Source organism: Ursus arctos, unplaced genomic scaffold, assembly GCF_023065955.2.
Source record: "Ursus arctos isolate Adak ecotype North America unplaced genomic scaffold, UrsArc2.0 scaffold_22, whole genome shotgun sequence".
NCBI classification, from domain to species: Eukaryota; Metazoa; Chordata; class Mammalia; order Carnivora; family Ursidae; genus Ursus; species Ursus arctos.
The window spans coordinates 57,382,640-57,454,728 of record NW_026622897.1 but is presented as its reverse complement, the minus strand read 5'-3'; the positions used below and the strand labels follow the sequence as shown (position 1 = coordinate 57,454,728).

At 38.0% G+C, this 72,089-nt stretch overlaps 7 protein-coding genes across 7 annotated transcripts; 4 read left to right on the top strand and 3 right to left on the bottom strand.

Moving 5' to 3' along the window:
* Positions 1-2,567: 2,567 nt before the first annotated feature.
* On the bottom strand, positions 2,568-3,509 carry LOC113269435 (olfactory receptor 51V1-like). Its single transcript, XM_026518325.3, has one exon. It carries the CDS (start codon positions 3,507-3,509, stop codon positions 2,568-2,570), a length of 942 nt encoding a protein of 313 aa, XP_026374110.2.
* Positions 3,510-11,904: 8,395 nt separating this feature from the next.
* Positions 11,905-12,849, top strand: LOC113269478 (olfactory receptor 51V1-like). Its single transcript, XM_026518358.1, has one exon. It carries the CDS (start codon positions 11,905-11,907, stop codon positions 12,847-12,849), a length of 945 nt encoding a protein of 314 aa, XP_026374143.1.
* Positions 12,850-18,851: 6,002 nt separating this feature from the next.
* Positions 18,852-19,808, bottom strand: LOC113269480 (olfactory receptor 52Z1P-like). Its single transcript, XM_026518359.1, has one exon. It carries the CDS (start codon positions 19,806-19,808, stop codon positions 18,852-18,854), a length of 957 nt encoding a protein of 318 aa, XP_026374144.1.
* A 16,369-nt stretch (positions 19,809-36,177) lies between these two features.
* LOC113269481 (olfactory receptor 51A4-like) lies at positions 36,178-37,131 on the top strand. Its single transcript, XM_026518360.1, has one exon. The coding sequence runs from the start codon at positions 36,178-36,180 to the stop codon at positions 37,129-37,131; it is 954 nt and encodes a 317-aa protein (XP_026374145.1).
* A 13,344-nt stretch (positions 37,132-50,475) lies between these two features.
* Positions 50,476-51,420, top strand: LOC113269431 (olfactory receptor 51I2-like). Its single transcript, XM_026518320.1, has one exon. The coding sequence runs from the start codon at positions 50,476-50,478 to the stop codon at positions 51,418-51,420; it is 945 nt and encodes a 314-aa protein (XP_026374105.1).
* A 3,496-nt stretch (positions 51,421-54,916) lies between these two features.
* On the bottom strand, positions 54,917-55,873 carry LOC113269432 (olfactory receptor 51G2-like). Its single transcript, XM_026518321.2, has one exon. It carries the CDS (start codon positions 55,871-55,873, stop codon positions 54,917-54,919), a length of 957 nt encoding a protein of 318 aa, XP_026374106.2.
* A 10,161-nt stretch (positions 55,874-66,034) lies between these two features.
* Positions 66,035-69,210, top strand: LOC113269433 (olfactory receptor 51G2-like). The gene is made up of 2 exons (XM_026518322.3): positions 66,035-66,083; positions 68,219-69,210. Exons 1-2 carry the CDS (start codon positions 66,035-66,037, stop codon positions 69,208-69,210), a joined length of 1,041 nt encoding a protein of 346 aa, XP_026374107.3.
* Positions 69,211-72,089: the final 2,879 nt, after the last annotated feature.

The window sequence follows — 72,089 nt, the reverse complement described above, 5'->3', positions numbered from 1 at the left end:
ATACATATGATATTGTACTTTTCAGCATAGAATTGGAACTGTTATGTGTTACAACATGGTTGAACTCCAAGAGCATTATGCTCAGTTAAAGAAGTCAAACAAAAACAAAACACAAAAAAAAACCACGTCTTGTATGGTTCTATTTGTAAGACATATCCAGACTGGAGCATCTATAGAGACAGTAGGTAGATAAGTGGTAGGCAGAGATTAGGGGCGAAAAAAGTGATTCTAAGTAGGTACAAGTTTTCTATTTTGGGTGATTCTTATTCTAAAATTACATTGTGGAGATGGTTGCAAAACTGAAAATAAACTAAAAATGGTGAATTCCATGGTGGTGTTAATTATATTTCATTAAATTAAGGTCATTCTCACATGATTATTGACATACTCATACCTATCTTTAAAACACCTTTCCATTTGGATTCATTGATATAATGCTCCCCTAATATTTTTATCACTTCCTTTTCAGCCTATTTTTGGTGATTCAAATATATCCTATTTTAATGTTCAAGTATTTTAGGATACTCATACTTGATCAAGTCATCCACCCTCCTGATCTCAAATACCATGTTTATAACCATGCCTTATAGATTCATTATCCATCTTTACTCTTCTCATCAGCTACCTGGTACCTATACCAAACCCCTGCTGGACATCTCTTCTTCAATGTACCTTGGGAAGAACAAATAAATTAAAAAGACTGACTCAAAAATAAGTCCCATTCACCCACACCTTGCTTATCTGAGTACATGGCTATAGGATCTCTGTAGTTTCTCATTTCAAAAATCTAAACATGACTGGCACCTCCATTTCCTTATCCCTGACAGTCAATCGATCACCAGACCTTTTGACCCCAACTATTAAATACATGCCCACTTCTTGCAACTCCCTGAGTGAACCCTTGTTCAATTGCTACTGTATCCTTTTATTAAGATACTCCTCTCTTGTCTTCTGCTGTCACCTCTTGTCCTTCTCATCTATTTGGTACAGGACTGATCTTATTAACATACATGATTGATTATTTCACCATTCTGATTGCAATTCATTAGTAGTTGCGTATCGCCCTAAGGATTAAAACTCATCTTTCCTAACATTGCCCCTGTCTACATTTCAACTTTTATGCCTGAATCTCATAGTCACTTATTCACTTGCTTTTCATACAGTCTGATGTAGTCTCAGTATTTTTGTTTCTTCTTCTGATTGCCTGAAAATTCCTTCTTTGTTATATTCCTCTGGTTGCTTTCAAGCCTCGACTACATATTCCTTTCTCAGGGCTGTCACCAATTCCTCTGTACTCTGATTGAAGTCCCCAGTTAGGCTTGTCACCGCTTTCCTGAATTGTCAATATTGATATTTATCAGAATTTTTAATTTGGATGTATGCTTAATAATTTGTGTCTGTATGACCTGTTATACTGAAGGCAAAACACCCTTTTTGCCCTTCAGTGTTTTCCTGTACCTGAGCAGTGCCTAGCACTGTGTCTGAAACACTGGGGGTACTTACTCAATATTTGTAACGGATTTTATTAATGCACCATTGATACTTCAAACTCAATGTGTTCAATGTAGGTTCCATTATCTCCACTTGCATAAATAATACTCTTACTTTGTCACTATTTCATTGAAGGACATGCCATCAATTTGATTTCACAAACCAGAAACATGAGCATCAACTATGAAACTATTCTGTTCAGCAAGACACATGCAGTTATTAAGGCGTGTCCATAGGTCCTAAATATGATTCTATCCCTTACCTGATTTCCCTTTTCACAATCATTGCTCTAAGAGAGGCACCATCAGTTCTCAAATGGGCTTCTGCAGGAGTTTCTAAACTAAAATATTTTCTGTAGACTATGAAGAATTTAAAATACCATGAAGAAATCCCAATGATATTCACTGAAAAAGTGAAGAATGAAAATTTTATGTGGAAAAGGTTATATTTTTATAGCATGGGAAAAAAATAAGAACCAAATCTTTGGGATAGCGGGATTTCATATCTTTTTATTTCAAAATCCCTGTGATAGACATTCATTAGTCACTAGCAGGGAAAAAGTAATAGAGGTGGGGGAAGGCTCAGTATTATAGTTTCAAATGTCCCACACCTCACCTGTGGGAATGAAGAAAGTCCAATTTCACTGTACTATGTATTTAGATATAAGGACCAATTCATGACATAATCTAATCAATAAGCATGTTTCCAAAATTTAGGTGGAAGAGGGTCTACATGGAATGGAAATATTGATGAACTGAAGGTCATAATCTTCGTATAGCAGCCATGCTTCAAGAACATGTCAACAAAATACAGAGACACTTGTTCCCTACATGATGACCATGATTATTCTACAGTAGACATTCAGACATCTTTTCTAGATTGTGTATTGGCAAAAATTAATTCTATTTTGCCTCTTACATTAAAAAACCTCTTAAGGTTTTTTCATACGTAGGTCCTCATTAAACAGTAAAATGTTCTAATAATTATTATTCAGATTGCAAGTTGTTGCACATAGGAGAAGTAGCATTACTGACCTTATTGACCTTAAAATATTGCAACGAGAAAATCCAAGGCCTCTACTTCATTTTCAGGGAAAACCACTTCTTCATCCTGCTTCTGATCTGCTGGGTCTTTACGCTGTAGATGATTGGATTCATCAGGGGTGGGAAGAGAATATAGATATTGCCCATAAGGACATGAACGGAGGGTGAGAGATGCTTCCCAAAGCGGTGCACCATGGTGAGGCCAATGATGGGGATGTAGAAGACCAGGACGGCACAGATGTGGGACACGCAGGTCTGCAAGGACTTGAGCCTCTCCTCCCGGGATGCAATTGCCAGCACTGTATGCAAGATGAAAACATAGGAGATGAGAATGAGCACAGCATCCAACAACAAGGTACAAATGACCAGAGCCAGGGCATAGAAGCTGTTGAAGCGGATGTCAGAGCAGGCCAGTCGCAGTAGGTCCTGGTGCAGGCAGAAGGAGTGGGAGAGGATGTGGGGGCGGCAGTAATGGAAGAACTTCAGGCGAATGATGACGGGGAGAATGGACAACGCACTTCTCATCAAAATGGCCCCCATGACATGACTGACCCTACTGTTGGTCAGGATGGATGTGTAGCGCAGAGGATCACAGATTGCAGTGAAGCGATCAAAGGCCATGGCCAGAAGGACTCCAGACTCTGTGCAGGAAAGTCCGTGGACAAAGTAAGTCTGTGAAATACAGGCATCCAGACCAATCTCCTGGCTGAGCCCCCACAGAACTCCCAGCACTGTGTGCACTGTGGACAGCCCCATGCACAGGTCAGTGAGGGCCAGCATGGCCAGGAAGTAGAACATGGGCTGGTGCAGGCTCGGCTCCGTCCGGATCACATGCAGCACCAGGCAGTTTCCCAGGAAGACCATGGCATAGATGGAGGAGAAGGGAATTGAAAACCAGGGATAGTACTGGTCTAGGCCAGGGAACCCCGTGAGAATGAATATGGAGGAATTGATAATAGAAGAAGCAGCAGACATGATCATGTGAAGGTAAGTTTCCAGAGAAGGTCGATATTTACTGACCAGTTCTGTCCAGCCGTCCACTGTGTGTGAGCGCAGTGGAGAATGCACAGCCCCTCACATTGTAGCACGGGCAAAGCACGTGGTGGAATCCCAGGGCAGCTCCAGTCTGCAGGAGAAGCCACAGCTCAAGACGATTTCCCAGGGAAGCTCCTTGGTAGCAGGTCTCAGTTGTAGAAGCAAATCACTGTCCTGACCATTTGGGGCAGATTAGATCATTAACTTCATTCTCTCAAGTCTTTCTTCAAGGAAGCCCTTGAACGCTGTCTTGTCACCAGGGCTAGTGGCCCAGGGAATCAGAACGCTCAGATTTATGAGGAAGGAATGAAGAGGATTATCTGGTCCAGGAGGACCTGGGCTCCTGGGAGGCCACTATTCCCACGTGGAGGCTGATGCAAGTGAAACGATCCCACCTGGTCACTCAATGCAAACTAGGTGTTCCCTGGGATTGAGAGGAATGGTAAGTGGACACATTTTCTGGAGTCCACAGATCTTTTCAATCCTGGAGGGAGAGAGAATCACTGTGTTGACTGAAAATTTAATACTTACTCAGAACACAAGAAGTAAACACGCAAGGGGAAAAGATAGTATCAGAATTCTGAAGAATTTTTAGTCTCTATTTCAGTCTGAAATCAACTGAAATATTTACATAAGGCTTACATGAGGCTTATTTGTTGTTTTTCCCTGAATTTCACTTTATTGTTCGCTGAATTCCTCAGTAAACATTTCTCTCTTTTCTGAGCCACTGGGAAATGTGTCTCCTTTTTGACAGGCATAATATGAAGAACCATATATAAAACATTCGGAAAAAATGCTGTAAAAATGACATGAAGCATATTGCCATTTACTTGTGTGTCAGTAGTACAACATTAATGATGCACTCATGGGTGAAATAGTTAAAATATTTTCTTCTCTTTATATGTGTATAATAATTCACCTGTGCTGTATATAAAGTTATAGATAATTGGGGCAACTTGGTGGCTCAGTTGGTTAAGCAAATGACTCCTGATTCTGCTCAGGTCATCATCTCAGGATCAAGAGATCAAGCCCTCTGTGGAAGTTCCCTGTTCAGCAGGGAGTCTGCTTGAGATTCTCTCCTTCTCTCAGTGCCCCTCCCCCTACGTGTTCTCTCTCTTACTCTCAAATTAAAAAAAAAAAGAAAAAGAAAGAAAGAAAAAAAGAAAAAGAAATGGAGCACCTGGGTGGTTCAGTTGGTTAAGCATCTGACTCTTGGTTTTGGCTCAGGTCATGATCTCATGGGTCGTGGGATCGAGCCCCATGTCGGGCTCTCCATTTGGCGAGATGTCTGCTTTAAGATTCTCTCCCTCTACCCCTCCCCCCACTCAAGCATGTGCACTTGTTCTCTGTCTCTCTCAAATAAACAAATATACCTTCAAGAAAATAAAATTATAGATAACTCTTTCTTTCACATTTCATTTTTTCCTTTGAGACATTTTCAACAATCTTTTTCTAATGGGAAAGCTTTGAGTATAAAGAACATTTTCATGAACGATTCAATGGTAAGTTTTCTGCCCAATGCCCTATCACTCCAGAGTTCTTTGGTGTGTGTTTTCTACAATCAAGGACATTCTCCAACATAACTATAATATAATCATCATCATGAAATTAACTCTGACATCTTACTATCACCAAATTTTCAGACTCCAGATAAATTTTCTCCAATTGTACCATCAATGTAATTTACAGTAAACAAAAATGCAATTCAGAATCATGTGTGTACTGGTATTCCTATCTTTTTCAATTTCTTCCCTGTGAAATGTCTTCAGATTTCCTTGATTTGTATAACTCCTGAATTGTTACAAATTACAAGTCAACTATTTTATAGAATGTTTCTCATCTGAGTTTGTTTGATTCATCCTCATGGTGAGACTCAGATTGTGTAATGACATTGGGGCTCCATTCTTCTCATGTATAGAGTCAGGCTGCATGTGGTTTGAATTTGTCTGAACTCTCATGACGATCAACGTGATTATTTGCTAAGGTCGGGTGTTCCAGGGATCATTACAGTGAAGTTATATATTTTCCTTTGACTTTAGTAAGTACTTTGTAAGAGAGTATTTGACACTATGGAAATATAGTTATTGTTTTTCTTTTATTCAATAGGTAATTATCAGTCACTATCATATTTTAATGTTCAATTGGTTCCAGATTTAATCAGTAAGAGCCCCATAATTTGGCTTTTGCCTCTTTTTGACATTTGTTTTACCACTTCTTTAGTCTTTGGTATAATGGTACATTCAGTATAATTTTGCCCTATATTCAGTATACTGGCCCTATAAGCATCCACTTTCCCAAAAAACTAGAGGCCCTTTTCATACAGATTGCTATTTAGAAGCTTAAGATGTGGATGCTAGATGGGTCATTTCTATAGGGGAATCACTGTTCTCGGGCTGTCTCAGAACTGAGCTAGGTTATTACATCTGTATGTATTTCTCTACATACGTATATCGAAAATCTTAATGCACATTTACACAGTCAATTCTCTTTATTAATGGTTATAAAGTTGCCATAAACACTGAATCAATAAATACTCAACTATTTCTGCTAAGAAAATAACAGGTAAAGTTTCTTCAAGCCTTAGTCACATTTTTGAGTATAACAGCATTCTACACTTAATAGCATTTAACAGAAACACTATCGTGTTATACATTTGTTTTAGCACTTCTTTAGTCTTTGGTATAATGGTACATTCAGTATACTTTTGCCCTATATTCAATGTCGCTGTGAAACAAGTCAGTCTTACCAGCGTTGAAAACCCGTTCATGCACAAAACCCTTTTCCTATAACATTTAGCAGATATTGAAAGTTTCTGCTACTTCCTGATCTGTTGACTACCCTGCCTGAAGTTTCACATTTTTCATGCCGTATTGCCTTTTGAAACATGCAAACCAGCCAGTGCTAGCTACGTGGGGTTCACATTTTCCTACCTAATGGGTATGGTGACCCTAAAGTTCTAAATCTCACAAGGACGCCCCCTCTGCAGCTTTTGTCAGCTGTCATCTCATGAGTCCCCAAATGTACCTGCTTTTCCATCTTTTCCGTCGCTTCCCTATGCACTACAGACATTGTTTTAGCCCTTTCTGGGGAATCCTCCCCTACCGATTAGAGAATTCTCGTTTCCTTTTTCTGGGACTACCATATCATTGACTTGTTAACATTGAACTCACATAAACTCACTACGCCAGTGTCATAAATCGTGTCTGAAGGAAGCTTATCTCGTGAAAACACACATATTTTCTCTATAAGCACATCAGTAGCCTTCTTGCACTTAGGAATGCTGGGCAAAACTTCAGCACTATGCTTGGAGGCCATTTCAAAGAGTAAAATTACCACCCAAAGCACAAAAATGCTTAAAACATGGCACTAAATACACCAGGAAAAGGGCAATTAATTTTATAGCATAAAAGTGAAACAAGAAGGACGAGTAACACTTTGACCTCAGTCAAGCACATGCCCATCAGAAGAATCATTTTTTCAAAATTATTTTATTTGCATATAATTGACACACATGTTACATTAGTTTCAGGTGTACAACATAGTGATTCAACTTCTCTATACATTATGCTATGCTCACCAGGAGTGTAGTTACCATCCGTCACCATACAGCACTATTGTAGTATCATCGGCTGTATTCCCTATGTCGTGGCTTTTATTCCCATGACATTCATTCCATAATTGGAGGCCCGCATCTCCCACTCCCCTTCACCCAATTTGTACATCCCATACCCTCCTTCCCTCGGCAACCATCAGTTGGTTCTCTGTATTTATAGCTCCGATCCTGCATTTTGTTTGTTTATTCCTTTGTTTTTTAGACTCCACATATAAGTGATATCATATGGTATTTGTCTTTCTCAGTCAGACTTGTTTCATTTCGCAGAACACCCTCTAGGTCCGTCCATATCACAAATGGCAAAAACAATAATAGCAAAATATCTTATCTTTTTTTACAAAGATTTGATGGATTGATTGACTGACTGATTGATTTGAGAGAGAGGGGGAGAGCACACACACATGCACACACATCTTCCTTATCCATTTCTCTATCCCAATCCCCCACCCACCTTCCCTCTGAAGCCCTCAGTTTGTTTCCCAGAGTCCATAGTCTCTCATGGTTCATTCCCCCTTCTGCTTACCCCCCCCCTCATTCTTCCCTTCCTTCTCCTACTGATCTTCCTACTTCTTATGTTCCATAAATGAGTGAAACCATATGATAATTGTCTTTCTCTGCTTGACTTATTTCACTTAGCATAATCTCCTCCAGTCCCGTCCATGTTGCTGCAAATGTTGTGTAATCGTTCTTTCTGGTGGCTGAGTAATATTCCATTGTATATATGGACCACATCTTCTTAATCCAGTCATCTGTTGAAGGGCATCTCAGCTCCTTCCACAATTTAGCTATTGTGAACAATGCTGCTATGAACATTGGGGTGCATATGGCCCTTCTCTTCACTACGTCTGTATCTTGTCTTTCTACTCTATCTTCTCTTTCTTCTTCTCCTGGCATTCCAGTTTCTTTCAAATTTTCCCACAGTTCTTGAATATTCTGTTCTCTCTTAAAGTTGTGTGTCTGTGTTATGCTAAGTGAATAAGTCAGTCAGAGAAAGCCAAATACTGTATGATTTCACTCATACATGGAATGTTAAGAAACAAATGAAAAAAAAAAAAGATCATGGGGGAAAAAATAGAGAGGCAAACAAAGAAATTGACTCTTAACTACAGAGAACAAACTGATGGTTACCAGAGGGGATGTAGGTGAGGGGGTGGGTGAAACAGGTGATGGGGACTAAGGAGTGCACTTGTGACGAGCACGGGGTGATGTATGGAATTGTTGAATCACAGTATTGTACACCTGAAAGTAATGTAACACTGAGCTACCTGAAATTTAAATTAAAACTTAAAAAAATTATTTTTTCTTTTTGTGTTTGATTTTGGAAAGTTCTATTGACATATATGATTCACTGATTCATTACTCAGCATTGGCAGTCTACTGATATGGGTTACTTCTGTCATAGTGTTTTTTATTTCTAGCATTTCATTTTGATTTTTTCATAGAATTTCCATCTCCTTGTTTACATTATCCATCTGTTCTTCTATATTGTATACTTTTTCTATTGGTGTCCTTACCATATTAATCATAGTAATTTTTAAACCTTGTCTATGAATGTGACTCATATCTGAGTCTGGTTCTGATGTTTGCTTTGTCTTTTCAGGTTGTATCTTGGTTTCTTTTTAGCAGGAATTTAGCAATAAACTTTTGTTGAAAGATGGACAAAATACATCAATAATAGGTACTAAGAGCCATAACCATTCAGTGTGTGGTTTTATATTAAATTAGCATTTGCCAGAGTCATATGTGCCGAGTCTTCAATTCCTCTATTTTTTATTTTTGTCTCTGCTGTAGTCTTTAGGTTTCCTAAGAATGCCTTAATTAGAGTCTGCCCCTTGCAGCTTTTCAGCTGTAAACCACTGTTTATATACTAGGCCCTCTTGATACTGTGTAAGCAATGGGAGAGGGAAAACATTCTTTAACCTTATAGTAAATCTGTCTTTTGGTGGGCCTGAGTCTTTAGGCTGAGCCATTCACTGGTGTTAATTTGCCTCTCCCTCCCTTTTGGGTGAGATAGGAAGGCTACAGAGAGCTGGAGCTGGGTAATTCCCCTTTTCCGTCTGCCTGAGATAGGCACTGGCAAAGTCTCTTTCACTGGAGAGCAGGCCTTTCTTGTGGACACCACGCTGGATGTATTTCAGAATGGCTAATTTCTCCTTCCACCTGCTACACACATAAGATGATTTTTTCCCCTGGCTTTTCACTGTAAGAACTTTGTGTGTTTCTTACAGCTAAAGTTCATGAAAATACACCGCCACATTATTAGAGTCCGCAGAACTCCGTCATGCTAACCCATACTGAGCACCTAAAATTTATCAAAAATGCTGATTAAGTATTTTATTTTGCTTTGTTAAGTACTTATAGTTCCCTCAGCCTCTTTTGTCATTCTCTTTATTCACCTTTCTCTTTGCATTTCTGGATCCTGGTTTGCCTTGTAACATCAGTTTTCTGATGGGTTCAAGAGAAGTGTGATTTTCAGTTTGTTTAGTTTATATTGTCGTTGCTGTAAAAATGAGAGTAATAACTTCCAAGGCCTTTACATGTTAGAATGGAAAACAGAAGCCTAACAATTTGATTTTAAAATTAAAAAAATACCATTATAATTACATCCCCCAAATCAAATATTTGGCATTAAATCTAAAAAAAAGTTCAAAATGCTAGAATGAAAACTACGTAATAGTAATGGGAAGAACAAAGAATACACAGATTTAAATGTATTCCATTTTCATGGATTGGAAGACAAGCTAATTTTCCCCAGTTTTATTTTTTGGTTCAACACAATCTCAATGAATATCTCAGCAAGTTTTATGTACATACTTACAAATGCATCCCAATGTTTATATGTATAGACAAAGGAACAATAGTAGCCAGGACAAATTTAGAGGACCTTGCTGGATTTTAAGACTTTTCTTATAATCAAGGTAGGGTAGTGGGATGAAAGAAGAAAGACGTAGATTAATACCAGGATAGAGAGGTCAGATACATCACATAAATGCATTCAACTGATTTTTGGCAAAAGTTCAAAGACAAACCAATTGAGAAAGGGTAGTCTTTTTCAAAATGGAAGTACTGAAAGATGAAAATAAACTCAACATCATTTAAAAAAATTAATTCAAAATGGATTATGGGGGGCGCCTGAGTGGCGCGGTTGTTAAGCGTCTGCCTTCGGCTCAGGGCATGATACTGGAGTTCTGGGATCGAGCCCCACATCAGGCTCCTCTGCTGGGAGCCTGCTTCTTCCTCTCCCACTCCCCCTGCTTGTGTTCCCTCTCTTGCTGGCCGTCTCTCTCTCTGTCAAATAAATAAATAAAATCTTTAAAAAAAATGGATTATGGAACCAAAGATAAAATGTAACACTTCTAGGAGAAAATGTGGGGCAGACTTGTGACCCTGGATTTGACACTGAGTTTGTAGATATAACATAGCATATACTTTCAAAGAAAAAAAATATACAAATGGGAGTCTGTCAACATTAAAAAAAAAAATTGCTTTGCAAAAGTCACTGTTAAGAGAAATAAAGGACAATTTGCAACCCGAAAATAACTATTTGCAAATCAAGTATCTGCTAAGGGTTTTGTAATTTAAATGTGTAAAGAACTCTCCAAACTCAGTAAGAAAAGAACTTCATCACATAAGGGAAAATTATTGGAACAAGCACTTCACCAAGACGTGTGTATAGAACAAAGAAGCATGAAAAGATGCAAAAAAATCATAAGGGAAGTACAAGTTAAAACCACAGTGATATATCACTACATATCTATTAATATAGCAAAACAAAAGAAAACAAAAATCTGATCATACCAAGTATCAGCCTAGATGTGGAAGAACCATAATTCTCATACATTACTGATCCGAAAGCCAGATGGTAACTTGCCTTGGAAGACACGTTGGCAAGTATATTAGAAAGTTAAATAAATACGTACCATATGATTTAGCTATTCTCTTTCTAGCTATTACCTGAGATGAAGTATTTGTTTAGTACTTTGCAGTTTAAAATGTCATTTGTGTTATATAAAAAGATATAAGAGATAAAAACACCTGGAGGGTCAGAAAAAGGAGAAATCTCATACAGAATAACAAGATACATAAAAATAAAGAAAATATAATGAAGTACAACTAAAAAGGGTAAATGATTTAGAGAGGAGCTAAACAATGTGGAATGTGCAAAAAAAAAGTTCTGATTCTTCTTAGGTTGTTAGGATTCTCGTGGCTAAATTGTAATGTTCTGCAAAGTTAGATTACTTTAATCAGTCCATTTCCTCTGGGGTCTTATAGCCCCATGGGAATAGTGAAAAAACAGTTGTGGTACCCAAGAGAAAAATTAGCAATGCATTTCACATTTTACTGAGGATAATGACAGCCTTGGCAACAGTACACACAGATCACATATTATCTTCCTTGAGGAATGAATGGAGACTCCCAGAAGTTCTGCCCTAAATCCAAATCCCATGGACCTATTAACATCATTGTTTCTGCATAAAACTCCCTAGTCTCTTGGCATATCTAGTCACCAGTCCTCAAAAATCTCTGTCTAGACAATGGATTTTTGCCTTAAAGAATACAGAAGTAGGTCTCGGTTTTTCTGAGTTTATGACACTTAAGGAAACTGTATAATACTTTAATTTATTTTCTTCTCAAAAGCAGGCAAACATTATTAGAAATCAGGGGATCATAAACTGATCTAATTTATAACATCTCTCTAGAAATATTTTCAATTATCTACTAATGTCTCCCATCTCTATCTTGAACATCAGTAGTTCCAGATTTATTCTCACTGGTTTTCCTGGCCTTGAAGTTCACTATCTCTGGATCTCCATCCCTTTCTCCTCCATCTATGCCATGGTCTTCCTGGGAAACTGTATGGTGCTGCATGTGATCCGGACGGAGCCGAGCCTGCACCAGCCCATGTTCTACTTCCTGGCCATGCTGGCGCTCACTGACCTGTGCATGGGGCTGTCCACTATGTACACAGTGCTGGGGGTCCTGTGGGGGATCATTCGTGAGATCAGCCTGGATTCCTGCATTGCCCAGTCCTACTTCATCCATGGTTTGTCCTTCATGGAGTCCTCTGTCCTCCTTACTATGGCTTTTGACCGCTACATTGCCATTTGCAACCCCCTACGCTACTCTTCCATCCTAACTAGTGACAAAATCATGAAAATTGGGGTGGCAATCTTATGTAGGAGTTCTTTACTCATACCTCCAGTCATCGTTCGCCTAAAGTTCTTAAATTATTGCTGCCCCCACATCCTTTCTCACTCTTTCTGCCTGCACCAAGACTTAATTAGAATGGCCTGTTCAGACATCCGCTTCAACAGCGTTTATGGTCTAGCCTTGGTAATCAGCAACCTATTGTTGGATTCAGTGCTCATTCTTATCTCCTATATCATGATCTTGCATGCAGTCTTAGCTATTGCGTCACGGGAGGAGAGAATCAAGTCTTTGCAGACCTGTGTATCTCACATCTGTGCTGTTTCAGTTTTCTATATCCCAATCATTGGTCTGACTATGGTCCATCGCTTTGGAAAACACCTCTCACCATTGGTTCATGTCCTCATGGGCAACATCTATATCCTTTTCCCACCCTTGATGAACCCCATTATTTACAGTATCAAGACCCAACAAATACGAAGGAGAGTCCAGAGATTGTTTTATCTGAAAAGAATGTAAGTCTTGAGATCAAATGTGAATGTATTTAAAAGTCAATAAGTGGAGCTTGAAAGAGTAAGAGTCAGTAAATATAAATGTGTTGAATGACTTCTATTTGTATGTTTTCCATGTTACTCCCTCTCCATTTTTCCCCACAACCATGAGTCAGTGAAACTCATATGGGTTATATTGTGATCAATTTTATAAATCAGAAAATGCATATATAATGGGCTGAGAATCATATTAATGTATAAGGCACATTCACTATTAAAATGTATACTTTACTATGTCCAGTTGAGTGAAGGTAGTTTGGGATCCACTCATTATAGAGAAGATGAATTTTACTGATTAAAGTCCTTCAAGTAATTATTAAAGGGTCAACAATGATCTTAGTCCATTTCCACTAACTTAGGCCACATTCTTGTTTATTTTTCAGCCATTCTCCCCGCTAACCACTTGAGCCACATGGTCATGTAATGGAGTAAATATCATAAAGAAACTGGACTATTTGGATCATTTAAAAAGTAGTGAGACAAACAACAAAAAACTAATCTTGATACCAAGTTACTCACCAGCCAAGCAATCTTTCCCTAGCGAAACTTCCTTAGTAATTGAAGTAAAGATACTGACAGACAGTAATTGCCAGGGTGGAATGAAGTAGACTTTTGTGATTAGTTTGTTTATCCAAATAATGCGAATAACAACTACCATTTGAAAACCATTTGAAAATACATCCTATGAGTCTGCATCTCATTTAAATTTCCTGCCCCAGTTTAAAACAGAGAGAGAGAGAGAGCATAAAGTGTTACTATGGCCAACTAATATAAATGTGTTTCTTTTTTAAAAAAATAATGAATTAATTTTTCTTAGAGAGACAGCAGGGTAGGGGCAGAGGGAGAGGGAGATAGAGACTTTCAAGCAGGCTTTTCACACAACGAGGGGCCCAACACGGGGCTTGATCTCAGGACCCTGTGATCATGACTTGAGCTGAAATCAAGAGTCAGATGCTTAACCAACTGAACCATGCAGGCACCCCTTCATGTTTCTAATTTATATCCACATCAGGACTCTATGGTAGGTATTATTTTTATTACATATATGAATAGTTTAAAACACATGAAAGTTAAATGATATGTCAAATTTTGAGGAGTAGTAGGTGATGGAAGTTGGAGATATTCTTTGCTTTAGTTTCAAATGACATGACATTTCCTGCTTTCTTATTTTCATTCTGTACTTTTTAAAATGATTATGCAACCATCATAAAAATATCTCATGAATAAAAACAGAAAGATCACTAAAGTAAATCATGGATGGTAACATAGTGTACATATTTAGATTCTGTGGGTATGTGTGTTTCCTCAAAATATTATTGCTACAATTATAGTTATGTAATCTATGTAATATAATTAAGGCAAGTTTTTTTGATGTACATTTACAAAGTGTAATTTGCTCTGTTGAGATGTGCATGTGCGGTTTGATGAGCTCTGAAACACATTTATAGTCATGTAGTCACCACCATAATCAAGATATGGAATATTTCCATCACTCCCAAAAGGGCCCTTTTATCTCGTTGTGGTCAATCTTCTCCCACAACCCCAGGCTCTGGAAGTCACTAAACTGATCAATCTGTCGTTCAGTTTTCCCTTTAAGAGCAGGTCATGTAAATTAAATTGTAAATACTGTAATCTTTATATCTGGATTCTTTCTCTTGCAATAATGCTCTTGGGATACATTCTCATATTGCCTATATGCACAGTTTGTTTTTATGATTGAATCTTACTCCATGGTACCACATAGAGTAAACTGTGTGTTCACGTATCAGTTGATGGATATTTTGTGCTTTACAGTTTTCATTTGGAATAAAACTGCTATAAGCATACATACTATACGATTGTAAAACTGTGTTGCCCAAACCGGTAGAGTTTACCTTTGATGTTTATATCTTTACTTTTAATAATATGACAATCGTTGCAGTGATAGCAATCATCATCATCATCGTCACCGTAAAACTAATGTTTAGTTTATATTCACCAGATGCCTATTTTATGCCAGGGACCGTGGCAACACTACCCTGACAGTGATTCTTGCTGTTAATCCTCAGAGTAGTTCTACAGGGCGGTACAGCTTCACACCACTATTATCTCTGTTACTATGGTTTCATTTTACATCGCCTCACATCCCATTGTTCAGCTTGTTTTTGTTGGTGGTTCCGTTCATGATGTGAGTTAAGAGTTTTCTTTTTTTTCTTTTTTTTTTTTAAAGATTTTATTTATTTATTTGACAGAGATAGAGACAGCCAGTGAGAGAGGGAACACAAGCAGGGGGAGTGGGAGAGGAAGGAGCAGGCTCCTAGCGGAGGAGCCTGATGTGGGGCTCGATCCCAGAACACCGGGATCACGCCCTGAGCCGATGGCAGACGCTTAACCGCTGTGCCACCCAGGCGCCTCAATGAGTTAAGAGTTTTCAATGAATCATTGAACACTACATCAAAAATGAATGACATACTATACGTGGCTAACTGAACATAATAAAAAAAAAGAAAGTACCATAGACAATACGAACATAAATCTAAAAAAAAAAAAAAATTTTAAGTTGTGTATTGATTTAAATACAGGTTTAAATGCATTACCAGTTGAACCAATTATTTAATAGGCCATTCTTCTCTCAGCCAGGATTATGATATACGAAATCCTACGTAATAGTCTGTGTACTTTATACTCAAAAAGTCAAATGTGGTGAGTTTTGCCTTTGTTTTGATTTTTAATCTTGTTCCAAGAGATTCTATCTGTGTCAATGGTTGTCTGAAACTCCAATTTCCCACTTATACAGGTCAATTAAAGTTTTTGAGTTTAAAAAATGTATTTTCTGTATCTACTTCAGTAACTTTCTTGTCAGTTGGAAATTGATGCTCTCTGATAGACTATTTCTTTCCTTGAGAGCTCTCTGCCACTCATTCCCACTCCCATACAATTCCTTGTTGCTTGTGTTCAAGGGGAAGCCAACATGTCCAGCCAACACTGAGGAATTGGATGAGAGAATTGGATGAGAGAACTGGATGGGCCCCTGGTGTGCGTCTGTAATACTTGGCTGAGCCTTGTTGAGCGAACCTCATCTTACCTCCTTACTCTGCATGGGCCTTTATTCTTTCTGCAGCTTCTGCTTAAATTTGATAATTTTCTCCTGGATCTCCTTAGTGAGGCCTCCAAAACATTGGATCTTAATCTACAAGCCCTGAAACCTGACCCATTTTCTCTTACTTCTCCAACTCTAACATCTGTGTCTATGGCCCTTGGCTACAGAATCTTTTTTCCCTAGCCAAAGCAACTGCATTTTCAACTTTCCTAGTCAGCATTCTTCACAGTGCTGTGAAGAACTCCAAATTCATTTGTTGCCCTTGTGAGACAGAAGGAAAAGAGTTCTCTGATTGAACACGTCACACGATCATTTTTACGCTAACACTGCTTTCCCATGATGGCACGAGACAACTTGCTAAGAAATCTCCCTCAGATATTAAAGCAGGAAATAAGGTATTCATCTCCCCCTGCTTTTATCTTCCTGTTCAAAACTCATTGGGTTTGTATGTTTTTTATGGGTTTTGTATGTTATTTTTAATGAGGGTCAGAGAGTATGCAGCTGAAACTAGGACCTTGAAGACTGTATCTTCCCTCTCCTTTCCCATCTGTGTCTCTTCCCCATCTCATGCTGAAAAGGGTTCTCCTACTCCTCTTTTGTGTCTAGAAGGTCCTTCCTCTGCATCTAAACCTTCCTCTCTACCCTTATTCTAGCTGGTACCCTCTAACAGAAGCACTTAATGACAGTAGACTTAGTGGAGGAAAAGAAAAATCAATGGTTTTCAAAAGGCAAAATACCTTGGTATTTCATATATATATATATATATACATATATATATATATATCTTTATGAAATATAGATATACAGATATATGCTGATAGGTTTCAACTAACTCTTCATGGTAATATTTCTCAATTTTGGCAACTTCTATTTATTATAAAATAATGTTTATGTATTCTTGGCATAAGTAAGCTTTCTCTACTGTACTACATTTATATCAATTCCCAACCCCAATATGTCCCTTAAAATAAAAGAATCAAGTAAATAGTTCTTTCAAAAATTTATACAATATTAATAGAATTCTGTATATTCTTTCAGAATTTTTGTGCAAATATACATGTATATATGATTCCTTATATGATTATGTATGTGTGTGTACACCCATTTATTTGAGATTACCTGATATGTTCCATCTTATAACCTGTAATTTCTCTTTAAAACATTTTAAGCTTGGGGCACCTGGGTGGCTCAGTGGGTTAAGCATCTGACTTGGGCTTAGGTCATGATATCAGGGTCCTGGGCTTGAGCCCCCTTCAGTCTTTGTACTCAGCGGGGAGTCTGCTTGTCCCTCTCCCTCTGTCCCTCCCCTTGGGCTCTCTCTGTCTGTCTTTCAAATAAATAAAAAAATCTTTAAAAAAAATTAAGCTTAGGGGTGCTTGGGTGGCTCAGCCGGTTGAATTGTCTGACTCTATTTTGGTTTAGGTCATGATATCAGGTTGGAGGATCAAGCCCCGCATCAGGCTCCTGGCTGGGCATGGAGTCTGCTTGGATTCTCTCTCTCCCTCTCTCTACCCCTCCCCCTCCTTCTTGCTTTAAAAAAAAACAAAAACAAAAAAACAAAAAATAAACAACAAAAAATTTTCGCTTATTTCCGTATTACCACTTTGTTGTAATTTTTTCTGTAATAATAATTACACTATATTTTAAGTGTATTGTAATGCATTCTTCCTGTGCATTTATGTTTTTAGTTTTCACCTTCAACAGCAATGGTACGAGCAAACAAACACACATTTGTAAATTTGCGTGAGTACTCGTGCAAGTGAACATGCAAAATTCCTTTATTATTTATTATTTTGTTAAATATTTATGTCATCTGACATGCCATTGTTGCCTTAATTCCCTAAGGAATATCTTTTACTGTTACTTATAACAGCAATAGTTATTGCTCCTATCATGAAAAAAATGTAGTTCACTGCATTCACATAAAGACCAGGATGGTTACTGCTACTTTAATATCCATTTGAGGAGCAGATACGGATTTTTGATCCATTCTAATGCTTCAGCTCATATAGATCTGATAATTCTTAAATGTCTATCTCGGACAAAATCTTTCTTCTGCATTCACACTGAGAAATTAAAATGGTTTGTTGCCCCCAAGATTACCTAAATCATTATGTCCCGGAATGTCTGACATTATGTGATATAAGGAGCCTCCTTTCTCTATCCTGCAGGTCCAGTGTTTGTGGGACGCAGACTGAATAAACTACTGATAATAATAGCAACAGGTGACATTCTTTGATTCTCACTGTGTTATGCACTGTTTTACAAGCTTTGTGTAAATCATCTTATTTAATACTTTCAACAACCTTATAAAATACGTAATATTTTATGCTCACTATAAAGATAAATATATAGAAACCCAGAAAGGGTGAATACTCTTTAATAAGGCAAGAAATCTGAAATTCAGAACTTAGAGCTTAAATGCTCAACTAATCTATCATAATGCTAAATACATACTATTTTCTCTTAACTACAAAGGTAATATAGGGAAATGGAAAGAAAACCTGTTAAGTTGATTTGGGATTCTGTTTTATCCATTTTTTTTTAGTGTGTGGGTTGTGTTTTTACTTTTCCTATTATTTTACTTTTCCTATTTTTCTGTGTCAATATGAAATTGAAGATAGTTATTAAGTCATTGTGCTTTTAGTCTGTTGTAACTAATCTCAAAATTTACACAGAGTCTAAGGTGTCCTTGATCTGATACTGTCCTGACAAAATCAGCAATAAGATAAATGAATAAATAAATAAGTTTTTAACATGATCTCAAAAATTTATTCTTACTGTCCTCTCCTAATGCTGGCATGATGTAAGATGTCTGATATAATTTGAAGTACTCTACAATTAGTGGAGTTACATAGAAAACTGAAAAATTAAGTTATATATAGTCAATATCAGCACAATTTCTTGCTCATAGAAAACACCTGCATAAACTTCTCCTGAATTTGTTTGGTCTTAACTCCATAAATGATTGGATTGAGAGTGGGTGGTATGACCACATAAAGATTGGCAAGGAGGATATGTACATGGAGTGGTATATTGTGGCCCCCAAATCGGTGAGCAAAGAATGAAAAAGAGGCTGGAGTATAGAATAGTAGGATAACACAGACATGGGAGCCACAAGTACCCAGAGCCTTCAGTCGGGCATCTTGGGAAGGAATTCTAAACACAGTACGGAGTATAAGGGCATAGGAGATGATGATAAGCACCACATCCAGGCATGTAGAAAAAAGCGCCACAATCACCCCATAGTAGATGTTGACTTTGATGCTATCGCAGGCGAGCCTGGCAATGCCCATATGTTCACAATATGAGTGATGAATAATATTCCTCCCGCAGAAGGTAAGCCGATAAACCAGAAAAACCAAGGGAAAGCAGATGAAGAAACTCCTAATCACAGATGCAATGCCCATTTTTCCAATGACTGAGGGGGTTAGGATGGTAGTATATCTTAGTGGATAACAGATGGCTACATAGCGGTCGAACGCCATGGCCAGCAATATGGCAGACTCTGCCACAAAGATGAAGTGTAGAAAAAACATCTGGGACACACAGCAACCAAAAGAAATACCCCCATCTTGGAACCAGAAGATTGCTAGCATCTTTGGTGTGGTCACTGTGGAGAGAAAGATGTCTGCCAGGGCCAACATGGACAAGAAAAGGTACATGGGTTCATGAAGACTGCGTTCAGTAAAGATCAGGAATAATAAGAGGATGTTGCCTACAACAGCAACTATGTACATGGAACAGATGGGAATGGAAATCCATGTGTGCGCATCTTCTAGTCCTGGGATCCCAATCATGGTGTACCAAATATCTCTAAGGTTGGTGTGGTTTGAAGAGATTGTCATGCTTTATTCTGTTCTCTGATACTGGATGCTAGAATTGAAAAAAAGAGAGAGAGAGAGTGAAAAATTAGAGTTATTTTATCTGGTTTGAGTATGAATCTTGGCATTGGAATCAAGTTATTGCTTTAAGAAAGGATCGGTAATCAGTAATGATTCAAGGATGATCATTCAAGGATGATTCAGATAGACTTCACTGACATGAAAGTTACAATGACGTTATAGAGCTGAAGCTACTGGTAATGCTAATGGCTATAACTAAAATAATAAAAAAAATTATGGATTTATAGTTTGGTCTAGACACTATGATACATTATACTTATCGACAGCATCATACTTGAAAGTCTCTTAAATGCTCTTGCACATCGTGGTTTTCCTTCTCGTTTGGTAATTCCGGTGATTAATCTCACTTTCTTTCTGGTGATTAATCACACACTCTAGAAATAAAGTGTTTGAAATACTGGTGTGGCCTTTGGAGAGTTCAACCGCTAAGTCAGTAACAACCATTATTTCTGTAATTCCATATAAAGTCTTTCATCACCAACTGAAAATAACTTGGAGAGATAGATAAATCTATCTCATAACTTAACACATAACTTAACATTATGCATATGGAATCATGTTCTCTCTTTCCATAGTCCTCGTATGCATATGTTTCAGTTAAAACAATACTGTGCAAACAGACAGTGTCCTATCTTCCACATACACTGCATCCTCTCTTCATTCTCTCTTTTCTCCACTGCTTTTTTCTCCCATTTATTCCTTCCAGCTTGTGTTCGAATATTTGTCCTTTCCTTCCCTTCTTTTTTTTTTTTTCTTTCTGGTCAAACTTGAATACTACTATTGGAAAAAAGGAAAAGGCAGCTCATGGGTAAAGAAATAACAACAAAAAAATGTGCAAACACATGCAAGAATTTAAGTTAATGAATATTAAAGGTCATTCTGTGACTAATACTATGCTAAAGAAGGAACTGAATCTAAACGATACCTATCCTCCATTTCAAGGATCTCCTACCCTTGTGAGGATCATGGGACGTAGACACAAGTAACCACCCTTCAAAGCAGATCAGGATAAGAAAAATGGGAGACATGCAGCCCATGTATATAACACAGAAGAGACATTACCTTTAACTAGGGGGTGATGCAAAGATTCACTGAAATGCTGTCCGTAGATCTGTTTATCAGAAAACCTTTAGGCTTCCAAGAAACTACCATTAGAAAAAAGAACAAAGACAAATAAAAACTTAAAATGAGGAATGCTTCAGTCATTGTAAAAAATCAAGTCATGTAGTGTATCAAAGGCTTAGACGCATGAGAAATATGACTGGACAAACAGATTGCACCTTGAAGATTCAGAGTTTTAAAAGTCAAGCTAACAGCTTTGGGTTTAGTTCTCTACACTAAGAATTCATTTCTTTTCTTTTCTTTTTTTTAAAGATTTTATTTATTTATTTGACAGAGATAGAGACAGCCAGCGAGAGAGGGAACACAAGCAGGGGGAGTGGGAGAGGAAGAAGCAGGCTCATAGCGGAGGAGCCTGATGTGGGGCTTGATCCCATAACGCCAGGATCACGCCCTGAGCCGAAGGCAGATGCTTAACCGCTATGCCACCCAGGAGCCCCGAAGAATTGATTTCTTATTCAACAATATTTATGGAATCTCTATAGTATTTTACCACAGTTTCAAGGAGAACATAATGGGATCAAAATTTAAGATTTACCCTTTCAAATAAGTCTTTACTGATAGACAATATGCTTATTTTTTATTCTCTACTTCCCAATAGCACACTGATATAATTCCTAGTTGCATGTTTTGTAATTTTTTCACCAATATGTCTGAAGTTCCATGATCACTCTATCTCCAATATCTAATATATTTTTGTTGAGCAAATGTGGCATAAAAGGCAAAAAGATGGACTGAAAAGGTGAAGGGTAACTACCAGTTACTGTAGGAAGCTTTTGAAACAAACCAAGCAGAACTAGGAACATGGTTTTTACAGTGAAAACAGGGGATAGAGAAGAAATGTGTTTTTAAAAAAGCAAATAAAATAGAGATTTCCAGGTGGTAGGTTATTTTTTAAAATGTTTTATTTATTTATTTGTGAGAGAGAAAGAGAGAGCACAAGCAGGGGGAGCAGCAGGCAGAGGGAGAAGCAAGCTTCTCGCTGAGCAAGGAGCCTGAGGCAAACTCAATCCCAGGACCGTGGGATCATGAACTGAGTGGGAGGCGGGTGCTTAATGGACTAAGCCACCCAGGCGTCCCCAGGTGACAGGTTATATGAGGCAAAAATGAAAGGCAATATAACATTTTGAGACATACTCTCTGGAAAAATGTGGTGCCACTAACCAACATAAGGAGTAACGTAGAGGCTGTAGGACTCAGAGAAAGTTAAAGCAATTGTTTTGAAACTATTAATATATGACGTATCTATGGAACAACTAAGGGAATAAATCTGGCCGACTATCTCAGACCTGCATAGTGCACTGGAAGAGAACTGGACTGGGCGTGGCACTCTGAGCTGTAGTCTCGGCTATGCCACGAAAAGCAACTGGGACCTCGGTAGAGGCGTTTTGCCATTCCAAACTCTCTGTCCATATAGGTTGGAACAGAACTAGCGCATAGCTACTTCTCTTCTAGGTACAAAAGACTAAAATCCAATCATGGACCTGGAGCTCAAAAATACATACATATAGGGGCGCCTGGGTGGCACAGCGGTTAAGCGTCTGCCTTCGGCTCAGGGCATGATCCCGGCGTTATGGGATCGAGCCCCACATCAGGCTCTTCCGCTATGAGCCTGCTTCTTCCTCTCCCACTCCCCCTGCTTGTGTTCCCTCTCTCGCTGGCTGTCTCTATCTCTCTTGAATAAATAAATAAAAAATCTTAAAAAAAATACATACATATATATCAGGATGTATATTTCAGTTTAGTGTAAATAAGTCATTCTATTAGATTCAAAAAAGAAAGACTTAAGAAGAGAAGAGTTCTGGTATTAAATCTCTTCCCTAGCTGTATCTCCAACATGTAGTCTATTTGATCACAGTGACAGCCTCCCATCACCTGGGTTTTTACCCCAAAGAAAATGCTGTAGTCCCCACATTACTTACATTGTTTAACCAATGTTTGAGTAATTACTATGAGTTATATCCTGTGTTAACCACTTTCTATAATTTAATGCTCACAAAATGCCATTTAATTATAATAAGAACCCAACAAAATGGCTACTAGTATGGTTTCCACTTTATACTTTAGGAAACTATAGTACAAGTAGTTTGAATAATTTGTCCAAGCTAGTATCTAACCAAGCAAAGATTCGAACAAGTTTTCTTGCTTAAAACCCCATGCTTTTAGCACACTGTTTCATTCGTCACTCGTGAGCAGCCCCTTCTTCAAACTTTCCTCTCCTTCATCAGCCTTGATCCCATTATATTCTCATCTACATACTACAATTTTCACAATTCTGAGTCTATTTTCCAATGTTATTTTTCTTGTAATTTCCAGTGTGTTGGTGGTGGTAATGATGGGGATGATGATGATTCATTGTCACTCCCCAATTTTTGCGGTGAGAGTAGAATGTGAAATAAAAATATTAGACATTCACTAGGGTCTAATGAAAAAATATTAGACTTCCATTAGTGGCTAGTATGATTTCAAGGAATTGGTGAGGGTAAAGTCTGATTAGGGATTGCAAGATGTTGGCTATGTGATAGCTGAAAACAGCAGTGGTGAACAACTCTTAAGAAGATTGGCACTGAAGGAAAGGAAAACACTAACTGGAAGGATCAAAAGGTACTGGGAAGTGTTCTTTGGAACAAGAGATGAACATGTCCATTTATGTCAGAGGAGTTTGGCAGTGAAGTAGAATTTGAAGCAAGAAAGTGAACAAATTTTGGAATTAAGGCCCCCTGATGACAAAGATAACTCAATCAGGTTATTATATGGGTGTTTTTCTTCTTCCATTGAAGCCAAGAGTAGTCAAAGAAATATTAAGGGACATATGGAAGATATTCACAAGGCTCACATTTGATCCAGATCTTTATAATAAAATGAAAGACAATGATTATTAGAGTTATTTCCAAAGCTCATGTGGGGGAAAAAAAAAGGAGAAATCTGGAAGAGATACTATTGAGAAATAGATATGTAGAGCAGAAAATAAGAGTGAATAAACAATTGCCCAACAGTAGTGATGGCTATTAAGGTAAGAAAAAAGAAAGATTTTATAGTAGAACTAAGGGTATCCTGGCAGAAAGAGAGACTACACAGGACCAGAGGGGCAACTGATTTTTCACCAGGAAAGTTCAACTTTCCAGAATCAAGAAAAGTCAAACAGAGAAAGGGGATCAAATCACAGAAAAAGCATCATTGTCCAGCAGTTGAAGGAAATGATGGCTGGAAGGACAAATGGTTCATAAAGACTTATGAGATGTCAAGGATCCCCAAAAGAAAGATCAGGTTTGGTCAGAGAGGGTGCTTCAGCTGATGCTAGTCAGGTTAGAGATTCTGTCCTTGGTCTTTCCAATCTCTTTCCTCTAGGAATCCAGGTAGGCAGTGATCTTCCACATTCATCTCTTCTTCTCTTGTGCCCACTCTACTCACTTTCCTTTCAGAAGTACTGAGAATACCACGTTTTAAATGAATGTGTACTAATATATTAAAATAAATCCCGTGAAGGCATAAAATGAGCTAATTTTGAAAACCAGCTTAGATATCAACTCAACCACAATTCTTAATAAGCAGAGATGACATGGCCCTCATAGTCTATGGTCAAGGCTTCCTTTCTCACTGTGAGAAATTTAATTCTGTTCTAGGAATCATCCAGAACCCCAGTATCTTCTATTATAATTAACATCATTTCCCTTTCTCTCTCATACTGCTTACCTTACTCAAAGCAACATTCTGCTGCAGTTGTGGGAACACATCCATAAACTATGGCAAGAAAGGCCACGGACAATGAGCCAAATGACCGGAGAAACCTGTACCCCTCTTATCAGAGATAGCCAGAACTTTGTCAGACACATGCAGTCCAATAGAGCTCATGGGTTTATTTACCAAGAAGGAATTTTCACTTAAATGCTCTCCTTTTTTCCCCTCCTTCTTCTCAACCATTTATACCTTTCTCATACCGTTGACTTCTGATTTATGTCATATTTTATCATTTCCATTTTATTTACCACCTTAATTCTTCCCTGCCCCAAATATATAGATAAGCCTCTCCCCCCAAATAAAAAACAGTAAGTAAAAGCTTCCATCAAACTGGCTTCCATACCCACTACAGCTAACCTTGTGTTTCAACTCCTTTTCTGTTTCTGCTGAAATGAGGTGAAACACTTCTGCACTAAACTGGTCCAAAAAAGTTTTAACCAGCTACTTGAAAGTAAATAAAGAAAACCAAACAGACAGAAATCTTTGGGATAGAACCTAAAAAAAATTTAAAAAAAGGAATTTCAAGGATCTCTCTTCATCTATAAGAAATCGTATCTGTAACTGACAGATAAGTTGGGCAACAAAGCAGGCCCTTTTCTTTTGCTGAGCCCATTTTGGAACTAACCCAACTTTCACATTCTGAAATAATTCTTCCTCACAGAGATTGGCTGTGTCAAGAGCCACAAACAACCTTTCCATGAACTCTCATCAGCTTGCAAGAGCAGGGTCTGCCAGGTAGCCAGGTACTCATATAAATAACAAGTATCACTTCACAGGCATTGGACATGCCTCCACCACTACCATGGATCTGCTTAAACCATGACCCCATGGGCATATACACCAGGAGTACACCTATCTAAAACCTGAGATTCACAGGACACCTTCAGGACACGGCAGTCATTTACTGTCCAATATGAAATACCAGAGACTTATTACCTCCTTCGTTCAGCAATTGCAGAATCACAGAGGCCCTGCAAGATAGGCTGGGTGTTCTTGGTTGAGGTCTCAACGCTGGCTCAGAGGCTCATTCTATAACTTTCTCTATCCCAAGAGACCTAAAACCCAGGAGAAATGGGGAAACTAATAAAGCGGCCATGGTCTTCTGAGACCTTGATCCTTTTAGTAAGGTCAAGAAAGAACCAACGATGGGATAAGTAGGTAGGCTTGTAGGAGGAGGGAATCAATAGCTGCCCTATCAATGACAGGGATTCACAGCAAGACTGTTTAATAGACACAAATCATAGAAATATGGGATGTTGTTGAGGTTTCCACTTATTCAGTGTATGAGTTTGTGTGAGAGTGTGACTGTCCGAGCAGGAGGGTCTATTTTTTAGTGTCAAGGGAATAGGATCCTTAAGAATCTACTATCTCCTGGGGCGCCTGGGTAGTGCAGTCAAGTTAAGCGTCTGCCTTCTGCTCAGGGTGTGATCCTGGTACTCTGGGATCGAGCCCTGCATCAGGCTCCTCCACTGGGAGCCTGCTTCTTCCTCTCCCACTCCCCCTGCTTGTGTTCTCTCTCTCTCGCTGGCTGTCTCTATCTCTGTCAAATAAATAAATAATCTAAAAAAATCTTAAAAAAAAAAAAAAGAATCCTGAAAAATAGCCTAAAGTCCATGGGGGACAGAAACAGAGCAATTTATAGTGAAATATTTTGTCCTGTGCTAAATCTGTGTCAAACACAAATATATGAAGGAATATAAAACCCTCGACCCCTGCTCACTGTCTAGTAGAGGAAAGGAGATACACATGTGGGAAAAAATACCCGTTAAGACCAACTACTCTTGCCATGAAACTTACCAAGTTTAAAGCATATTTCTTTCTTTTTTTTTTAAGATTTTATTTATTTATTTGACAGAGAGAGACAGCCAGTGAGAGAGGGAACACAAGCAGGGGGAGTGGGAGAGGAAGAAGCAGGCTCCCAGTGGAGGAGCCTGATGAGGGGCTCAATCCCAGGACCCTGGGACCACACCCTGAACCGAAGGCAGATGCTTCACGACTGAGCCACCCGGGCGCCCCTAAAGCATATTTCTAATGTAACAATTGTTTTAAAACCACAAAGATTCCTGCTCTTATTTTGCCATTGGCTGGATGAGGATATTGAAGTCCAAAAAGTTCAGTCACTTGGTTTACCTGCACATATAGTAAGAAATCCAGCTGAAAGTTAAATGCAGATTCTCTTTTGCCAAATCTCATGCTCTTCTTAGGCAACCCCCTATTATTAATACAAATTTAGAGTGATCAAGTAAAAGAAGAAGTGCTTTTCTACCAGAATTAAAACCATTCATTAGAAGCTAGGAAGTGTTCAGTGTAATTTATTTTTTGTATGTGAAATATGCGAATAGTATAGGACCGTAGGGATTATACTTACACTCTAGGGCAAGGATCCAACCCTGCCTTATGCACCCACCTAATCCACAATTGTAAGGTTACAAAGAAGGACCCCGTGTTTAAGGATTTTTAAAAAAGATTTTATTTATTTATTTGAGAGACAGAGAGCATGAACAGGGGGAGGGGCAGAGGGACAAGCAGACTCCCTGCTGAATGGGGAGCCCGATGTGGGGCTCAATCGCAAGAGAGAAGGACCCCATGTTTAAAGGAGTAGGATAAATCAATGTGAAAATGGACCGATCTTTACACCTTTATGGATACACGGCACTACATAGCGTCAGTTGGGTGTAATCAGACAAAGATTGTCTCTGGTCTGTACCATAACTCTAGCCCTGGTCCTTTCTGATGCCCACAAGCAGTTTGTCCAGGAATCCAGTACACTCCAGCAACACAGTGGATGATTCCAGGTCATGACTGATGATGTAACAAACATTTACTAGTGGTTTTAGGGAGCCGAAAAGGCAGCAAGTCCTACTGTCCATCAATACAAAGAGATTCTATAAGAGCCGTGGTATTTCAAGTATAATTGTGTTGCTACTTTTCCTTTCTCTCATGATGAAAGATACGAAATTATCAAGGAAGAGTTCACGTAGTAATAAAGAACACAAAGACAGTTATTGGATCTGAACAGAAAAAGATAGAGCTTGAACATTATATAGAATCTTCACATTCACTGATTTGGAGAATAAATGATGTATAAGTACTTTTTCTCTACCCGTTACTCTAAGTCCGCACTGATAAATAACTATACCTCATGTAGACCCATAGATTTGGTATTGCCTTTTTAAGATCAAATTGTTAATACCGATAGGGTCCCACACCAATGAAATACGCTTTCCTCTGATCTTTCCTATCTTAGGAGTGGCCCTCATGGAAACCATTGTTATGAGGTTCATACTAGCCTCTAGTGAGCACATAAATTCCCTGCTCAGTGTACTTCTGTATAGTAAAGCCAGATACACTGGTATAATATGCTTAGTTCATGCCCTGCAGAAATGAGATAAGGCCGTCGAGAAGCCAGATAAAGTCTGATTAGGGATAGAGAAAGCTCTGAGTCTCTAATATCTTACATTCTTGACAAATACGTGTTTCCTCCTATCTAAAGGCGAAAGCATTCCTATGAAAACTTTTGGAAGCCGAGATGGTGAAAAGTGAAAAAGCAATTACTATTAATTTATATGAAAAAAATGTTAGCATTCCCAGATCTAAAACATAATGCCTCTTAAGCTTTTCTGATTCCTTAGGACACATCTTGCTAACAGATGCACGAAATAAATGGAGATAAACGCAGATGCTCCCAGACACAGTTCAAAGCCATGAAGCCTTGACGCTGAGATGCTGAGTGTGGGGAAGGAGTGTCATTCCTGGGGAAGGAGCCTGGTAGTGCCACCACTCTGGCAGCTCAGGGCCTGAGCTGCCTCTGTAAGGGCTTGGCTCCTACAGCACAAACACTGAATGCTAGTTTCACTTTTTGCCTTTTCTCGTAACAGTGAAAACCGTCTGAGGATTTCTTTTGTTTAGCAAGAACAGGTATTAATATAGGTCTTTTGTAAATGCAAAGTTTTGTTTAAGCTTTTTAAACATTCCTTGCTCTTCACGAGTGTGTCTTAATCCCCAGAAATCTAGTGTCATGGTCTTCATAAAACTGCTTTCTGTGTTAGAAAATCAGATGTCTTGGGGCGCCTGGGTGGCTCAGTCGTTAAGCGTCTGCCTTCAGCCCAGGGCGTGATCCTGGCGTTCTGGGATCAAGTCCCACATCAGGCTCCTCCACTATGAGCCTGCTTCTTCCTCTCCCACTCCCCCTGCTTGTGTTTCCTCTCTCGCTGGCTGTCTCTCTGTCTGTCAAATAAAGAAATAAAATCTTAAAAAAAAAAAAAAAAGAAAATCAGATGTCTTAGTAATGAATCATTGAACTTTACATAAAAAACTTGGGATGTAATGTATGGTGACTAACATAACATAATACAAAAATTTTATTAAAAAAAATCAGATGTCTTTTTTTATTTTCTTATGCTATTTGCCCACCTAATCTCACCCTTCTTAAAAATTTCTTTCAATGACTAAGTATTATTGGTCTTTCAACAATATTGTTCCCAATAGTCAGGAATCTTTTCCTTAAAACGATTTCTAAGGCATTTTCCTCTTTGTCGTGTTTCCTACGTGGGGGGACCTCTCCTTGTTCTAAGATCAGTTCCTTCACCCCCTTCACCATACTTCGTCCTTGAGGGATCTCCTTGCTCTCCAATGCAATTTCAGCCCTTTACAAGCTATTATTTCTGTGTTAATGGTGGAGAGATTTAATTCCAGCAATGATATCTCTTATGGAATTAAGTCTTACATGGCTCTGAGTAAATGTGCCCTGGTCTACTCCCAATCTGCTCCTCCTTTATGGACTCCTTTACTGTACACACACGTACGTGTAGGATACATACACACCTCCACACGCACACATATTCACTCAAGATAATTTCTACTACTTCTTTCTCTGTCTGATATATTATTCTCATTCTGAAAGTGTTTGACATCTGATGACTGTTACAGCTCTACTCCAACCAAAATCTTTCCTAAGCTAAATACAGTTACCAAATATACTTCTCCATTTATCTTCTTATATATACTTCAGATTATACTAATTCCATGTCAATATTTAATTTTTGATATGTGGAATAGAGTTAAAACAACTGTTGTAATACCCTTGTCTGCTATTTCCAAGATCTATGTCAATTCTGGATCCGTTTCTATTGATTTTTTCCTCTTTCTTGTGAGTCACAGTTTCCTGCTTTTTTGTATGCATATTTTGACTGAACGTCAGACATCGTGAATTTTACCTTGTTGGGTGTAAGAGTAGAATTTATAGTTACTAAAAAATTTATATAAAATTTATATTAAAATGTATCTTCCTAAAGCTTATTTATATACTTATAAATATTTTTAAGCTTTGTTCTGATATGACATTTAGATTACCTGGAAATAGTTTGATCCTTAAATTCTTGCGCTTAAGATTTATGAGGCAGGACAAGACAGCATTTAGCCTAGGATTAATTATTAACTACTCCACATTAATGGGACATTATTTTTCTAAATGCTTGGCCCAGTGCCCTGTGGACTCTGAGCGCTTCCAGTGTGGTTGGGGACAGGCACTTACTCAGCCCATATGTGAGCATTAAGTTTATTTCATTTTCCTTTCAGAGGATATTTCTTTGGTCTCAGGTAGTTTCTTTACACATATGCACCATCTTGTTCTCTTGTATTCTCAGCAATGGTTCCTCAACTCAGGAAGTTCACAGGCTCTGTCTGGTTTTCTGCCTGGAAACTCTCTCAAAGTAGTGAGCTGGGGCCATTGTAGGATTTATTTTGTATGTTTCCCTGACTCTCAGAGGTTATAGTCCTTTGTTGCCAGAGATTCATTGTCTTAAAAACTATTGCTTCATTTCTTTTGTCTAATTTTTTGATTGTTTGAGATTGGAAGATGATTCAATCCCCCTTACTCCATTTTGGCCCAAAATGGAAGCCTTCATCACTGATAATTCTTCATTGATCAAGGATCTGTTGAATGCCTCTATACAGTGGGTACCATTCTAGGCATTGTGAATGAAATAGGAAATAGAGATTAAAACTTTGGAAGGAGAGGAAAACGTTGCAACCACAGGAAAGACATAAGGGGGGAAGACCCAAAACTTTTAATAAAGCTACACTAACTCATTCTGACAGAAGGGATCCTGTACCTCTCAAAACAAAAAACAAAACAAAACAAAACAAAAAAAAAAACAAAAACCAAAAACACTATAGCACTATAATGTTGAGAAAGAATACAATAATGGACATTTATAATAATGATCCTGAAAGAAACAGTCCAACCTTGAGAAGTTGAGTCCAACCCTCAACTTCTCAAAAAAAAAAAGGGGGCGCCTGGGTGGCACAGCAGTTAAGCGTCTGCCTTCGGCTCAGGGCGTGATCCCGGCGTTATGGGATCGAGCCCCACGTCAGGCTCCTCCGCTACGAGCCTGCTTCTTCCTCTCCCACTCCCCCTGCTTATGTTCCCTCTCTCGCTGGCTGTCTCTATCTCTGTCGAATAAATAAATAAAATCTTAAAAAAAAATAGTGAAAAATTGTAGTTCAAAATGGTTCACCTCCAAAAATGATCCAGACTAAGTCTGGATACAAAAGGTCATTTATCAGGAAAAATTACTTCTTAAAAAAGAGCTTATCACATGTTTGTGGTGAACAGTAGAGATACGACTGGTTTCATGCTGGAATGTGTGCTTAATTCAGGGACTTAGGAGCATTGAGAAAAGCAGGTTTGGCACGTCATTCTTTCCAAGTGATTTGTTTTTTCTGATATCTCATGTGAGGCACATTGAAATGACTATCTCATGAGGATATTTTGATCCTCTCCCTCTGGCACCTGACATCTAAGCTATTCTACTTGTGGCAGTAAATAAGTCCAGTGCTTGGCGGATACCCCTATCAGAGGCTTCTAACATCCTCTGAGAATCCATGCATTCTCTGTGCCAAGGAAGACGAGTCTCAGAGAAGACTTGTGCTCTCAGTTCACCTGCCAATCCATGCTGAGGTGCAGGCTGCACGGTGAGGAGGTCGCACCGCACAGAAGAGGAACTGTTGAATGTATGTTCTTTAAGAGAACAGAGATGAGGGACACCTGGCTGGTTCAGTCAAGGAGCATGTGACTCTTGATCTCAGGGCTGTGAGTTTGAGCCCCACGTGGGGTGTAGAGATTACTTAAATAAATAAAACTTAAAAAAAAATAAAAGAACAAAGATGAGGAACTAGCTTTAGGAGTTGCTCCATCTAAGTTTTCCATAGATTAAAAATGAAAGTCATGGAACCTCAATGCCTTTAGAAAGGAACCCAAAAGGAAGAGTTGGGAAAAGATGAGGGTACAGACACCTAATTGAGGAGCCAAGAAGTATTTTATGGAGTTCAAGGTTAACAAATGGGGATTCATAGTACATAAGTGAGAGACCAAGGTTTGATTTTGGGCTCTGGGAGAAGACCGGAGAAGTGATACATCTTAAAAGGATTTCTTGGGCGGTTGGAGGTGGGGCATATATAATTTGTAGTTAAATGTCTTTTTTCTCTCCAGGAATAGCCTGAAAGAGATCTTTCTGGCTAGATTGGGGAATCTACCACAGTTAAATGGAACTCTAGCAAAAGGATAACTGGAAATTGAGCAGGTTGATAAATACCAGAATGATTATTCTCCATCTGATTGTCACCTCTCTTGCTACTCTTCAGTTCTTTTTTTTTTTTTATATGTTATGTTAGTCACCATACAGTACATCAGTTCTGTATGAGCCTCAGTGAGGAGGATGACCCCCAAAACTTTTACATCAAAATTTAAGAGGGAGCCTGGATTTCTGGTGAGTTTTAAATCTTCACTAGGGGTTAGCAAATTTATGCTACAGTAAAAATCTCTTAACAGGTAATTTATTTGTTTAAACAAAATTTACTATGAGCCTTTAATGTCCAGAGTGTTGGGCTCTCCTTACTCCCATATGTGAAGGGTGCAATCTCAACCTTAAAGGTGTTTAAAATCAGTTTGCATAAGGAAAACTCAGTTGGAAGACAATATGAAATCATACAGTGTTTGCCAGCTATTGAGGAAAAAAAGTACATTTTGTAAGGATTTAATGGCTTGAGGAATTCTTGGAATATGAAATAGTCATGGGAAAATTTTACAGGGTTGCCTGGGTGGCTTAGTCAATTAAGTGTCTGCCTTCGGCTTGGATCATGATCCCAGGGTCCTGGGATCGAGCCCCATGTCGGACTCCCTGCTCAGCAGGGAGTCTTTCTGTCTCTTTCTCTGCCCCTCCCTCCACCTGTGTGCGTGCTCTCTCTCTCTAATAAATAAATAAATTAATTAATTATTTAAAAAAAAAGAAAAAAGATTTTATAGAATGTTGGTATAGACTAGTTTCTTTTTTTTTAAAGATTTTATTTATTTATTCAACAGAGATAGAGACAGCCAGCGAGAGAGGGAACACAAGCAGGGGGAGTGGGAGAGGAAGAAGCAGGCTCATAGCAGAGGAGCCTGATGTGGGGCTCGATCCCAGAACGCTGGGATCACGCCCTGAGCCAAAGGCAGACGCTTAACCGCTGTGCCACCCAGGCGCCCCAAGACTAGCTTTTAATCAATGAATTTAATTACCATCAGTGGAGGTAAAGCATGATCACATTTGAGATCCTATCAGGAAGTGTACAGACATTTTGATGTTGGAATGAGTAAGTCCTATGTGGTGGAATTAAGCACCCAATCTGACTAAAGAGTGACTAGAAAAAAATAAAAATAGTTGAAATAAAAGACATTCTCACTAAAAGGGCTAGACATACAGGCACGAGAAGTATTAAAACTGAAGCAGCTAACGATAGGACTAAGTACATACTTGAGGTTTACATTGATGGTGCCGTTGTGGTGATGGTGGCCTGGGTGCTTGCGCTGGTGGTGCTAGAGGCTCAGTGCTGAAATCAGAAGGGGAAAATGGCTCCAAAGGAGGGGAGAGTGAATTCCAAGATATTCTGGAGGATAAAGCAAAGGGAGGAAAGATGGTTAAAACGTGTGTATACGAACCTGCAGCGTATGTATTTGTGTAGCTTAAACGAGGTGCATCGCATGTTGTGGTAGGTCAGAACTTTATGTCTATGAGAGTCCCAGGCCTTAGTCTGGTGTGACGCAATATGTTGAGTTACTGTGAGTGTGCGGTATGTTCAGATGCCCCAGCTGCTATGAACAATGAGTCATTCCCTCTTCCTCTTCCACCTCCTTCTCCTTCTTGACTCATGTCAAAAACATATTTCATATGTACGGATGAAAATTTATATATGTATATGTATGTATGTATATATATATATGTATATATAGAGAGAGAAAGAACGCGCCTATTTAGTATTCTAATCCCCAAAGAAGTCTGTCTCCCTATTAAAGGTCCTCCTTATGAGGGGCTGACTCACTCCCCCAGCTAAAAAGACATGCTTTATGGGACACTTTTTACGAGGCATTTTATGAAAGAATGTAGTAGGGTATAGTAGACATTCACGGCCAAGAATATGACAATAGCGGACTGAACAAACATAGGTCTATACATCAACGAGTGGAAATGCATACATTGTGATTCATCTGGGATCTGCTCTTCAAAAATATGTTTGCATCGCTAAAAAGATAACTTTGTTTACAATGGCATGTTTTTTAAACAGCACAGTATTAATTTTGGCTGAAAGCAAAGAAAGGATAGTCTCTTGTTCCAATCCTCCCTGTCTCTAGCTTTCTTACTAAAAAGGAATCCTTCATTAATCTCTGTTTAATTTTTCTTCTGGAGTTTTAATTTTTGGCCATACTTTTATTTATTTATTTATTTGTTTGTTTATTTATTTATTTATTTTTAATGATTTTTTTATTATATTATGTTAGTCACCATACAGTACATCCCCGGTTTCCGATGTAAAGTTCGATGATTCATTAGTTGCGTATAGCCATACTTTTAAATAATATTATTTTACAAACGACATTGTGTTTTGATCTCATGCTCTTCCAGATAGAGTTTAGGTCAGTTATGTTACCTCCCCTCTTCCCCAATCTCACTTATCTGAATACAGTTACATCACTATTTTGTTTCTGCTTGCGATCTTAAACAAAACACTTAAACCTAAGTGTATTCAACCAATCATTCATAATCTCTTCCAACCCTTCATTGTGAAATAAAGACATAAGTGCTAAGACCATTTCCTCCAATTATGTTATTTTTGTTTGATTGAATATAATTGACACACAGTGTTACGTTAGTTTCAGCTATACAGCCTAGTGGCTTGACAAGTCCATATGTTGTGATGTGCTCATCACGAGTGCAGCTACCATCTGTGACCATACAATGCTATTATGATACCACTGAATATATTCCCTCTGCTGTGCCTTTTATTCCCATGATTTACTCATTCCATAACTGGAAGCCTGTATCTCCCACTCCCTTTCACCATGTTTCTCATCCCCCCATTCCCCTCTGCCATTAGTTTGTTCTATTTATAGATCTGAGTCTGCTCTTTGTTTATTAAATTTTTTTTTGTAGATTCCACATCAGCTATGCTGTTTTTAAGATATTTCCTGAAGTATTGGTATCTATTCCCTAATAAATTACATCTATGTTTTCAAGTAGACATATTTCAAATTTTATTCAGGAAATTATTTCTTTAAAAAAGAAATTATTTGTTAATGTTTGAACTATTGTAGCACTAGCTAAGATGTAATGACAGTATCACTTTTACTGATTTTATCACTCATATTTTGAAAAATCAACACATAATATAAAAAATCAACATGGAAATTAATTATAAAAATAAATTATGTCACATGAAGGTTTTTCTTTTTTAATGGGTTGGGGTTTATGTGTGTTATTTAATTATTCTATGCTTTATTTCTATAGGTAAAACTAACAGGAAAAATGACCAGGTTTCCAGATGCTTGAATATTTATAGGTATGATATTGATATGGAAAAAGTGCAGGAGTTTGTTTCAAAGTTTCAGCCTAAGTAATTGAAAATAAAAGCAAATGCAAACATAATTAAATCAATTAAAAATAGAAAGACTTCTTTTTTTCTATTTTTAATTTTTTTACTATGTTATGTTAGTCATCATACTGTACATCATTAGTTTTTGATGTAGTGTTCCATGATTCATTGTTTGTGTGTAACACCCAGTGCTCATTACAACACGTGAAAGACTTCTGAGAATAAAATTTTTCTAAGCATTGAGATAAGAAAGAAAATCATGTACTTAATTTTCATTGTCACTCAATCAATGATTGGAGTGTTCTAGGCCAAAGGATGCTAGTAGCTCTTCCCTTTTAATAGCGGTTACCCATTATCCTAACTCCAGGTAGTTATTCAGATAAATTGGGAAATGTTTTAAGGATAAGTTCTTTGATATCTAAGGATACCTAGGATTAGTTCTGTCCCAGAGGAATTAGATGTGCTATGTCCTCCTATCTTAAAATGTATGTTTTTCTCCCAATAGAAACACTTGGAAGCTGATCTGGACTGGATCTCAAGAAATAACCTTATGGAACTCATAAATAGTAGCTGGTTCCAGCCACCGACGCTCCTTCTAACAGGCATTCCTGGACTGGAGGCTGTACAAATATGGATCTCTATCCCACTGTGTGTCATGTATTTAACTGCCCTCCTGGGGAACTGCATCATCCTCTTTGCTATCAAAACCACCTCCAGCCTTCATGAGCCTCAATACATCTTCCTATCTATGCTGGCAGCCACAGATGTGGGGCTGTCTTTATCAACTCTACCTACAGTACTCAGGGTCTTCCTCCTGAATCGTAGAGAAATTGAGTTCCATTCTTGTCTAACACAGATGTTCTTCATTCATACCTTCTCCTCCATGGAGTCAGCCATCCTGTTGGCCATGGCCTTTGACCGATTTGTAGCTATTCGCAACCCACTGCACTACACTGTGATCTTAACCTCTCCTCGGATTCTTGGGGTGGGAATTGCAGCCGTGGTTAGGGGTGTGGTGTTGATGGCACCCTTGCCGATTTTGCTCAAGCGATTGTCCTTCTGCAAGGATGTTGTTCTATCACATTGTTACTGCTACCATCCTGATGTTATGAAGCTGGCCTGTGGCCCCGTCAGAGTCAACATCATCTACGGGTTGTCCCTTGTCCTCTGCTCCTTCGGCGTTGACTCTGTGTTCATTGTCATTTCATACATCCTTATTTTGAAAACAGTGCTGGGTATTGCCTCAGAAGACGGTGGGCTCAAGGCACTTAACACTTGTGTGTCCCACATTTTCACTGTCTGCATCTTTTATGTGCCACTCATTGTGCTGGCTCTAATTCACAGATTTGGTATGTTCACATCTCCTCTTCTCCATGTCTCCATGGCCAACCTCTTTCTCTTCTTGACCCCTGTCCTTAATCCCTTGGTTTATAGCCTAAAAACCAAACAAATAAGGTCTGTACTACGCAAGGTATTCAAGGGCAGGGGAAACTTGCTGAAGTAGTCAAGTGTGGCTTAGTGAAAATGACACCCTGACTCTCTCTTCCCCTTTCATCTGTCCGTTTTCCTCTGGGAAATGTATCATCATTCCAGGATGGTTTTGTGAGAGTGCAGGTATATTCTTCTTGTGTGACAAAAAGATGGTAGTATTTGGGTTGTCGTCTTGAGCCAATTTATTATTTACTATTGTTCTGATCTAATTTATCATCCATTAATCTGTTGCATGAAAGATCTTACTGAAATAATTTTTATGTCTCGGCTATTTAAATGTTTGTTTAAATAATTAAGTGATTTAAAATTAAGCGTAAGATAAAGGCCAAATTTATTAACATATTTTAGAAAGTTTTCCATTTTCTTATCCTTACCTTTCTCTCCAACCTCATATATAATTATAATTATATATTATATATCTCCAACCTTATAATAATTATAACCCGTTAATAATTTTATTGTAATATGGCACAATTTTACTTCATGTCTATATTCTTTAATTAAGAATTATTGTGGAAAAGCATTGTGTTGTTTTATTCTAAATCTCCTGTATATACTTATTCAACGGGACAGTAAATCCCAGTTGTTTTCATTTAATAAATGAAGGAATGTTGGTGGGTTTAGGTAATTGCACTTGGCCATCATGACTCTTACCTGCTAACCTAACTACTGTTTAATTACCCTCCCCCTCTAAACAATCAGGGGCCCAGTCTGTTGTCTTTGCCATTGCATCTTCAGCACTTTATGAAATATCTGTACTATCGAATATAATAAATGCTTATTAATAAATATGTCAGTTAAAGATGTCTTTGGTAATATGCCTGCAAAAGTGTGATATTTACACATTAAAATGTAACTATAAAACAAGTGACAGAAGTCTTTAAAATACTGTATTATGGAAAGGAGAAAGGAAATTGAATTATTAGGATGTCTTCCTCAAGCTCAAAACTTTTAATTACATTACCAAAATTAGCCTCATTTAAACCAAAGGAGGTGAATTGTATTAGCTGCATTTTAAAGAAAAATAAATAGTTAAAAGATATTAATTCGTTAGTATCTCCCTAATAAAAAATGATTGGACTCAGGATTAAAAGCCACCATATATTATATATAAGAATACATAAATTCTACTAAATCCAACTTTTTTTCTGCCACACATAAGATTTAAAGATATGCAGACACATAGGTGTCTCTGAACCCCATTTATTTAATTGTACTGTTTTAACCTAATTGTATCTATGTTCATGTTCACTTACATTAGACAAACTATGAGCTTCCTGATTCCAGAAACACTTGTCCTATTCAAAATACACTATTTTTCTCATCAAGCTATGTCTGCATGAAGCAAACAGTGCCCAAGAAAGCTGCTCACTGTAAAACTAGGATTTAAATTCACATCTGTGCTTCTTCAAGCATCATGCTCTCAACTCCACCACATATTTCATGCCCGAAAAACCTGAGCTCTGAGAAGAAAATTACCAAAATGTATAGGTTTACCACACTGTGAGATGAGAGTGTATTTGGAGGTCAATGTGTGTATATTTTTACTTTGCTTTCACTTTTAAAGAAACACGGGAATATTCAATTTGAAAACCTGTAGGGACAAGGCAGTTCACAATCATCTTCTGGAAAACATAATAAACTGGAATTAGCTAACACAATGGAAAAAATATCTTGTTCTTGTAAAGTTCTACTTATCCATGAAAAGAATCAAAAAAGAAAAACAGGGGGTGCACCTGGGTGGCTCAGTCACTTAAGCACCCAGCTCTTGGAGCCTGCTTAAAATTCTCCCTTTCCCTCTCTCCTGCCCCTCGCCCTCTGCTCATGTCCTCACAGGTGTGCCCTCTCTCTCTCACCCTGAAGAAGAAGAAGAAGAAGAAGAAGAAGGAGAAGGAGAAGGAGAAGGAGGAGGAGGAGGAGGAGGAGGAGGAGGAGGAGGAGGAGGAGAAGAAGAAGAAGAAGAAGAAGAAGAAGAAGAAGAAGAAGAAGAAGAAGAAACACTCACTAACACAAGTGAAACATCTGATAATTAGGAAAGATCTATAGGCTTCTTTTAGTGTCCATTAGACATTAGAAATTGAAAGTTATTTCTTCTATAAAAATTGACCATTCTATTGAAAGTTCACCTATCATTCAATGGATGAATTAATAAACAAATTGTGGTGTATGCATGCAGTGAAATTTTATTCAGCCATAAAAAATGCAGTACTCACACACTATAGCATGGGTGCTCCTTAGAAAATTATTCCAAGTGAAAGAAACCAAACACAAAGGTCACATATTGTATTATTTTACTTACATGAAATATTCAGAACAGATAAAAGCATAGAGATATACAGTAGATTAGTGGTTGTCAGGGGCTGGGAGAAGGGAATGTTGGATAACTGCTTAATGGGCATGAGGTTTTATTTTGGAGTGAGGTCTATATTCTGGCACCAGGTAGAAGTGGTGATTGCACAATATTATGAATGTACTAAATGCTATTGGATTGTACACTTTTAAATGGCTGATTTTATGTATGTGAATTTCATCTCAATAAAAAGAAAGAGAAAAAAATAATTCCTTAGACCAAATCAGATTGATATCCTAATATCTGAAAAGAGTCCAGGTCAATGTCCTAAAAAAAGTGTTCATATTTGAAAAAATAAAACCATAATTCTAGGCATGAAACAATAATGTGGAACTTTGCTCACCGAAAAAGACTAAACAAGAAGATAGCTCTGGGAGGCAGAGATTTTGGGGTGATTATCACATGTCACCACATATCCTTCAAATACCTGGCTCTCACTTCTATTAAGGTATAATCAACCAAGAGTGTATCCATAATTCAATCCCTTTTTTATTACATGCCCTAGATTTGAAAGAGGTCTCATTCATACTCAAAGAACCAAGTCAACTTCAGGTTTCCTTCCTCTCATACATTCTTGAGGAGCTCTCTGCTCCAGAATTTAGAGGTACTCTCCTCCTGTCCGTGCAATGTGATTTCTCTGACCCATTACACTGATAGCATATTTACTTATTTGAAACCAGCGGATCTAGCTAAGTTGATATTTCTGCCTTTGGTACTGAAGGGTTAATTTGTCCTATTGTCTGATGAACCTTATAGAAGATAAGAGATACAAGTAGGAATAGCTTGAAACGTGGGGTTCCCGATTCCTCTCCCAGAATACCATATCTATATTTCCTTAGCACAACTAGACCAGGTCTTCTCCATTTGACAGCCAGGGAATACACTTTGGAAATACATTTGGGAATGCACTTCTCCATAGAACAGCCAGGGAATATGGAAAGAGTTTTACTATTTGAAGAGGGAGTGCTTATTACCCAGCAGATGCTCGGGTAGGGGGTCTGAGGACAGGCTCGAGAGACATAATAGCAGCTACTCTGAAGAGATAGAGAATGGACACATGAAAACAAACAACTGTGTATTTATATTAAAAAAAAATAAAAGGAAGATAATCTGGATTGTACCAAGAGTCTCAAAAAGGAGAATGTCTTATTACGGTGGATAGTGGTGGATATTTTTCTTTCTTTTACTCATAATGGATTCCTAGTGTCTGCATATGAGCCCATGGAAATAAATATGCATTGCCTGAATTTAGCAAATTCCTTTATGTCTGCCAAAATGTACAGTTAGACTTCATGCCTTCCTTGTTTCCCTTGTTTTCCTTATTTCCACAACTTTTAAATCTATTTTATTGAGATATGACAGATATAAAAATCTGTACATATTTAATGCATACTTCCAGATCAGTTTGGAGTCTATACTCGTGACACCATCAACGTAAATAATATCATAAACTTAATCATCACCTCCGAAAGATCCTTCCCTCTCTCCCTCTTTTTTGGTGATATTTAACATATCTACCTTCTTAACAAATTTTGGGGTATATAACCTTTGCATTGTTAATCACATGCACTATGTATACTGTAGATCTTTAGGGCATATTTAACTGAAACTGTATACTTCTTGACCCATAAATGCAGTGGAATTCCTTGACTCCCTATCCCCAAGCTCTTGGCAAACTACCATTCTACTCTCTGCTTCTATGAGTTTATTTTAGATTTCTATACAAGCAGGAGTATGTAATATCTGTTCTTCTGAGTCATTTTTTCGAGATGAATCAATATGTTTCACATTGGCAGGAATTTGAGAGTAGAAAGATAATCCAGGCAATTACCTATGATTTGGATAGAGTCTATTGGAGAGAAACAGAAAAGTAAATTAATATACAGTGTATATCATGATAGGGGTAAGGTCAGAGTCCTGTGGATTATATAAAAAAGGGCAGCTAACCTAGGATTTAAGGGTCAAGAAAGGTTTACTGGAGAGGCCGAGATAGAAAATGAGTACAAATGACAACAAACAGCCCTCAGTCAGAACAAGGTACACCGAGTGTATCAGGCAATGTTCCCAGCACGTACTAACACAGGGGCGTAAGACAGAACATTTTGCTTAGAGGAAATGCACGTAACAGAGTGTCAGAAAGGGAGATACTCTGGAGTAAGGCTGACAAAGGGCAATAAGGCTAGGTAATATTATTGATATATTAATTCTATTAATTAATTAAGATTACCTAGTCTTCTGTTAGCTGATTCTATATTTCTCTAGGGCATTGAAATGCTCTCCTTGGGAAAGGCTGATGTCCTCCTCACTTCAGACTATTTTCACAATAGCCAAGGTCATGCTGGTGATGTGTTAGGAAATAATGTCACATACATCTTTTTGAAATTATTCAGCAATTCTGAGAGTTCTCATTTTTAAGCCCCTTGCCTCGAAACGGATAGAATGTCATGTAGTTACTTTTTTCCTGTTACCTTTCATAAGTCTCTCTCTCTCTCACTCTCTTTCTCTCACACAGAAACACATACACACACACTCATACACAACATTAAATTGTCAACCGAGAAAAGACACAGAACTGAAGGGGCGCCTGGGTGGCTCAGTCGTTAAACATCTGCCTTCAGCTCAGGGCGTGATCCCAGGGTCCTGGGATGGAGCCCCACATTGGGCTCCCTGCTCTGCTATGAGCCTGCTTCTTCCTCTCCCACTCCCCCTGCTTGTGTTCCCTCTCTCACTGGCTGTCTATCTGTCAAATAAATAAATAAAATCTTAAAAAAAAAGACAGAACTGAAATGAAGCAAAAGCATTTATTTGGGGCCTTAGAATTGTAATTCAGGGAGCATGGATTTGGGCAACCCAAACTGTGTCCCCCTGGGGAACAAAAGTCAAGGGTTTTTTAAGACAAAGGGAATGCCTGTTACACATTGTTTACAAATAATTTTGAGTGTTGGAGGCAGAAAACTCACCTCTGTGAAAGGATCGACTGCTAAGGCGACCACGAAGGGAAAGTCCATTACCATAGCACATTGTAGCACATGGTCCGGCGGAGTCCTCAGAATATTCTGGTTTGGCCCAGTTCAGAAGTTCACGGTTCCAGTGGGCGAGAATGCGTGTAAGGCCCACCTCCTCAATGACCTCCTGGCTCAATTTTAAACTCCTTGACGTAAGTCACCGCATTTTATTTCAGCTCTCAGAAAATCTTACTATGGATCTGGCTACTTCCATGATCTGTTCACAAGAGGGTGCGTTGTTAGAAACAACCGCGTACCAGGGCAATGCAGGGACATTTTGCTGAGCTGGGTACTTTTGTTGTTCACCTCTCGCTTCCTGACCCCACTTCCTCGGGGACTTTGTAATCTAAAACATCACCTGCCTGGTCAATCCTCAAGGGAGGTGGAAGGGACAGAGGCCTTTTACCGCCTTTTGGCTGTTCCACCTGGCAGAATAAATGGGTCCTACAGATGCTACTGTCTTTCCGAGGTGTCTTGGCCCCACATGTGACTGAGGACTTTTCTGACTAGACTTTATGTATGGAGAACTGAAAACAGTAAGTCACTACAGCTCGGGATGGGTATAGGTTGGTTAAAGCTAGAAATAAAAACACAGTGGCTGAATTTCAGGCAATCAAGCCATTAAGATTGCCAACTTTCTTTTAAAAGTTTATCAGTCTTACCCTTTATCTTTCATTCCTTCCCATAGCCTGAAGTAAAGATTCCCCATTATTCATTTTCTCTTTCTCAAACACTTTTTTCCCCCGGATAGTTAAGTCCTTACCATGGCAAGAATTGAGTAAAATCATTTTACTGAATTATCTAAATGTTAAATGTCATCGTTTAAAATAGCACTGTTTTTCCTCTCTTGTGAAAAGGTAACAGAATCTAACCTACTCTGTTTTGTTGGAATATTTGAAGAGAACATATGGGATGGAAGTTACCAGATTTTTTTTTCTTAATACTCCTCACGCCTGATCTGTGGAGTCTTTTAACAACCAGTAAAGCATCTCCCCACCCCAACCCTGGAGTAATTCAGAGATCATTGCTCCGTAGCCCTAAACTGACTTGCAAAAAAGTAAGATTCCATACCCAAGCAGCTTCTTCCTTGACAGGCTCGCTCAGAGTGGCCTCTGACGCAGCATGCAGTTTCTAAAAGTGCAGGTATACTTTATTTATTTTTATTTATGTATTTGAGAGAGAGAGAGGGAGTGCCAGGAGGAGCAGAAGGAAAGGGAGGGAGAGAATCTCAGGCAGACTCCAGGCTGAGCGCAGAGCCCAGTGGGGGGCTTGATCTCGGGATCCTGAGACCATGACCTGAGCCAAAATCAAGAGACAGTGGCTTAACTGCCTGAGCCACCCCGATGCCCCAGAAAGCACAGGTATAGGTCTTTACATGTGTACTGTGCAGAGTGACGAAAAATGGTTTGTAACTTTAATAATGCAGTTCTACGGTTGGAAGGATTTCCAGACTTCGATCTTTGAAAGGAAGGTGTTCTCTCTTTCCAAATCCCCGTCTTCCCAAGAACTACCCACTTTACTCCTTTCTTAGAGTTCCCTACTTCCAACAGTGCATACTCTATTGTCCTTTTACTTTGAAGTTTTTCCACCAATGGCAGTGTGATAGATGCCAGTTGATCCATTTTACAGAATAGAATACCGAGGAACAGAAAGGCTAAGCAACTGGTCCGAGATCACAAATCCAGTAAATTGGAGGGAAGATGGTAGCAGGATTTAGAGTTGAGTCTCTCTGACTTGAGAGCTTAAGCACTTAAGCCCCGTTTTATTTTATTTTATTTTATTTTATTTTATTTTATTTTATTTTATTTACTTTTAAAAAATTTATTTTAGAGAGAGAGCACAAGTGCGAACAGGGGGAGGGGCAGATGGAGAGGAGAGAACCTCAGGCAGACTCCATGCTAAGGGCAGAGCCCGACGTGGGGCTCCATCCCACGACCCTGAGACCGTGGCCCGAGCTGATACCAAGAGTCAATCTCTCAGCCAACTGTACCATCCTGGCACCCCTCTTAAACCCCATTTTAAATTGTCTTTCTTATCTCTGTTATCTTGTGAAAATCTTTTACTGTTCTTTTTATAACCTATATTTTTATATTATATGATATTTTCTTTTTAAAAATTTTTTTTAAAGATTTTATTTATTTTTTTTGACAGAGACGGCCAGCAAGAGAGGGAACACAAGCAGGGGGAGTGGGAGAGGGAGAAGCAGGCTCCCAGCAGAGCAGGGAATCTGATGCGGGGTTCGATCCCAGGCTTAACGACTGAGCCACCCAGGCGCCCCTATACGACATTTTCTAAATATAAATTTATAGTTTCTATGTTTCTACAACCAGTTTCTCATTCACTCCCAGATGCCTCCTCTCATTCTCGCTTTCTGGCATTCTACTCCCCTGAAACCACTTTTACCACCAATCTCTCTCATCACCAAGAAAAGCAGAAGGGGTTTCTTCAGTTACAGAACATTCACTTCCTTTGACTACTCGTTTTTTTGGATTCCCAGGACAGTCCACTATTCAGTTCTCTTTCTTTCTTAACCTACTCTTGTGTATCCTGTGCCTTGTTGGGGTTAATGTAGAGCCTGGAATTAGCCATAATACCTGGCCAGCTAAAATGTCACACAGAGGCCACCAAAGGCAGGGAAGGTTTTGGAGAAGGGCGTAGGCCTTTGGAACGCTGAGTCCTACTTGACCACTCTGCTGTTGAAAGGCCCCAGGGAGTTGCTTTCCGGAAGCTTTCCTAGCCACAATAGTTGCCCTGTGATCTAAGGTGTAGGCATGGTCCTTTAGGCTATGTTTAGCAGAACTTGTAGAACAGGCTGAAATTAGCATATGTATCTTTCCTGTAAACAGATCCTCCCAGTTTTCAGAAGGGCCCCTAGTCAACTTCAAGAGCTTGAGAAACAGTGATTAGGATTTGTGATTATCCTGAAGGACCAATAAAAGTGGGAGCAAAGAAGAGCGAAGTGTTTTTGCCTCTGAGTGTTGACCCTCTTGCTGTCTTCTCCTCTCTTTCACGGCAAAATTTGGAGTAATCTTTCATCCGTCCATACAGGGATTGCTGGCCATTCCCGATGTGCCTCTCTGCTTGTTTCCCTCCTCCTCCTCCTCCAAGTTCCTGAGTATGGACATCTACTAATCATCATTAGCCGTAAGCCCCTTGCCGGTCCTTCCCATTACAGACACCATCTATTCCAAATTATAGCCGTGAACTACCCGAAATACTCTGTAGTGTCACCCTGTAAGCCAAGAATTTAGACTCAAAATCTTAGCATAAAATGAGAGGTGGGGGGACTTAACCCCATGTCTAGTTAATTAAATCCTGTTTGGTTGGTTGGTTTTCTCCCTTGGAAAACACCCTTGCCTCCCTCTCTCCCTAGTGAATCAAGTAATCTTGTTTAGGCTTCACCACTTGACAGCTTAATGACCGTAAGAGTTGCCAAGGAGTTTGTTCTGAATCCACACAGCCTTGCATACTATGTTTTGCATTTGGATACTTGGTAGAAGCCTCATTATACCACATCTTCTTTACCCCTGACCTTATGGTTTCCAGCTAAACTCCATTCTACCTGTTCTGTCTTATTTAACTTTCCCTCCCTTTTACAACTTCTCATTCTGTCCGGGAGGACGTTGTTCTTAGTGCTCTTCCCTAATAAACCTTATACCGATTTACATACCTTTGTTCTTTGACTCAATCAGCCAATAACGATCTGATTTTGCCTCTTCCAGTTCAAGTTTTTCATCACCTAATTACAAGTTAACATTTCATTCTCTCCTTGAATCTTTCTATGGCTGTTCAAGTCCCCATTTACTGCCTGTTCCCTGTATGCCTTCTCTTTGCATATTTATTTTATATAATTTAACAAAAGAGTGTTGAAAAAGCACAGGAGGAGAAGGGAAAAATTAGGTTTTACTTTGGGTTGACTCAAAGTCAAGTGACCTTGGTTTTTTTTGTTTTTTTTTTTACCCTTCTAAGCCTTTGAGGCTTACTGTGCTTTTGGTTTTTGTTTTGCTTTGGTGTATTTATTTGTTTGTTTTTGTATATTTTGGTTTTGGTTTTGACATAAGGCTGTCTTCCTCCTTGCTGGGGTGAAATTATAATCAAATGAAATAATGTTTCAGGAAAAAATACTTAGTAAAGTTCTATGAATTGTGGGAGCGCGTTCTATGATGTCTTTCTTTGTTCGTAGTTTTGAACTGGCCTGCTTTCCACCGAAGATATCCATACTCATCAGGAACTTTAGAACAGGGATCCTAAGTTGTGCATATCATTCGTGTAACCTGCAGGTCTGGGTACAATTTGTGGTACATACTACGTGTTCATGTGAGCACAGATCTGATGTTTCTGGGGGAAAAGTGTTATAGGTAGAGGGAAAAGCTAATAATGTCCTGGAGTCTTGATTATGCATTTTCATGGAACAGCCGAGGCCAGTGTGGTTGAAGCAGAGAGTGAGGGAGAAAGCAGTCAGCAATGAGGTCAGAGAAGTAATAATGTGTGAACATGGGAGGTAGGAGACAGACTGTGTCCAGATAATCTCAACCTTGTCATGGTTAGAAAATTCAGGAGTTTAATCTAAGAGTAATTCACCATATTCTTTTGATTTAAAATACTAGAATAGTCTATTGAATTTTCACTGCTCATTTACCTATAGTAATGCCAATTACAAGATCTTACTTCAGTTTTTCATTTCTTGAAGTGGTTGGTGCAACGAATCTCCATAAAGCTTTAACTAACTTATATTCCAGAATGTATGATTTTGTGTCTTGCCAACAGAAGGTTTCACCCAGTATTTGACAACGAAGTACTTAACTTTTTAAAACAAATAGCCTCAAAGAAATGAAGATATTAATAGGGGGAAATAGTAAATGTATTATTTTTATTAAAGTCTATCAATACCTAGAAACAATAAAGGGTACATTATAAATGTGGATACAAAATAAGTAGGTCAAACTGTTACTTGAAATAGAAAAGTTTATATTTATTTTTAAAAGTATATCAAGGAAAAAAAAACAAATTTGTTAACTTTTAATGCCGTTATATGTATTGTAAGAATGTAAAACTTTAAAATCTTATTTAAGTTCTTAGGTAACTACAGAATGACTAAATATGTTCAGGATACATAAATTATTTAGAGTCACCTAGCAAACCAAATGCAGTTGACCTTTGAACAAAACGGGTTTAAACTACAGGGGTCCTCTTATATGCAGATTTGTTTGGTAGTACAGTACTGTGAATGTATGATTTTAATAACATTTCCTTTGCTCTAGATTACTTTATTGTTAGAAAACGGTGTATAATGGATATAACACACAAAATGTGTTCATCAGCTCTTTTCATTATCGCTGAGGCTTCTGTTCCACAGAAGGTTCTTAGTAGTTAAGTTTTGGGGGAGTCAAAAGTTATACATGGATTTTTGATTATGTGGGGGGTCAATACCCCTAACCCCTGGGTTGTTCAAGGATCAACTAGAATTTATTGTGCTGTGTTTCAGTTGTTTTAAAACATACTGAGGTTTTGCTTATAAAGGTGTTAATTCATTAACTCACCGAGTAATATTTTAAGACAATGTTCTGGAAAAAAAAAAACATATCTGTGAGGTGCCTGGATGGCTCAGTCGTTAAGCGTCTGCCTTCGGCTCAGGGCGTGATCCCGGCGTTCTGGGATCGAGCCCCGCATCGGGCTCCTCTGGTATGAGCCTGCTTCTTCCTCCCCCACTCCCCCTGCTTGTGTTCCCTCTCTCTCTGGCTGTCTCTATCTCTGTCGAATAAATAAATAAAATCTTAAAAAAAAAAATATCCGTGTTCAATAATATCTCAGCTTTCTGTTGTTCTGCCCGCCATTGTACGAGTCCAGGTCACAACGGTTGCTTCTTTAACTCTCTTTTATATATTTCCTTTTGGGGAGTCTGGGTGGCTCAGTTGGTTAAGCCTCTGCCTTAGGCTCAGCATCCTGGGATCCAGTCCCACATTGGGCTCCTTGCTCAGCGGGGAGTCTGCTTCTCCCTCTCCTTCTGCTGGCTGATCCCCATGACTGCTCTCTCTCTCTCTCTCTCTGTCAAATAAATAAATAAAATCTTTTTTAAAAATTAGTTTTTTAATTCCTTTTATTAATTACACAAATTTTCTATTATTGTTTCCTTTGTTTAAATGTTCTATTGCTATTTTTTAAAGCAGGAAGCATGATGTTATAAAATATATATTGATAATAGAAAATGGGCTGAAAATGGTTCTTAGCCACTGTCCGTTGATCCTTAAATAAGTCACTGCTACTTACTGTGTCTCTGTCACTTCCTAAAACGACGGGGAACTCTGTTCTGCTGATCTTCTAAGGTCCTGGAGATAAACGCTTGTTTGGGAGTTATAAATAGCCAGTGGCCATAGCCATTAAGACTATAGATTTATGTTAGGTAATCCGACACAGCTCCTTCACAAACAGCAACTGTTGGTTTTATACTGACACACTTTTTTCCAAAGTGCTGTGAAAGCATTGTCATGGCTGTGCTGACAACGGAAACATGTGAAGCTAGCTTGGTGTTCTGGGTGCCATGTTTTTGTGGTTGATTTAAGCCTACTGTGTCTTCTGTTGATTATGGCCCGCCCCAGGCGATTGTAATTTGTTCATTTAGCTCTTATTTTATTTACAGATACATTTTATATCACTATTATTGCATTACATATACATTTGCTTATTTGTTCTTATTTATCACATTCACCAAACATTGGCTTATAGGTGGGTAGAAATCGTATCTTAATAAACTTTGTAACCCCAAATGTAGTAATGTATATTTATTGTATTATTTGAGAATATTTAATTTGAGAACAACAAAAAAAAACAAGAAGATAAATGGGGTAGATGAAACTCATGTGATTCACTAAACGTAGGGAATAAACTGGTAAGTAGCTTATAAGGTATAGGCATCATTCATCAGTTATGGTAAATAAAGATAATAGGTAAGTTATAGGAGATGTTAAAGAACATGTTAAATATAAAATATATCGAATATGTGATAGAATAAACAAAAATGTTATTTATAGATAAGAAAGAAAGAAAAAGCCGTAAGACATGATACGCCATGTCTAGAATGTTGCCTGGGTAGTACCTAAGTCATCACCTATTAATGACACCCCTTGTGGTTTTGTTCTGGTCCCACATGTTCTTAGCACAAGAAATACAGGTAAAATTCATAGCTGATCAGCATTCAATTCTTATTGATGAGTTAGAGCTGTGGCCGCCACACATGATGCTGTGTGCCTGATAAAGTGAGTTGGCCCCAGATACCTTCATCTGGGGGTCCCCTTGCTCAAACCTCCATGCTGGTCTTCCTAATGCCATCAGCAGAGGGACAGAACAGAGTATTGCATCATCCAGCATTCAGATACTGGGGGGCCTTCCTCCCCGCCTGCATACTATTGTAAGTGTGCTAACCAACCCCCCTCTATCCTCCTGCTTCTCACTGTGTGTGTTTTTTTTTTAAAGATTTTATTTATATATTTGACAGAGATAGAGACAGCCAGTGAGAGAGAGGGAACACAAGCAGGGGGAGTGGGAGAGGGAGAAGCAGGCTCCCAGCGGAGGAGCCTGACGTGGGGCTCGATCCCAGGACTCCGGGATCACGCCCTGAGCCGAAGGCAGACGCTTAACAACTGAGCCACCCAGGCGCCCCCTCACTGTGTATTTTTAATTGACTAAGTTAATCATGTGATTTGTGACTCTTAATTTGTTCTGTGAGCATTTCTGTTCAAAACTTTCTTCGTTTGTCTGGTAGTGTATCTAGAGACTACCATTACTTCGACAAAATTGCCCACAAGGTAGCAGTTATAAATCACCTAAAAATTACTTATACAAGCTTTTTGAATTAAACTGAATTCTACCCTATTCAATTCGTTCTGCATGCAACAGATAATTAGTCTGCTACTGCCTCTAGACTCTCTTTTGAACCATTGAATGAACTTGAATTAATTTACGCCTTGATTTTCCTACACCTGTTCTCTCTTTTAGGTTTAGCAGCATGTCTACGTTCAACGGCACCTACTACCAGCCACCATTCTTCCTTCTTTCAGGAATCCCGGGGCTAGAGGCGTCTCGCATCTGGATCTCCATCCCGCTGGGCATTATGTATGTAATTGCCATTCTGGGGAACAGCATCGTTATTCACATAATGCACAAGAATCCCAGCCTTCACGAGCCTCAGTATGTGTTCTTGTCCCTGTTGGCAGCCACTGACATAGGCATGGCAGCATCTACACTGCCTACTGTACTTAATGTCTTTCTCCTCAACCACAGAAGGATTGAGTTCCATGGTTGCCTGGCTCAGATGTTCTTCATCCACACCTTCTCTTCCATGGAGTCAGCCATCCTGCTGGCCATGGCTTTTGACCGCTTTGTTGCCATATGCAACCCACTGCGCTACACTGTTGTCCTGACGCATTCCCGCATTATTCAGATGGGATTGGCTGCTGTGGCTCAAGGAGTGGCACTGATGGCCCCCTTGCCCATCCTGCTCAAACGGCTTCCCTTCTGTAAGAACATCATCCTAACCCACTCGTTCTGCTTCCACCCTGACGTGATGAAGCTAGCTTGTGCGTCCATTCGTGTGAATATCATTTATGGGCTGGCATTGATTCTCTGCTCCTTTGGTGTTGACTCTGTCTTTGTTGTTCTGTCTTATACCTTGATCTTGAAGACAGTTCTGGGCATTGCTTCCGGGGAAGGACGGCTTAAGGCACTCAACACATGCGTCTCCCATATTGTCACTGTCCTCATTTTCTATGTCCCACTTATTGCCTTAGCCCTGATCCACAGGATAGGCAAATACCACTCCCCTCTCCCCCATGTCACTATGTTCAACATTTTCCTTTTCCTCACACCTGTCCTCAACCCTCTGGTTTATAGTGTGAAAACAAAACAGATTAGAAGGGCACTACGTAGACTGTTTGTACTTAAGGTAGGATGACGGAACAGAGTGGGATCTTTTGAGGGATTGATTGAAAGTTACCAGGGATATTGAAAAAAAAAAAAGGACCACAGACATTATTTTCATGTGTGCTGAGGCCCTTTCTTTGGTACATCTCTATATGGTTTTATCATAATATTTCTAGAAATATAATATTCCCCTCTAGTTGGAAATACTAGGTCAAGAAAGATTCCTAAAGCCCCTTTCACCTTCACTTATATTTCTCATTCCTGGTGTTTATATCACTTACCTATGAGCCCATTTCAGTCTAAACAATCCTACAGATATTTCTATCTGAGACTCCCTCCTACATAGCTATATGGCTGAAATCTGATTTAAAGTAAAATATTTATATTGTTATACAGACATTTATTATCTTTGGGGAGTTTGAGATATTATAGAGGGAAATATTCCAAATGAGAGAAAGGAAGGTTTATTTTCATAATTTTGATAATTTTTATTTAAATCTGTTTATATTTTATGATTCTTTTTCTGAAACCATGCCGATATAAGCCCCACATAGCACAAAAATTCAGCGGAAGATTAAGGAAAACATGCAGCAAAGCAGGTACCTAAAATCTACCATTTATGTAATGTATACTTGATTTTCTCAGGTTGTATTAATTTAGATTTCATCTTTAGTTGAAGATATAAGTATGTAGTGCTTAACCTAAAATCAGGACTCTGTAACTTATCTTTTATGTATCCAGGGATCATAGTGACTCAGATTTCTGTGCCTCAGTGTTCCCATCAGTGAAAAGAAGTTGATAATGGTATCTACTTTGTAAGGACATTATAAGAAGAAATGTGATAATGTATGTAATGTGTTTATAACAATATCTGGCATATTGCAAATGTCCAATAAATATAAACCACTCTATTATAGGCCAAAAATATGGTAGAAGACAAAGACCAAGCCAGGATTTAAACAAAAATACAAAAGAATAAAGGCTTCTATAATTTGGATGGTGATATCAAAGGTGACCAAAAAAATAATACAGTTGTTCTCCGGTTCAAAGACATATTTAGAGTTCTCTTTTTGTATATATTTTATAAAATGTGTTTATTTGCAAATGTGTACAAAGCTTCAGACTAGGCTTACGTATTTCATATTTGTGTTATATTTATACTCCCAATACTGTCATTGCAGATCAGGGACAGGCTTCAAATTCTCTATATATTCCAGTGATGCCTCCAAATTCACTTCAGCAGAGCAGAGCTGGACATTATTACTTCATCCATTTTTAATCAAGTTATGTTAATTCATAATACAATGAATATTAATTCATGGTTCATTAATTTATTGATTCAGTAATCATATTTAATTCTGCTTTTATTCTTCACCTTTGGTTCTTCATTCTTCCTTATTTTACATCTTTACACAGCTATTCTTGGCATTCACGATATGCCACACTTATTGGACAGATGAAGCAGACAAAAATGCTGTCATTTAGAGAAGTACTACCTAGTGAGTGAGACAAGACAGGAATAAATTGTTCATTTTATAAGACAGAATCAAATAAACTATTCAACCCATGTCATAATAAACAGGATATGCCATTAAGTTGCCTCATTATTTTATTTATTAGGAAAGGAACGTAAACTGAAATACCAGAATAGGTCGCGGATTCAAAGGAAGGATCTCAGGACCTGAGAGTAAGGACTCAGCACTGTCATATGACTTTTCGTTTCTGGAGCAACCTCTCATGTCTGCTTCCGTTCTGCTCTGTATTCACGCTCTCCCAATGTAGCATTGCTTCCACAAAGCTATGGAAGATGATGACCCCATGTGATGTGGTCTCTTTCCAGCGTTACAAACAGGAAGGGGACTCTTTCACACTAACTCTAGCATAAAACATGAGGGAGAATTTCTTCAGTTTTTAGTGTCTGCAGCTGAAAGATTAAGGGAGGGATGTATTAGAATTTTGATATTATTGGTCTCACTCAAACTCTACAGACAACTAAGGAGTTCTTCAAAGGAAAACTGTGCGCTGTTTTCAAAAAAGGAAACAGTTGCTCTGAAACGATCCCCAGTTCTCTACACTCGTGCTTAGCAAAGTCAGAGTTAGGAGGCTGTTGACTAGAAAGACTAGTCAATAAAGAAAATGATGAAACCAGGCCTTAGAAGATGAAGAAACAGTTTAAGAATCAGAATTTCATTTTATTTTTTTCAGGGCGTGCACTATACTTCTCAGATAATCTCTCTATAAAGGCAAAAATCATACTTTAAAAAAATAACTGCTTTTATCCCATTAATACCTAACAGATTATAGCTTACCCAGTGCTTTTGGAATTGATACAGATTTCAAGTTTCCATGATCTTTCTTCTCTTGATCTTCTCTGCCTGAGAGACAGAAGTTCCTGATGAACCCAGTCCTCACTGTTACTTTCCTCTGAATTCATATTAACAATTAAACCAAGACTCAGACTCACTGACTACCTTCTGCAATGTGGTTTGCTGCTGTTTCCAGGTTTCCATTGGTAGAATGTAAGCTATATGAATATTAAATTTATATCTTCTGTGTGATTCTGATGCCTATTGAATATGACAGACATTGAAAATATTTTCTGATTGATTACTTGAGCTATAATTTAGAAATTCATTCAAAACTTTCTTAAAGTAGCTTGAAATTCTTGCTAATGCTACCACATGTTTATTCATTGCCATGGACCATTAAGTCTCTCTCTTTAACTTGCTCCCTATGTTGATCCCTGTGCAGGACAATTCTTCATTTGCTTATGACTCTAACTTCAAGAGTTGACCAGAGAAGAGAATAAACTAATTCATTTTTCCTCTTGGAAAGTTAGAAAAAGGAGAGGTAGCCTTCCTTCAGCAGTCTGAATATAACCCTATCTATTCTCAGTATGAAAGGGGAAATAAAACAGAATCTAAATAAAGTATGAATTCTGAATGAGTAAGCAAGATGAGTAACAATAACCATTTCTCAGATCCTTATATATTATTCTGTTCAGACAGCTCCTTTATCTTTTATTAAAAATCAGAATGTTCAGACATTAGATAGTATCTGGCTACATATAGTAGACAGATAATAAACACCTAGTCATAACTTTATCATCAATTTTGAATTTTCATGTTTCAACTTAAACAACATTGACAGTCAAGAATCAGGTGACATCCTGTTTTCTCCATAAAATTAGTCTCTCATTGATCTTTTATAATCCAGAGTTAGACTCTTCAATTTAGCACATGGGGCAATGTGATTTTCATCTGACTCATACCCCAAACACATTGAGCTTGGGTTCCTGTTGCCATTTCTCTTTACCAAACAATCATCATTCATGACCACAGTTATGATCATTTATTCAAGCATTCTGCCTCTTTCTCCCTCCTTAGTTAGATGTGGTATTTCTGGAGGGGAAGACTGAAGTATGTTTTATTTTTGAATTCATGGAGCCTAGCATACTACTTGGCACATACTAGATCCTGAATGGCATTTTTTAATTCATCATCCCTTCTGATACAGAGAAGAAAAAGTCATTCCCCAGCAAAAACACGTTGCACCCAAAATCGCTTGCGCAGGGCAGTCTGGATCTGCCGGGATTTGAGACTATAGACGAGGGGGTTGAGCAGTGGTGTCATGAGGAGGTAGGCGTTACTCATGGAGGAATATAGAATTGGAGAAGCGTCCTGGGTATAGCGATGCAGCACTGCCAAGCTGATGAGGGGCAGATAGAACACAAGCACCGTGCACAGGTGACAGGCACAGGTGTGCAGCGATCTCCAGTTTCTGTCTTGAGTCTCCAGCTTCATTATAGTGCCCAAGATCTTCACGTATGAAGCTAAGATGAAGACCACATCCACCACAAACGTGCAGAGTACAAAAGCCAATCCGTAGGCACTGCTGAAGGAGACATCCCCACAGGCCAGGTTCAGCACATCTGGGTAGTAGCAGTAAGAGTGCGAGAGGATATTGGCCCCACAGAACGGAAAGGTCCTAAGGAAAAAAGGCAGAGGAGCCAGCAGAGTGGCCCCTCGTACCAAGGCGGCTGCACTAAGGCAGGTAACGGTGGAGTGGGTAAGGATCCTGGTGTAGTTTAGTGGAGCACAGATAGCTACCAAACGATCAAAAGCCATGGCCACCAGGACTCCTGATTCTACTGAGGAGAGGGTGTGGATGAAGAACATTTGGGTTAGGCAGGCATCCAGGCCAACATGGCGGGCATCAAACCAGAAGACAGCCAAGACACTAGGCATCGTAGACAGTGAGAGGCCTAGGTCAGTAAAAGCAAGCACGGCCAAAAAATAGAACTGAGGTTCATGAAGATTCTGCTCTGCTGTAACTAGGATGAGCAGAAGAGCATTACCCATAAGGGCTATGAGGTACAGGACACAGAAAGGGATGGAGATCCATATATGTGCAGCCTCCAGACCAGGAAACCCAATGAAAGAGAAAGTGGGTGAATTAGAGGCAGTGCTATTAAAAGCCAACATGGTAGGATCTACGCAGGACAGGAGTCCAAGATGTTTGTGAACCTATAAAGGAGAAACCATGTGTCAGGAAATCTGAAAGCCAAATTTAAAGTAAATAGATTATTAATGCACAGAATTACCAAATTCAGATATGGAGAACTCAAAATTGAGTTTATAATTATTTTTTTTGATATGTGGATGGCAACTAAGCACATGAAAAGGTGTTCACCGTCATTGTTCATTAGGTAAATGTAAATGAGAAATTCAGTAAGATACCATGAGTAGAATGGCTGGAATTCAAAAGACTGAAAGTGCCATGTGTTGGTGAGGATGTGAACAACAGGAACTCTCATACATGGAACGCAAATGGTACAGCCTCTTTGGAACACATTTTGGCAGTTTCTTATAAAGTTACACATGTATTTCTCATACAGTTAGCATCATCCAGCAATTTCACTTCTAAGAGTTTTCCCAGGAAAAAGAAAAACTCATATTCACCCAAAGACTTGTACGTATTTATTCATAGCAGCTTTATTCATAATAGCCACAAAAAAAAAAAAACCAAAACAAAACAAACCAGAAACGAAATATACAACCACTACTGGCTGGACAAACAGTGGCCAATCCATATAATTGAAATCGGAAAGGAAGATATCACTGATAGATGCAGCAGCATGAATGGATCTCTTACTCCATGTGAAAGAAACAAACATAAAAGGTCAAATACTGCATGACCTCCTTTATATGAAATTCTAGAAAAGACAACATCATAGTGAGAGTTGATCAGAGGTTTCCGAGATGAAGCGGGAGTGTGAAGAGATTGGCTGCAAACAGGCAGAACTACTGGGGAGATGAACGTGTCCCATACCATGACTGATTACATGACTTCATATGTTTTTAAAAATTCACCAAATTCTCCTATTAAAATTAGTAAATTTTATTGTAGGTAAGTTCCACTTCAATAAAGCTAACCAAAAAATATTAGATTTTTGTATGAAGGATAGCTTTTTAATTATTCTAAATCTGTAGTTCCTCAAAAAGTACCTCTTCAGGATATCTTCTCCAAATCCTTCTTATCAACTCACTCATAAAGGAAATGTCACTGTCGTTTGTGAAATAACTTGACTCCATTACCGGAAATTTATTATATCTGGGATGAGTGCCAGGCTGTGCTTTTTACACAGTCACCTATTTGACTCTGATCTAAATGGTCCCCATCCCGTACTGAAAAAAATAAAAAGCTCTATGTCCTCTTTAACGTTTTTGTCAACAGTGTCTTCAAAGAGCTCTAATACCCTACGCGCACCTTATCCCTTAGAAACTAAAGCTGCCTTTGGATAAAAAGCATAGCTTCTCTATTTCAAATTGGTGTACTTACCTGCTCCTCTTCTGAGTCATAGGAAATTTCTGGGCAAATTGAGTACTCTGAAGGTTTCAGTTAACTCCCAAATTTTCATACTCAACCCAGATACGTTTTCTGAATATATGTTCAGCTGACCCGTAGATATCTCTACCCATATGCTTCAAAGGAAATAGTATAAAAGTATATACCCTAAGTATAAGGGCTGATTTAACCCTTATTGATGCTTACAACTTTTTCTTGTGCTTTCTTCATAAATATCCCTCTGTCTTACATGCCTCGTGAATTTCTCTTCAGTCTTAAAAATTATTCTTAAATATATCTCATCTAGAAAGTATTCCCTAATCCCTTCAAAAAGAATTAAACAAACTTTCTTCTTTGTTATCTTTAATGCTTCTCTCATTACACCTACAATGTTTCAAAACTGTGATCATTTTTCTGCCCTGCGGACTACTCCACATGCACGTACTTGAGATTACAAGCTTCTTTATTTCTCAAAATGAAATTTTTTTTCTGAAAAATCGTACATATTATGATAAACAATTTGTATAAGTAAATAATTGACTTCTTTAAGAACGATTGAGGTAAGTTGCTTGATTTCACTAAATCTCAGGGGTTTTTTTTCAGTATATTTGTGATAATGATACTTTATTAAATGGTGCTGTGAGGATTAATTGTATGAGATCGAGCAAAAGCATACCGAACACTCACAGCCTAAAACTTACCAACCGTCATTTGTTTCTTGGCTTTCATAATTCTCAACTCAATACAAATGTATGTGTAAGTAATTGTACACATTAGAAAAATCCCATATTAACTTCACTAGAATACACAGTAATCAATATGAAATATTAAACTATTTCTGCAAAATAATAAAATCTCACATTATTTTATAGTCTAAGATCTCATATGAAAACCATGCATTGATTTTATTAAACATTATAGTATATGAGAGAAGTGATATGTGTGTATATATATATATGCATATATATATATATATATATAAACTAAACTTTGTATACATATATGTCAGTCTATCTATAGCTATCAAATCGCTTCCATGTGTTATTTATATTTTTGAAAGAAATGTAAAAAAAAAGTAAGGTCATAGTTGATCAAACCAATATTCCAGGTCAATAATAGGAGCTTGAGGGGCGCCTGGGTAGCACAGTCCTTAGGCGGCTGCCTTTGGCTCAGGGTGTGATCCCGGCGTTCTGGAATCGAGTCCCACATCGGGCTCCTCCGCTATGAGCCTGCTTCTTCCTCTCCCACTCCCCCTGCTTGTGTTCCCTCTCTCGCCGGCTGTCTCTCTGTCACATAAATAAATTAAAAATCTAAAAAAAAAAAAAAATAGGGGCTTGAATGTGTCTTGGATAAAGGAAAGAGGCAGCAGAAACAGAGACAGAGAGGCAGAAAAAGACAGGGGTACAGAGGGAAAGAAGGGAAGAAAATAAGAAAGGAAAAGAGAGAGGAAAAGAGAAGGAGGGAAGAAAGGAAAGAAAGAAAATTTTAGAAAAAATTAATTAAAGAACAGCTGATACCTGGCCCATTTTCATATACTAGTGGGAACGGCAGTACATATCTCCTAGATTCTAGTACTTGAATTTCTATAAGAAAACAAACTAAATAATCAATATAAATATTATATAAAAATAATGTACATCTAAATAATATATGAAGGTTGAGTGCATCTATTTTCCATCGGAGTCCAATCAGAAGCTATGTTGATACACTAATTTTTAAAAAGGTTTCACTTTGATTTTTAAAGGCCCTATCTTAAAAAGGTATAAATGAGAAATGCTCCCAGTAGTGGTAGATTAAAAACACATGACAAACCTAGTTATAAAACTATCCTGCGCTTACACATAAGCAGCTACCTAAAGATTTCGGAAACTCAGAAAAGTAAGCCAATTTAAAATGTAACCTACATTTAACAGAATCAACATTTTGCCACATTTTTTCAGACAGCATTTTTGTGAAGGAATAAAATGTTAACACAAAAAAAATAACCCACACTCATTCACATATGTGTATCTGTTATTGCATCTTAGTTATTAGCATAAAAGCTTCTTGCTTTACCATTACTCCAGCTTCAAACAACAAACTGAATATAATTCATTTGATTCCAGCTCATTAGCCCTGCTTTTATTATTATTATATATTATTTTATGTAAAAATATATATTATAAATGTTATTTATAAATAAATATATATAAATACATAATGTCATTTAAAATGTTATATATAACATAAATCATTATTCAAATATATAAATATGTTTATAATATAACAATTATAAATGACATTATATTATATATACATATAATAAATTTTTTTTTTGGCCAAGGAAAAGACCTAGCTCTAACTCCATTCTGGTATCAGCTGCTGAAAGTTTTACTTTACCTCTTTTCCTTTTGAACTTACATTATGCTATATTCTGTTATATTCTGTTATACTACCTTATATCAAGTATGTATTTTTAGTGAGAACCTTGTTTGTGTCACGTACCATTCTAAGTTGGAGATTCAAGTAAAACAGCACGATGAAAGAAACTAAATTATTATGGTTTAAAAATTGGCTTTGTCATTTCACCCTAATGTAACCCAGAGGGTCATTTAATCTTTCTGAGAATTCATATACCTTATTGTCAAGATATGGATAATCATTTTAGAAAGTTTAAACAGAAAACAGAGAAAGAGCTTACCATAATGCTGACAGAATTGAAAACAAAACTTACAAAAGTTACTGTGGACTAATGTGTTGAGGTCTGATTCAGAGGTATATACCAAATTCACATCTAAATCACTCCATATATATATATATATTTTTTAAAGATTTTATTTATTCATTTGACAGAGAGAGACAGCCAGCGAGAGAGGGAACACAAGCAGGGGGAGTGGAGAGGATGAAGCAGGCTCCCAGCAGAGGAGCTTGATGTGGGGCTCGATCCCAGGACTCTGGGATCATGCCCCGAGCCGAAGGCAGACGCTTAACGACTGCGCCACCCAGGCGCCCCCACTCCATATATTTTAACTTGGGAATATTGGGGAAGGTTTCAGTGATGAGTTGGAATTTAAGGACAATTCTAGAGAAACATCAGTTTGGGAAAAGCAAATATGCTTCCTGTGTAAAGGAACAGCATTCCTTGTGCAATTTTGCGAAATTGCTATGACTTTACAGAGAACTTAGATCAGGAATATGATGGCATCTGGTATTACTAATACAGGGTTGACGCTGCAGGTCAACAAGTCTCTAAATACTAGCAGAACAGTTCTTCACCCAGGTCAACTTTGTATTTTTTTATCTAAACACACAAGGTTGGTTTCGAATGGTCATTTTCCCAAAACACAAATCCTCATTTGAATATTTTGAAACTTGTAAAGAGGATGACAATTATCACCAGTAGGCACGAACTCAACATTTAGATTGGGAGAAGCTCTTTTGCTTAATAAGGTGGGGAGGGAAACTTCAAAATTTGCGAAAGCATTTGATGTTCTCCGTGGCTCAGCATCTAAAGACAGAGCATGCCAACTTAGTCAAATCTAATGCACGTTTGCAAAATATATTCATGAGACGTCAGTTTCAGGATTCCAAGGAAAGCTATCAAATCAAGAAACACAGTCCACGAAATCTGGGAATCTACTACTAGCTGTGTAATCGCAATATGCCCATATAGCATTAACAAATATTCTTTAAATTGATCATGAGTACAACAATTATTACTTACAAGAAAACACAGATGAAGTCAAACCAATCATTTAACTCTAAAATGTACTATTCATCAAACACAGAATTCTCCAAACAATTTAATTCTCAAATCTCACATACCCTAACTCAACAACAGTAAGCATTCCTGTTTGTCTCTTTACCCTGGAAAACTGGTTATTGTTACACCAGTTTACTTGAAGGGACATTTACAATGGTAATGATATTACTTATCACTGAAAGACCTCACTTACTGCGCAGTGAATGCCCGTTTCACTTTCAGATGTGTCTGTTGGCAGGATTGTCCCTCTCTAGAAGACAGAACTCCAAAGCTCAGTGTGCAGAAGCAGTTTTACTTCAAGGGCTTGGTGGTTTAATGGTGGTTTACAAACCAACCAGAGAGGGTCTCCCAGGTGCCTGGAAAGCTCTGCTGAGATTTAAAAAGCCCTGTGGGTTCCCAAATCACAGCCATGAAGTTTTAACTTTTTTTTTTTTTTTAAAGATTTTATTGATTTATTCGACAGAGATAGAGACAGCCAGCGAGAGAGGGAACACAAGCAGGGGGAGTGGGAGAGGAAGAAGCAGGCTCATAGCGGAGGAGCCTGATGTGGGGCTCGATCCCATAATGCCGGGATCACGCCCTGAGCCGAAGGCAGACGCTTAACCGCTGTGCCACCCAGGCGCCCCAAGAAGTTTTAACTTCTTTTCACCCCAAGGAATCTGAGAAAGAAGGGAGCATCATAGAGATCTTTTTGAATTGGAGAAACCAAAAGCTTTCATGTTTTTTGAAACACAGTGGATCTGAGCAATTTCTTCCTTTATTGTATGAAAAACAAGCTGGAGTGAGGACATGTAAATAAGAATGATGCTTAGATAACATCAACTGTTTAGGAAATGTTAAGCTTCTCAGCAAATAAAATAATAACTACTTAAAAATACTTAATACAAAAAAGTACCTGCATGTTTCATTTAATTTTTGAAAAGACAAGTTATTTTCCCCAGAGGTAACAAAGCAAAACCATGCCTAAATTTACCTTTCCGCAGAGAAAATGAAATATATTAAAGTAATTTAGTACATGACATCACACTGTATATACCTTATGTTTTTCTCCCAAGGATTTATCGAAGGCATATTTCCATGACGATACTAAAACTGTCCCTCTGAATTTTAAAGATAGTTAATATTGCATAGTAAGAATATAATATAATGTATTAACTACTTTCCTGATTTTTCAGATAATGTTTCACAAATATGAATAATTATGCCATCTTTTTTTCATTCATTGTTTTCTTTGTTTTAATAATAATATTTTTTTATGTTATGTTAGTCACCATACAGTACATCCCTAGTTTTTGATGTAAAGTTCCATGATTCATTACTTGCGTATAACACCCAGTGCACCATGCAATATGTGCCCTCCTTAATATCCCTCACCGGCCTATCCCATTCCCCCACTCCCTTCCCCTCTGAAGCCCTCAGGTTGTTTCCCAGAGTCCATAGTCTTTCATGGTTCATTCCCCCTTCTGTTTACCCCCCCCCTTTCTTCTTAATTATGCCATCATAGTACATATCATTTTGTGCACTCGTGTGTATTTCTATAGGAGACATGCTCAAGTGAAATTGCTGGACCAAAGTATATCTACTTTGCATATTTAATTCCTGTTTAACTTCCTTTAAAAAATGTTAAATAAACATACATGCACAGAAGTGCAAAGATTAGTCAAAAGATTTGAAAGACAAAAATTTTTCTATTCATAAGGCAAATTTGGTCCAATGGAAGGCTTTCTAATCGTATCAAATATGAAAAGATTGCATAAAAACAGGTGTTCCTTATTCATGATAAAACATAATTTCAGTATTTTGAAATTCAGTGTAAAGAAATTGGAGACCAGGCCCAATATGAAATTTACCTCGTGTTGTGTCTTAGAAATCTCTAAGCAGGAGAATCATGAATTATGGGTCTTGAGCCATGGTGTCAAGACAAGTATAAATTAGATCCATAAGTTATTATTTAAACTAAGAGAGAACACTACTTTGATATAGTCCTAATAGTATTTTATTTTATTTTTTAAAAGATTTTATTTATTTATTTGAGAGAAAGAGAGAAGCACAAGCAGGGAGAGTGGCAGGCAGAGGGAGAGGGAGCAGAGAACCCTACATGAGGCTCAATCCTAGGACCCTGGGATCATGACCTGAGCCAAGAGCAGATGCTTAACCAACTGAGCCACCCAGGCATCCCATAATAGTATTTTAGAAGAAGGTGGTCAGGTTGGGATCTTTATAGGATTTTGGGATCTGGATCCAAGATTTGAGATCTCTTTTTGGAGGTGGGAACTGAATGGCAATGTATAAATTTTATAGGTAATAGTTTAGGGTGGAGATAATGTGGTGCGGGAAGTGAAAGCGGTCTGGATAAATAAACTGTCATTTGATAAGTGACCTAAGCTGTTTTTCTATGTGAGCAATCTGTTTCTCTCAAAGAATTTCCATTTGCCCAGAGAAACATATAGATCATTTGAATACATTTATTTTCAGAAATTGAATAAAACCAAGGATGAAGTTATTTGTTTCATCTACACAGATCCAAGTGTTCTGGTTCTGTTCGCCATTTCACTGATGGGAACAATAGGGAATTTTACATTTAGTAAAGCTGGGGTTATATGGTGTATGTTACCTAGTTCTCTGAGATTCTTTATATTTTAGTTCTTCTCAAAGGCTCCTGAGAGGTTAAATTTATTGATGCATTCCATAATGCCATTTCACATAGTCATTGTTCACAGGTATATCTCAAGAATACAGATATAGTCATTAATACATTAATACACAAAGTTGGGGCACCTGGGTGGCTTAGTTGGTTAAACATCTGACTCTTGATTTTGGCTCAGGTCAGGATTTCAGGGTCATGAGATCGAGCCCTGTGTTTTGGGCTCTGTGCTGAGTGTGGAGCCTGCTTAAGATTCTTTCTCTCCTTCTGCCCCTCCCCCCTCTAAAATTAATAATAATAATAATACACAAAGTTGTTCAATACATATTTTTAATAAATAGTATATTGCTGATTTATTAATACGAGATATAACATGTATTTGATGCCCTCTCTGTGCTGGTCCTGGCTATATCTGACAGATCAACAGAAGAATAAAAAATAAGAAAGACTCCTTTTCCTGGAAGTGATTGAACTTTATAATTTTTTTTTTAAAGATTTTATTTATTTATTTAACAGAGATAGAGACAGCCAGCAAGAGAGGGAACACAAACAGGGGAAGTGAGAGAGGAAGAAGCAGGCTCATAGCGGAGGAGCCTGATGTGGGGCTCGATCCCATGACACCGGGATCACGCCCTGAGCCGAAGGCAGACGCTTAACCGCTGTGCCACCCAGGCGCCCCCTGAACTTTATAAATTTGAACACCTCATCTAAGAATCTGTCCTCACATTTTAGGAATCACTTACACGGGACATCTTCCTCTGGCTCCCATTCCTTCATTTCACTACTTTTCTCAAATGTCATGGGTTTTCACAACTTTGAGTAGAAAGGAAATTGCCTATTTTATTTTAATCCAAGTCACACAAAAAAATTAATGGGTTAAGGGATTATTAATTACAATCTATATTTCAGTATGGCTATCTTTAATTAAAAGAACAAAAATAGTAACAAAAATACCCAGGAAAATGTCAAGCTTCTTTAGTTAATATATATTCCTCAGTGGTATTTTATTTTTTACACATTAGTGGTTTCAATTCACAGCCTTATTACGGATATAGGAAGCTTCAGGATGAGAAGAATCAGTGGAGACAGCTGATCAACCGATTTCCATTGTGATTGCTTCTCCTCCATAGAAGGGAAAATAAATACTTTGCATCAGAGAGAAGATATTGTACCAATAAAAGTCAGACTTATACAAATTGTAACTTTGATGTTATTTTGAGGTATATTTTGATAAAGGGAGAACATGCTTGGGACCATGAATGTCCTTTGAATCCTAGATTGCCTACATATTAATTGTCTGACATGGGGGCCAGTAAGTTAATTTATTTGAATTTGAGTTTCTTCAAAGATACCTGATTTGCCAATTGAAGTAAGAATATGTGACTTTATATGTAAAAAAGTAAGCAATAAAAGACACATAAAAGTGTTTTCTTTAAATTCACAGGCATGACTTTTCTTAAGGAGGGTTTGCTGCTATTCCTACAATATTTCTTAGCTGAATTTGTGGAGATTTGACCACTCCTATGAATGCCATTGAATCTGTGGGTTCTGCTAGGCTGAAAATCTGTATTTTTATTTGAAAATACATGACAAAAAAGGCCCTTGACATACTGTTATGTATATGTGTCTGTGTAAGGTGCATGGCGTAGGAGTACAGTGTGGGATGATGAGGGGAAAGGTTATCTAATGTATCGTTTCAGAATTCAAGGTAATTTCTAGATATACTTAATAGGGTTTCACATCTGAAATATACAGTATAAAGTGAGTTCAAACAGATGCCTATGATGCAATTAACTTTTGAGAAATCTCAAAATATATTGTAGAAGATATGAACAATCCCCAAATGTAGATATTACATATAAAAAATTAACTTCAGGGGGAAATGACACCAAGACTTAATGAGTGAATTTCAATTCACCTGATGCAAAAAAGTACTCAGTACTTAGACTATTTGTGAAGCATTCCTAGGAAGCAATGAGGGATGGACTTTAAATCAAGAAGAAAATGAGACTTCCCAGGAGATTATATCCTCAGGAGATTGCTGCATGAATAATAAAGAAGCTCAAACCAGGTCACAGGGACTCTTGATTTTGGACATGAAAGAGAAAGCTTCCCCTGAAGAATGTTAGCAAACACTCTGCCTTGAGATGTCAGGTAAGAGAGGTTACCTGTATTTGGAAAAACACTAAAAACAAAGAGACTTTGGATAAACTGGTGAGTAGAGAGACTCTAGCCTGTAATGCAAGGAATTATAGGAATGTAGAGGTGTTTCTCTCTGTGAAAATATCCCTAATTTGTTTACCTCAAGAACCTAAACAGTTGGACCAGTATTGAGCCAGATGAGTCCATGGGTTTAATGTATTCCTGAGCTAGGAGAGTGTAGAACTATCCACGCCTGAGTTTACATTGACCATGAGGTTCAGCCTCATCTCTGAACAGGAACACCCTTTGAGACCAACGGGTATTGATTCTGAAAAATCTTAAAAACAAAACAAAACAAAAAACCATGCAGAAGAAAAAGCATTGAGAATAAACATGGCACGAGACCCTTAACGTTGGAAGGTACAATGATTGGACCAAGCAGAACGAGCTTTATCCAACAAAGAGTGAGTTTCCTAGCCACATTACCCCCACCTTCTCTCTCCTTCACAACAAAATTCAAAAAATGGTAAAAAAATGTATTAAAACTTCTGAAGCTAATCCCAATTTTCTTACAATTTTTAAGATAAAGCAAAGAAATTTAGTTAATCCCCTGTTAGTATTTCTAGAAGTCTCATCCAAATTGACTTGGATTGAGATTTTGAAAAATTGACTAGACTGCCGTATGGGAGCAGGGACAAGTGGTCAGGATCTTTAAGCTTTTAATCCACAATACCATGTTAGATAGTCAGACTTTATAGAAACACTTTTAAAAAATTATTATTTTCTCTGAGGATCTCAGTCTGACCAAGGATTAGACTTCAAGGGCAATTCAAATAGGAACAGCTGGTAAATTGTCGGGCCACCACAGCTAGGACCCATAAACTCCACACAAGGAATGAAGATTTGGCAGTGCACATCTCTACAAAGGCCCACAAACAATACCAATGATGACATTAGTGAGTGAGGGTAGATGAGGGGTTGGAACAAGGAGCACATGCAAATATTTGTAAAGCTTATTGTTTGTGAGATGACTGCTATGATATGAAGAATATAAAAGTATATATGCAAATGTCTGTTTAGTTTCATAAAACCAGAATCTGATGAGGGATAGACTCAAAAAAGAGATGTGTCCTTTGCTGTCTAGAAGAAGGAGATTCAGTGTATCCACAACTGGTTTTACCTGGATAAATAAGTTTTGGTAGCATAGACCATAAAAATGGTCTCATCTCTAACATAGTGTACATTATAGTTGAATGTTAATCAAGCTTCTCACTCCTTCAAAGAAATTGCTAATTATAATTTCTTAGATCTTTGCTATAATCTTAAAGCTTAGAGCCAAGCAAGAAAAATAATTAATATTTATTGAATATTTGGATGAATAAAGAACCATATCCCTATGGAATTAAATCAATAAAAGAGGCATTTTATAACATTTTGTTATTGTTATTAAAAATGAACTATTTGCTTACACAACTATATAGTAACTATGCAAACTATCCCTAGATCTTATTAATTGAAATTCAAAATATTTAACCCTACAATAAAAAAAGGTAACCCATGAACACGATTCAACAAAAATTAAACAATCTGTATAAGATTTTAGTATTTTTAAATATATAAAACTAAATTATTTTTGTTTTTCTTCATGTTTAATTGAAAAAAATGACATCTACATTCAACAATGAATTAACATGAAACAGTGCTTCATAACCTATGGAGTGAAGGTATACTTAAAATTCTTCAATCAATCACAAAATACTTTCATAAATATAACGAATATTATGTTTAAGAGAAATGAAATGGAAAATACATGGCAAATCCAATAATAACCTTATTATTGTACACTAATAATAATTAGCATCATTAAAGAAGCACAGCTATATTACGTCAATTAATGCAAAAGTTTCTAAATGCTTATTTGCAGTTTATGCACTCAGTTCATTGCAGAAAAAAATAGGATATTCAAATCTGTCCATGGAAAACAATGTGTCCATGAAGTACAGTTTAAGCAGCACTGCTCTAATACGGATCAAGGCAGACCAAGGCGTAAGACTTACCGTGGCATGATGTACGCCTGTAATTACAGTAACAGGTATGAATATGCATGGATGTTGGATTTTTAAAAGAAACTTATTTGAAGCACATTATGTATTTGGATCGTTTATTTTAAAAAATCATCATATGAATTAAAGGACTTAGATAACCTAAATATCAAGGGTACATTTTCCCCCTCATTTTCCTTTAAAAAGCCACAATATCTGGTGAATTTGATCAAAAAAAGCAGGTCTTGTTTTTCAATCTAGAGGCTCAGATGCTCTGTGTTGAGAAACAACATTTAAACTCATAATAGATACAAATCAGGGTCAGTCAGTTTAAAATAAAAGGTGGTAGGAGTTGTCAAATGCTCAAGTCAAATTTTAACATCTGTGAGTGAGACAATAACTTTCATCCTAGGAAAGGCTTGCGGCGCTGGCATCCTGTTGCCCACCAATAGCACCAAAGCCATCTTCTCCACCTTCCTGGTGACAGGCATACCTGGGCTGGAGACTGCGCACATCTGGATCTCCATACCCTTCTGCACCATGTTCTTCATTACCCTGGCGGGCAATGTGACCATCATGACAGTTATCCGCAGGGAACGGACCCTCCGTGTGCCTATGTACCTCTTCCTGGCCATGCTAGCTGCCTCTGATCTGGCTCTGTCCCTCTTCACTTTCCCCACAATGCTGGGGATCTTCTGGCTGGATGCTCGAGAGCTCACCTTCTCTGCCTGCTTCACCCAAATGTTTTTTATTCACACCTTCCAGGATTTTGAGTCAGCTATCATACTGGCAATGGCCTTTGACCGCTATGTGGCCATTTCTCATCCATTGCACTATTCTTCCATTCTCACCAACAGTGTCATTTCCAGGATAGGTTTGGCCATTGTAGTGCGGACCTTGACTGTACAGGTACCTCTCCCTTTCCTCTTGAGAAGGCTGTGCTTCTGTCATTCCAATGTACTGTCTCATTCCTACTGCCTGCATCCTGACATTATAAAGCTCTCTTGCTCCAGCACCAGGATCAATAGCATCTTTGGACTGTTTGTGGTATTATCCACTATGGGACTTGATTTTCTCCTCATTCTCTTTTCATATATCCTGATACTGAAAACTGTACTGAATATTGCATCCTTTGGTGGCCGCCTCAAGGCTCTCAACACCTGCATTTCCCACATCTGTGCTGTGATTCTCTTCTTCACACCAATGATCTGCCTGTCTATACTGCACCGTTTTGGCCCCAAACTTCCCTCACATATCTACGTGACCTTGGCTAACATGCATTTTCTCATTCCTCCTGTGATGAACCCCATTGTGTATGTGGTGAAAACCAAACAGATACGAGACAAAATTCTGAAACTCTTCATCAAAAAAGGACCAGAATCCCAAGTCACATTTATAACATGAATGAGCCCTATCCTTACAGAGAAAGAATGCTTCCTGAAACAAAGAGCTTGCTGATATTCCAAATGCCAATAAAGATTCTGTTTGACTGACTCTTCTGAATTACATGGAATATTGGGTTGCGTTTCAATAAAACTATTTCTATTCTCTGATTTGAACAAATGTACATTGAGCAATAAAAATTATCCAGGAAATTGAAAATCCGAAATAATGGACTGTTCTCATTATTTCTTAGTCCAAATGGTTCTCATGTGTTAGTCAGAGATGCTTGTAGTCCGATAGTTCATCGTGGACAGAGTGAATAGAGTACTTCTTGCTCTCATCTGTATATATATCGCCCTTGACGTGGTGATAACTTTTTAGTGAATGCCAACTCTGTCCTTGACTTTTTGAGGAGCTGGAGATATATTATCGAATTAAAGTTCTTGCCTTCACGGTGCTTCATTTTCTTGATGATACTATTGTTGAAGTAAGAAGTAACAGGAAAGAAACAAACAAGTGGATATCTAATATTGCTATTGAAAAAACATTATAAAACCATGAAATTTACAATACCAACAATCTCTCCCTAAATTGGATGTACCAAAATTTCTCTTGCCAGACTCTAAAAATCATCATCATTTGGAAAAAGTATAATGTTTAATTCAAGTATTTCAATCTGTTTTATCATATTCTGTCCTTCAAGCATGTTCACTCCTTGACTTCACAGAATCTGGACTTTGGGCTTGAGGGCTTTAGCCCCAAATTCCTCAAAGCCTCACCTTCTCTAATTCCATGACAACCATTGTTTTATCATTGTCTTTCATATTCACCATGGATCACACATACTCCAATACTCCAGGAAAAGCTCTACCAGTCTTCATTCTTTCTTGCATTTTTTCATACATTGCAATTGTAAACTTAACTTTGGAATCAACTTAGATCTTATAGTTTCTACTCTTGCAGCTGTGCTTTTGAGTTTTCCCTAAGAAAAACATAAGATTTTTCATATTGTAATGACTACAAATTAATGAACTTTAATTCATTCGGTTTTTCAGTGTCTGGATATATACTTTTTAAAACTTAGGGCAGCTTTTTTCCTAAGGTTGGTAAAAACTAATTTCTCAAAGTGACTTAAGCAGAATCTTACTGGCGCACGGGTAGTTTACAGGTTAAGTAAGTTTGAATCAAACTTTTGTCTGAATCCCATCTCCTTGATAATGATGGTGTGATCTTGCACAAGTTCCTTAACCAATCTGTGCCTCAGTTTCATTAATTGCAAAAAAAAGGGGTAATAATTAAAGGAGTGAATTCACTCACAGTACTTAGAATGCTGCCTGATACATACTAAATGCTCAATAATTATAGCTATTATTGTTATAAAAAGCACAATCGATCTTCCTGGTAGCTTATGAGTATTGCAGAATTCTAAAACGGCTTCTGAATCATGGAAATTGTGGACAGTGAAAAGTATTTACTGTATTCTAATTCTTTGCAGATTGATGATCCATGGTGTCAACAATTTTCTAATAAAAATTCTTTTACAAATAAAAATAAATAAATAAACACTTGGGGGAATTTTTCATCATCCACAGTTGCAGTTGTAAGTATTTGCAGCTTTCTTCCAGCCACTTACACTTCACACCAGACCGTTTCTTCACTTTCACATACATAAAAGAATATATCTAGATACGCCATCAAATTCTTCCTTCCAATATTAGAGAAAGAATGAAATCTGCTTTTTACAAAGAGGGTCAAAATATCTCACCTCTGAATGCATTTCTTTTAATATTACCTGAGATGCTCAATTTTGCCCTCCACCCTTTTTCCCCTTTTGTTTATATTATTAGTTATTATTATTATTATTATTATTATGAAATATTTCAAGCATAAACAGCTACAACAAACACAGATGTCACACAATTTCTACTTGGTTCCATTGAATTATAATATTTTGCCTCAATTTGGTCAGAATTTTTTAAAGACACTATTTATTTATTTGTTTGAGAGAGAGAGCGAGAGAGCAGAAGCATGGAGAAAGGCAGAGGGAAAGGGAGAAGCAGGCTCCCCGCTGAGCAGGGAGCCAGATGTGGGGCTCCATCACAGGATCCTGGGATCATGACCCAAGCCTAAGGCAGACTGAGCCACCCAGGTGCCCCTCCCCTTTGCTATTTTGTTTTGTTTCTTAAGTTCCACATATGAGTGAAATCATATGGTACTTGTCTTTCTTTGTATGGAGTTTGACCCTTAAAGGAAGGGCAATTGAATGGCTAGCAAGTAATGACATACCATGCCAGGAAGATGATAATGGACATTAAATAGAGAATCAGAAAACTGTGCAGTAGGGCTTTCTTTGTTGGGATGAAGCAGGGACAATTAAAGGGACTAGTATTTACCTCTCTTTATAGCCTCTTCCTGTAGAGGAGGGTGGAACCGGAAATCAACATGTATAAATAAAAAATTTCATTAGTAATAACAATTTTGTCAAACATGGCCTGGACGGGAGGAGATTATGCTCAGTGAAATAAGTCAAGCAGAGAAAGACAATTATCATATGGTTTCACTCATTTGTGGAACATAAGGAATAGCAGGGAGATCGGTAGGAGAAGGAAGGGAAGAATGAAGGGGGGGTAAACAGAAGGGGGAATGAACCACCAGGGACTATGGACTCTGGGAAACAAACTGAGGGCTTCAGACAGGGGGCGGGGGTGGGGAGATGAGCTAGCCTGGTGATGGGTAGTAAGGAGGGCACGTATTGCATGGAGCACTGGGTGTTATACGCAAGTAATGAATCATGGAACACTACAGCAAAAACTAATGATGTACTGTATGGTGACTAATATAACGTAATAAATTTTTTTTAAAAAAAGGAGAGAGCTGAAATAGATGGTCTTGGCCTAGTC

What these genes read in the sequence shown, in the direction of transcription:
- LOC113269435 (XM_026518325.3), bottom strand. Translation starts at nt 3,509, where the DNA reads ATGTCTGCTGCTTCTTCTATTATCAATTCCTCCATATTCATTCTCACG.
- LOC113269478 (XM_026518358.1), top strand. Translation starts at nt 11,905, where the DNA reads ATGTCTCCCATCTCTATCTTGAACATCAGTAGTTCCAGATTTATTCTC.
- LOC113269480 (XM_026518359.1), bottom strand. Translation starts at nt 19,808, where the DNA reads ATGACAATCTCTTCAAACCACACCAACCTTAGAGATATTTGGTACACC.
- LOC113269481 (XM_026518360.1), top strand. Translation starts at nt 36,178, where the DNA reads ATGGAACTCATAAATAGTAGCTGGTTCCAGCCACCGACGCTCCTTCTA.
- LOC113269431 (XM_026518320.1), top strand. Translation starts at nt 50,476, where the DNA reads ATGTCTACGTTCAACGGCACCTACTACCAGCCACCATTCTTCCTTCTT.
- LOC113269432 (XM_026518321.2), bottom strand. Translation starts at nt 55,873, where the DNA reads ATGTTGGCTTTTAATAGCACTGCCTCTAATTCACCCACTTTCTCTTTC.
- LOC113269433 (XM_026518322.3), top strand. Translation starts at nt 66,035, where the DNA reads ATGAGGTTCAGCCTCATCTCTGAACAGGAACACCCTTTGAGACCAACG. An exon ending in ACACCCTTTGAGACCAACGG is followed by an intron (nt 66,084 to 68,218) that starts GTATTGATTCTG and finishes CTTTCATCCTAG; the next exon opens with GAAAGGCTTGCGGCGCTGGC.